The sequence below is a fragment of the Seriola dumerili genome, unplaced genomic scaffold (assembly GCF_002260705.1).
Source record: "Seriola dumerili isolate Sdu_G_001 unplaced genomic scaffold, Sdu_1.0 BDQW01000155.1, whole genome shotgun sequence".
Classification (NCBI taxonomy): domain Eukaryota; kingdom Metazoa; phylum Chordata; class Actinopteri; order Carangiformes; family Carangidae; genus Seriola; species Seriola dumerili.
In genome coordinates, this window is record NW_019174410.1 from 1,771,776 (window position 1) to 1,843,864 (window position 72,089).

The 72,089-nt window shown below is 42.5% G+C and overlaps 2 protein-coding genes across 2 annotated transcripts; one reads left to right on the top strand and one right to left on the bottom strand.

Annotated features, from left to right (window-relative positions):
- Positions 1 to 7,199: 7,199 nt before the first annotated feature.
- atp10a (ATPase phospholipid transporting 10A (putative)) lies at positions 7,200 to 39,932 on the bottom strand. The gene is made up of 21 exons (XM_022751406.1): positions 39,508 to 39,932; positions 35,583 to 35,787; positions 34,515 to 34,600; positions 32,161 to 32,267; positions 31,938 to 32,069; positions 31,631 to 31,761; positions 30,688 to 30,940; positions 30,316 to 30,533; positions 30,020 to 30,214; positions 26,433 to 26,991; positions 22,030 to 22,133; positions 21,476 to 21,602; positions 21,169 to 21,353; positions 19,687 to 20,047; positions 16,151 to 16,227; positions 14,809 to 14,934; positions 13,863 to 14,063; positions 12,551 to 12,631; positions 12,329 to 12,433; positions 8,020 to 8,207; positions 7,200 to 7,851 (listed from the first exon to the last, which is right to left on the bottom strand). Exons 1-21 carry the CDS (start codon positions 39,930 to 39,932, stop codon positions 7,200 to 7,202), a joined length of 4,518 nt encoding a protein of 1,505 aa, XP_022607127.1.
- A 19,571-nt stretch (positions 39,933 to 59,503) lies between these two features.
- LOC111226377 (stonustoxin subunit alpha-like) lies at positions 59,504 to 64,435 on the top strand. Its single transcript, XM_022751486.1, has 3 exons — positions 59,504 to 59,594; positions 60,617 to 62,104; positions 63,530 to 64,435. Exons 1-3 carry the CDS (start codon positions 59,504 to 59,506, stop codon positions 64,093 to 64,095), a joined length of 2,145 nt encoding a protein of 714 aa, XP_022607207.1. The 3' UTR covers positions 64,096 to 64,435.
- The last annotated feature ends 7,654 nt before the right edge of the window (positions 64,436 to 72,089 follow it).

The following is a 72,089-nucleotide window of genomic DNA, read 5'->3' on the forward strand; positions in this document are numbered from 1 at the left end:
GAACGTGAGTGCTGATGTCATCGCAACAGGGGGGGGCACGTGATCAACTGAGATGTTTATGAGGCAGAAACAAGGAATTTGCTTACATCTTGATTTATGCCTCACACAGTCTTTACAGCATGAAGGTCCTTGTTTAGAAACATCACCCTGCTCTTTCTCTGTGTTGCTGTCCAAGCAGTGACAGTCAGCAGGGCCATGGCATGTGCAGGCATTTGTGGTCCCCAGGGGATGTATGGAGGATGTAAATGTCTTGACAACTATAGAATGGATTGCCATGAATTTTTTTACAGGTATCCCTGATACCCAGCATGTCAAAGTTTCAATTTCCTACAGACATTCATAGTCCGAGTCCCAATCCAAGGGGCGCATCCTGCGGAGACGTCACAGTGGCGAGACTAGGCTGAATAAACTACCGTAGTATATTAACCCTAACCCTGATTCAGTATCACCTTCAGCTGTACTTTGTAGTGCTAATTAGCAAAAGTTAGCATGCTTAAGTGCTAAGCTAAGATAGTGAATATGGTAAACACTATACACATGTTGTTAGCATGACCATTGTGAGCCGCTCACAGCAACCTCAGTCAACTCTGCTACTCAGCTAGCGTAGTGTACGGTCTTTGTCTTGTTACTGTAGAGTCGGTAAAACAGTATTTTTAAAGACTGCAGGCGTACTGTATTATTAAAGAGTAACTTGACATGTTTTTGCTGACTTCCTTTGCTTTGACTTTTCACCTTGCTGCAGTGATGCACAGGTGTACTCCAGGACATCATGACATCACTGTTGGGTCCGGTTATAGGTGCAACTTCTGACCACACTGAGCGGGGGAAAGAGAAACATTCAGTGAGAGAGAGAGAGAGAGAGAGGACAGTGAAACACTGCTTGAGTTACTCTTTAAATTATCTTATGAATATGAGAATAATCATTATTATTAGTCTTGTTTTTTTTCTTCTTCTGGGAAACAGGAGCCGTTTTCCACCCACAGATACACAGGTCAGAGGAAGTGGAGACACTAAATGGATGTAGGTGTTTGTCTTGTCTTTGTGTGTCCCTGCCATTTCTGTTGGATAGATTCCCGTATCAGTGGGAAGTTCTGCTGAAAAAGAGCAATATCGCTTTGGCTAAGCCCCTCCCACGTGATGGTGGAGAATGGAGCCTTACAATTTCTCCACCAACTGGAAGACAGATGGCCCCGGTTCGCAGAGAGCCTCCATTTGTTATTTGGAATCAAAAGTGATGCAGTGCATATCTCTGCTGGTGTAAATGAGTCTTCACGTCTTCTCAGCAGAACTCTGCACTGGGAGGAGTGGAGAGGAGAGGAGAGGCTGCGAGGCCTTTAAAACGTAAATGATTCCCATAATCCGGTTCTCTGACGGCTTCATTGGACCAAGTTATTTACAAGGCAGCTTAGGAAATTGAAAATGTTCTGATTTAAGCTTGTTAAAACAATGGGTCATGAAGCGGGTCGAGGCCACAATAAAACCAGAATGAATGAAGCTCCTCTGTGATAAAATGCAAATCAAACTCCATTAGCTTCTGCAGAATTAGTCTCTTGTCCATCTGCAGACTCCAGGTCATCAGAAAAGTAATTAGAGAAAATGAAAGAAGACTGAGAGGAATCAATTTTCAGAGTGGAGCCTGTTTAATTACATTATCAATCTTTTTACATGAGTTCTCATAACACGACATGTGACATGTGACAAAAATCCCTTTCGTTGCATGTGCAGCTCATCTAATGCCACTGAGAGCAGATGAACCACAAAATAACATTGCTGTGTGAACAGTCAAGCTTTGCACAAAAGTTCCACAGTTACACACAGAGTATGCAGAAAAAACAGCTGATCGGTTTGGCTGGTTTACACTCGGGCTTTGAAAGAGATGGAGAGAGCAGCGCTGTGAGGGTAGAGGAGTCATCATTATCTCTGTGTTTAGATGAGGAACCTGCTCTTGCAAGGTGCAGCGGCGGTCACTAATTGCAGTGCCTCTCTAAAGGCAGCATCAGCAGAGCCCCGTCCGTCCCTTTTCCCCTTCATCGTGCCTTAAAAGAAACATTAATAACGTCCACCATGCCGCAGATGTTCCGCACACCAGGCAAAGGCAAAGCGTTGCAACACCAGGCCAAAGATCATCCATCTTCTGAAGGACTCTCATCTCACACCTTTGTGCAGATGTGAGAGGATGAGAGCAGAATATACGCCATGCACATACACTGCATATTATTATTAAGACATAAGACCACCAGCTCCTTCAGAAACTGGAGCTTTCTTTGAAAAGCACATGGACTAAGTGAGGTCAAGGGTCAAGCTATGTGTCAGTATGTCAAGTAAGTCAATAGTTGAGTCGATCTGCAGTTGCAAAGCGGTGTTTGTTTTGGACTGAGGCACATTAAAACATTACAAGAGGTAAGATTTTTAGCCTGCGTGCTGGACCTCGTGGGAATAAAGCCCCTAACCTTGGCACTGTTAGTGTCATGATCTTCCCACTGCGCCACACAGAACTGTAATACTGACTTTGAAACTCATCCGAAGTATTATCATATTCAGTACAGTACAGACTTACCAGACTTACGTTTACAAGGTCAAACAGCAGTAATTTGACAATCTCTCTCTCTAAGAAGCTGCTCCACTAACTTTAAATCAAAGTTTTGAAGCGAGACTACAACTAAACAGTGAGCACTGTGTCCACAAGTGGCAATATCAGGATAGTAAGACATCGCCTACATTTCCCAAGATTCTCCTGGGGCATTTGCTTTAAAGCTGCTTCAGTTCCACTTTAATATAAATAACAGTCCAAATGACTCTGTGTAATGTGAAAGGAATCATGCAGTGACAAACTCACAGAGAATTATAAACTGACTGCTGCTCCCTTCAGGTCAATGGAAAATCTTAGCGGCTTTAAGCTCATTGTTTTGCAATTTAAATGCTTTGGTTGACTGTCACTGTTCAGCGACAGTGTAACAGCGATGATGAAGTGCTGATAAACTTGCTGTACTGACTGTCCAGCACCAAACAGCGGGCAGACAAAATTAGCGATTAGCATAGCGGAGCATTTGAGCTGCCAAAGAACCAGACAATGTCCACAGGAGCTGGTGGAGACAAAAATACAGAAATAAATAAATAAATAAAAAAAGTGGGGAATATTTGACTTTTGTCCAGAAACATGACACTGTGCTGAAAAGATGATAATATGTTTGCTAACCGCATCTAGTTTAAAGCTAGCTAACATTAGCTAACATAAGCTACTGGTCATACCGGACCAAATACAGCTGTAGTAGTGAAACCTCTAAGCGTGTTGAATTGAGCAAAGGTGGCTATAATTTATTACTAATGAATTTAATGTTTTTTTTGGCAATTTTTTCTTTCTTTTTCTTTCTTTCTTGCTTTTTTTTGTCTTACAACAGACATTTTAACATGTCACAGTGTGAATAATTAATACATTAAACTTATCTGCTGTGGTTTCAGGGGCCAGGGGCTGGTTTCACAAAGATATTAGTCTTAATTTTGCTCATAGATAAGCCAAAAACATTAGACACCTTACCCCCAGGCTAACTCAGACCAAAGTTACCACGGTTACATCAGTGACACCTGCGCTGACCGGTAGCACCCAACAACAAAAAACAGGAAAACATGGCTCATAATTTGTGGTTTGCTAACATTGTTATGGAGAGAGCAATGAGAGGGGAAAGAGTTTTTAGAGACCAAAATCTGATTTTTCTTTTTATTGTTTTTTCGCTCTTTGCTGAATTTTCCAAGTAAAACGTCCTTGAAACTGTTGAATTCTTTCAAAAGGACAAACATTTTCTGTTGGGGTACACTGAGCGTAAAAAGTCTTAATTTACCCAGAATTCATTGTACTACAATCCGGCTTAAGATAGTCAAAAAATGCTTTGTGCAACAGATGAATTTAAACATCTAACTGAAGATAGTTTAGTTAGATAGTTAGATATATGTAAGACACAGTCTAAGTCTCTTTGTGAGACCGGCTCCTGATGTTGTGGATGCTTGAAGAGAATGGAGCCTCGTTAATGTTATCAGTAACACCTGATCACAACGTCAGGTCAAAATAACTGCCTGTTCCTAAACAGAAAAACAAGCAGACATCTCCGATAAATTGCCAGCACCTCAATAAAAATTTTTTAGAGTGACAGTCCCTTAAGATGGTACTTTATTCAAATATCGTTGAACTAGTTTATATTTTATTCCCCCGGGAGCTCAGAATAAATCCCTTAGCTCAGCTGGACGGGAACATTGATCAAGCTAACCTCAGCATCTGCAGCTTTACTGCAACAACACAAGATTTATTTTCACTCTTGATGCGAAAGGTCTGAAGTGAAATGTGTTGTTAATTCATTATCGCTGTAAACTCATCACACTTAACGAACAAAGGTCAAACTCAAGTCTCAGTCTCATTAAGCAAAGAGTAGATTTTCCTGAAAGGAGAAACAGGTAGCAAAGGGTTAATACTTTATTATTGTTTTTATTTTGTTCACAAGTAGCCATGATACAAGTAATTTCCAATTACTCCAAGGACAAAGTAGAAAAAAAAAAAACAACTTTTATCTGAACAAAATGTAACTTTAGTTTTTCCAATGTTGACGTGTGTGAGGTGATGAAGTGTAGGTTTCTGCTGTGGGCTCCAACTGTGCAGCTTTTCCAGTTTGCTACAAACTATTACTATATTAATCTAGAGAGACTGAACCGAACCAGAACTTGAATGATCTCGAGTCTATTAGATATTTTAGATTAATACCTTGAACGATGAACTAAAGGATCAACAGCGGGTAATTTCCCCCCTCAAATGTGAAACTTAGACCCACCGTGTAATCGAAACACAAATGTAAAGAAAGAAAAAAAGAGTTCAGATATATCCGAGGCCGTGTGCACCGAGAGCCAACGTTCCTGTGAGGAATGTGTGATACGCAGCGGTGAACATGCTCGAGCTTCCTTCTGGCACAAATGCGTCAACAAGTGTGATGCCAAAAGCACAGAACAGACAGAACCTATACAACAAAGTGGACAGACTGTGGAGTCAGAAATCTGAATGACATGCCAGGAGAAAGCACCGTGTGCAAAAAAATAAAAAAAAAACAGACAGGAGGAGAGAAGCCACATGTAGCTTCATAAATATCATTTACACAAACACTAAATGCTCCTCATTGAACAAAGATGCACTGTCATCTTTAAACTTCAGCATCATAAGCAAAGTCTTAGATTTGTAATTTCTTATCCAGTGTTAATGCACATACTATTGCTTAGAAAATACAGAAATATAAATGATCTTTGGTAAATGATACTGCAATGAGATACAACAATCATAACATATTAAAGGTGCTGCTGCTTTAAATGCTAAACAATTAAACAAACTATAGCATCTTTAAAATTTTCCATACGTTTTTCTAGTTTGTCAGTGACGACAAATACATCATGATATTTAAAGCCAAAGTGTAAAGTAAGCAAACCTTGCCATCCTTTTCATACTGTATCTGAGCGCCGGACATGTCAACAGCACCAACAAAACTCGTTGGTACTTCTGAAATAATGCTTTCAAAGTGCAAATTTAAATCTTAAAGCCACATCTTTTGCATTTGGGAAAGACCTTCTTTCACCGTTGAGCTTTTGGTTTTCAGCTGAACACCAGCAGAAGAAATAAAAAGGTTACACTGGGTTAAAATAAACTCAACACATGAAACATACTTAAGAAAAAGAAAAGGACCTTCAAGTAAACGGCTTTATGAAACGTGACGGTAGCTTGTTGTCAACCTACTGTACAGTGCTTAAAGGAATAGCTTCACATTTGGGAAATACGTTTATTTGCTTTCTTACTGAATTAGAGGAGAAGATACCACTCTGTTGCCTGTATGCAGTTAGCTTAGCTTAGCATAAAGACTGGAAACAAGAAGTCTATAATTAACAAGTTGTATCTCGTTTGATTAATCTGTATAAAAGATGTTTTTACTGGTTGCCTGGCAACTTCACAATGACAACAAGACTCCAGTTTATTAGAGATTAATTAGTGAGCTTTAGCGGTGCTGGTGGGCAGATTTTGATAGTTTTGAACAGAGATAGCTGCTATCCAGGCTAACAGTTTCCCCCTGTTTCCAGTCTTTATGCTAAGCTAAGCTAACCGCCAACTGGATACAGCTTCGTGGATTGATACCATTTTCATGTTTGTATGTTAAATATGAAGCTGCTAAAGCCAGACGACGGTTAGCTTAGCTTAGCATGCAGATTGGAAGCAGGGGAAACAGCTAGCCTGGCTAACGGACAGAGATGAGAGTGGTATCGATCTTCATTTTCCCGAATTGTCAAACTATTCTTTTAAAATGAAACTGGCTGGCACTGTAAAAACGGATCCAAAGAGTCAGTGGACACCACACACACACACACACACACACACACACACACACACACACACACACACACAAATAGAGCATAATTTCTGGTAGCGTTTTGCTGTATACAGACTGAATTGAAAATTTCTTGGCGTGTGCTCTTAAAATGATTATATTCAAAAACCTACAGCTCTCAATTTTTCAGTGGAATGTACTGTACGACACAACAGTTATAAACACACTTTTCAGCATTTAAAATTTAGCAAAAAATCCAGCAACAAGACAAATATGCACTGAACAAATGCCACTATTTGCTGAAGTATGTAAAAATAAATCTCTTATTTGCATGGAAATCGTCACACACAAAATCAAACGTGTTTCTGTCGGGACTTAAAACCTATAAAACTTCTCCCCTCAGTTAGACCAACACTGATTTAAGGCCACACTGGCAACTGACCCAGGTCTTAATGCATTTACAGGCCAAGCTGAAAGAATGAACAGGGTACCACATCAGAGAGACAACAAACTCCCAAACAACCCCGCAGTGGAAAGTCTCTGCTCTGCTCCTCTTTACATTAAAAACCTGATCAAGTACTGAGATGCATCTTTGTGAAGTAAAATCTTCCCAGGATGAAGGAAAAAAAACAAAAAAAAAAGAACAGAAAAAGAAGAAAAAGAAAAATCAAGAACGGGAGATATTCCAGTTCTTCCAAACCTCAGAAATATCTTTAGTTTTAAACATCCAAAATATAAAGTACCTATTTCTGTCTTTTATAAAAGAATCTCCTTGAAAAATACAATAAAATTAGATTTCAAAAAAACTATCGTGCAAATTGGAGTTTGAGTTAAGATACTTCAGACCAGAAGACATCACAAGGTGGTGTGCAGCGACTGGTCTGCCACCTGCTCTGTCCTGTGTGCTGGATGAACGGCGTGGTCAGACTTGAGTCTTTCCTCTGAGTTCCTCATGTATTTGACGCACTGCGAGTCTCCGTCAGGGGGCAGAGTCAGCTGGACGCTGTCTGTCTGTGTGAGCAGAGGCGTGGAGGTGATCCAGCTGGACAGACTCTGATCCGACGGCTCTGAAGTCTTATCGAGAAACTCGGAGTCTTTGGTGGAAGGAGGCAGCTGCTCCCCGGAGAGCGGAGGAGCGTCTTTGGTGTAAGGAAGAGTGTCTATTTCTGTAGGAACTATTGTGTAGAGACCTGAAAGGCCCTTGTCACTGTCTGTGGGCCCCAGCGGGCTCCTCCGACCCGTCTCTTCATCTGCTTGTGAGATGGGCCCTTTCTTGGCATGTGATGCCGTGGAGCTGGGGAAGCTCCTCTGGTCCTTTTTATTGCAACCTTTAGGGGAGGGCTTATTGAGGGACAGGAAGGGAGGCTTGGGGCTGAGCGGTGACCCCACCTTGACCCTGCTCAGGCTGAGGATGTTCTTGCGGGTTTCAGCGGGGAGTTTATCCAACTGACTTCCAACTTGGACCGGACTGGGAAACAGCGTGCCTTGACACGCCCTGTAGAAATATCTGGAAAGAAAAGCAAAACCAGATATCAGGACATTTTCTGCACTACTCCAGAGATGAACATGAGGCTCTTGGACTAAAGATGAAAGGCATCTGGAATTAATCACTGATGAACTTCATGGCACACGTCATAAATATTTGAAAAACGAGCCGCAAATAGCAGCAGTGTACCGAGGCAGCAGCGCCGCCACAGGTGTGATGACACAGAGCAGGTAGAAGAGGGGGTCCTGCAGCAGCCTCTGCATGGTCCAGTAGGGGTTAGAGGGGGGGTAGCAGGTGGGACAGGAGGTGTTGTAGCACAGAGCCACGGTGAAGAACAAGGCTATACTGAAGGAGATAGACAGCCAGTTCATCCAGGTCTACAGGGGAAGGACACAAGGAAACGCTTCATCAATTTACTTTGTTTAGTTTCCTAAAATATTAACAGGAACAAACTGAACATCCAAATCATTAAAAAGAAAAAGATACACGCTATTGTCCACATGTGACATTATCCACAAACTTACTTTGTAGTTGTTGATAAAACATGTACACACACACACACACACACACACACACACACACACACACACACACACACACACACACATAAAGCAGTGAGAACCAGAGGGACGTACATGACATTTTGGATGAAATGGACAAATATAAACACGTATGTATGTATGTGTATATATATATATATATATATATACACCCACCGGCCACTTCATTAGGTTCACCTGTTCAACTGCTCGTTAACGCGAATATCTAACAGGCCGATCACATGGCAGCAACTCAATGTATTTAGGCACATAGACACGGTCAAGTCGATCTGCTGAAGTTCAAACTGAGAAATCAGAACGGGGAAGAAAGGCGTTTTAAGTGACTTTGAACGTGGCGTGGTTGTTGGTGTCAGGCGGGCTGGTCGGAGTATTTCAGAAACTGCTGATCTACTGGGATTTTCACACACAACCATCTCTAGGGTTTTATAGAGAAAAGAGAAAACATCCAGTGAGCAGCAGTTCTCTGGATCAGTTCCTCTTGTTGATGCCAGAGGTCAGAGGACAAAAGGCCAGACTGGTTGGAGCTGATAGAAAGACGACAGTAACTCCAACGACCACATGCAGAAGAGCAGCTCTGAACGCACAACACGCCGAACCGTGAAGCAGATGCGGCGACAGCAGCAGGAAACCACAGCAGGTGCCTCGTATCAACGGTTCAGGCTGCTGGACGTGGTGTAACGGTGCGGGGGATATTTCCTCAGCACCGACCGAGCATCGTTTAAACGCCACAACCTGCCTGAGTGTTGTTGCTGAGCACGTCCGTCCCTTTATGACCACAGTGCACCCGTCTTCTGATGGCTGCTTCCAGCAGGATAACATCACCATGTCACAAAGCTCAAATCATCTCAAACTGGTTTCTTGAACACGCAGCCTCCACAGTCGCCAGATCTCACTCCATCAGAGCATCTCTGGGACGTGGCGGAGCGGCAGATTCGCATCATGGATGTGCAGCCGACAACGTGATGCTATCATGTCAATATGCACCAAAACCTCTGAGGACTGTTTCCAGCACCTCGTTGAATCTGTGCCACGAAGAATTAAGGCAGTTGTGAAGGTGAAAGGGATCCAACCCGGTACTAACAGGGTGAACCTGCTGAAGTGGCCACTGAGGGAAACTGTCGCTTCTGCACAAATGAATTCTTAATCAATTTATTAATCAAAAACCAAAGGACTTGACACTGGAAACGCTCACGCCCTTTTGGCATTGAGAAATGTATTGTGGGTAACCAACCAACAAGAAGAGAAAACAGTTTGTAGCTGCTGAAGACGTGTTACTAATCATACTTCAAAATGAGGAACGGCTCGGTGATGATGGAAAAATAAAACTAAACTAAACTCAACATGGTAGTAAGGGTGATGCTAGTAGCATGGAGGGGGGAGGGGGTGCAGGAAATGAACCAGGTTCCCCTTTAACGCGGCCTCTTCAAGGCGGGGATGTTGTGACTTTATTTCACCTCGCCGGCGGGACAGACGCCGACGCTGTTGTGTTACACGTCACGCCTCTGATCCCTGAACGCCGGCGTGCTCTCTAAAAATCACACACTGGAGCAGCATCATGCCGGCGTTGTGTTTGGTTCAGAGCAAACAAAGGATGGGGGGGGGGGGGGTTGCTGAGGAGGATCAGGGATGAGAGTGAGATCCAGCAAAGAGGAAGGAAAAGAACGAGAGACCCTGAGAACTGGGTTCGTGTAGCACAAGCTGTGTGGATTCTGCTGTGAAAGGTCGGGGAGAGAGACTTCCTGTTGCTACAGTCAGAGAGGGAAATCATGGGAGCCGTGGCAAGACAGAAGGAGTTCATCATCGACCACACAGTGACAAAAAGGAAAAAGAGACAGACAGAAGGACACCACCGAGTCCCGACTCAAACCAAGTCCGAGTACGCAACGATTTCTTTTCGAGGACACTCGATATCAGAGAGAAATCTGGAAGGTCAGTGAAGTGATGTAGGACTGTCGCCAACACGCCTGCAGGGAACGCATCCGCCCGCAAAGACACATCCCAGAGGACGACTAAAAAGTGGATCAGAGATCACATTAAGTCTTGAATCACACCACGGAAGGAAAAACACAACGAGGCGGCAACTTCAGGGAAATCTGAACGCAGCAAAAGACATGCAGAATATTCAACACGGAATTTAATTTAGACTTTCACTAACCCACAAAAGATGCATCCGAGCACCGTGAGCGTTTTGTGACACACAAATCCACGAAGAACGATATGATCCCCGCCGACACAGACAGACAGACAGACAGACACAGAACATGAAGAACGAAGCTTGTGATCTGATCTGTTCTCTCTTCCACACATGGCCGTGCTGCGCTCCGACACATGTGGAGGGCAGAGCAGGAATGCTGCTCTCAGCGCCATGCGTCTCCGCGCAGGAAAAAAAAAACAAAACTTGCCAATTTCCATTACTGACCATAAATTCACGGAGTCTGGACGCAGCCAGATGGAATGCGACGGTGTCTCGTGCACAGTCTCGTGCACAGTCTGGAGGGGTACTACACTGCACTGCACTGCACTGTACTGTGAGGATGGCGAGGAAGAGCACGCCATACAAGGTGACCAGATTTCAAGTCCTTTTCACAACACGTGGTCCGAAACAAAAGCAGGTGGATCTGCACTGAAAATCAAATGTGACCCGTCCAACGAAACATTTACAGAACTACAAGCTGGAAAAACTCCTGCCACGCTTCACGAGTCGGCTACCATCTCGTTTCCAAATCCACCTGAACCTTTCCATGAAACACATCGTCTCTGCCGTGTGACAACAACAAAACACCGGCTTTAAATGTGTTTGTGATGTTTATAATCAGCTGATCTGTTTGTTTTGAAGAGGAGGAGGAGGAGGAGGAGGAAGAAGAGACCTCTGCCGATAATTCAGATAAATCAGACAACTCCCATGATCCCACGCTATTTCACAACGTCACCAAACGCAGGCTTTTGTTATTGTTTTGATTGACAGACTCTGAGCAGCTGAAGTTACATACTGTGAGTTTAACAGATCAATAAGTCAGTTTTCATTCATACAGCCCCCGACTCTCGCCCAGCAACTCCCATATACGACCCTTTCATTAGAGCTGAATTAGTCACACGTTTCTTAATTGGCTTCGTTCGTCCCGGGCTTCGTCTAAAACTAATTAAACTGTAGTAGCTGGATTGGATTTGTAGTTACTCAACATTGTGGTGATTCACACCGGGGTTGTACTCCGCTGCTCTGTTGTATGTTTTGCTTGCCGTCACCTCAGATACCTTTAATTTACTTTCCCCGCCGTTTACCGATCATGAATGTTCCCGTGCAGCCGGAGAATGAAGAACCTGCCAGCTGAGCATTTGGAAATGTTTTCGTCCGTGGTCGATGCAGCTCGCCGTGAACACTCCTCTGCACGAGGGGCCGTCGTGTCCAGGAAGGCAGTTAGTGAAAAGGACATTTTTCATGTACAAAACTTGTCAGGCTAAATTTACAGCCTCGGCATAATGGAAAAGACTCCCGATTCAATGCAGGGTCATAAATTTAAAATGGCTTGTGACTAAGACCGCCGGGCCGTTTACGAGAACCATGAGATTACCTGAGAGAGAGAGAGAGAGAAAAAAAAAAACCAAGAGGGAGGGAAGAAGATACGCAGGTGTTTTGGAGCTGTGTGGCAGCGTGAAGTGCCTTTGTGGTTTAGACAGTTTGCAGTTTTCCTGGACGGAGGCAGACAGACTGTCAGGCTGATGTATAGGCTCTGCTGCTGCAGTGCCTTCTGGTTCAATGTAATCAGCCAGAGTTAAATATCCACGTGCCTGTCAGCCCTTCACACCAGTGCTCTCACAAAGCCAACATGCTGGTACGAGAGAGAAACAGCAGCGCTGGGGAGAGAAAGGAAGCGTCTCTCTCTCTCCTCAGCTCAAGTGAAGAAATCTGCCATCAGTGAGTTTAAAATGAATTTCTTTACCCAGGTTTTGGTCTCAATGCCCAAGTGCAGCAGAATGGTGAATAAAGCGAGGGTGGTGATGGGAGTTCCCCATGTAAACAGATCCACATCAGAGTCAGCGTAGGCCTGGGGAGAGGAAGAGGGAGAGTGGGAGGAGACAGGGAGGAAAGAGGGGAAATGATGAGTAAGTAAGAGCAACAAACTGAGTGAAGACCAGCTGATGGAAATGAAAACCAGACTCACGAAGTAAGGAATGAAGAAGCAGACCAGACTCTGGTAGAAGGCATCGATCATGTTCATCCAGAACATATATGGCTTATATTCCTGCAGGAGAGAACCAGAGATCCACAGTCACGCGTCTCATCAGTGTGACCGAGCGGAGGTCGAGAGCGAGGAGCAGCGCCGTGTAAAAAGAATACTGTCAGGCATCGTAAAGTCAAAGCTTCTCAATGATCCATCTATATGCACGAAATGAAGAAACTGTCTGGAAAAGCTTGTAACTGTGAAAATGTAATGACTAAAAAAAAAATTAAAGATGATAAAGTAGATTTTAATTACAGCAGAGATGGTTCACGTCCTGATTTCCATCAGTATGTGGTGCTTGCTTAGTTGTGATGGAGACATGATGACAACTGAACCATCTCCATGACAACTGAGCAAAATCCATCTGCTGATAAAGGCCATGAGATGTGGCTGAAAGCTCTAGAAGAAATTTATTAAGTGGACCCTTTTTATTAATAAATAAATAAATAAATAAAAATGAAAATAAATCACATTAAGACATTTTTGCTAAATTATTTTCATAATTGGTTAAACGGTCAATTATTTTCTTGATCAATCGATTAATCTATGAAATGTGAAAAAGTATTGAGAAATTCCTGTTACAACTTCCCAGAAACGCAAATTGCTTGATTGTCCGACCTGCAGCTCAAAAAATGTTTCGTTTACCATCATATGTGACAGTAAATCCTGAAATCCGCCTCACCCCTGACCAATCAGAAAATGGCCACATTTTAGCCTTAATAAAATTTAAACGTGCGAGTTAAATAAAAGTTCACTCCCTGTGCAGGTGTCAAGAAGGAGGAAATTAGCTCTAGAGACCAAAACAGTTTTTGTACCAGGCTGTAAACATGTTTATTTCTGCTGTAAAGTTGGACATTTTAACATGGGAGTCTATGGGGACTGACTCACTGTTGGAGCCAGACTCTAGTGGTCGTTAGAGGAACTGCAGCTGCTGCCAATTCTGTGTTGTCGGATCAAACCGATATTTGGTTTATTATTCCTGAAAAGTGACTGACTAATATATAAATTGAGGAATTGTAAAATGAGCATTTCACTGTGATATTGTAATGTCGACCATTTATTCTGCCATGATCGGAGCAAAACAGACCCTTTATCGTTAGTTTTAATGTAATGTGATGAATGTGAAGTGATGTCAGTTTAGTTTCCAGTGGCTTCTGTAAACATTGATCTATTAAAATCTTTCATTTTTCCAGGCTCATATTCTCCCCGTGTCGTTGGTTGTTAAACGCTGAAACAGAAAATGTGACGGGACCTCGGAGTTCTGGCCGGTCATGTAGAGCTGAGGTAGTTGCTGGAGAGTCTCCGCTGACACGTCTTTGTCCAGAGTGCCAGTGATGAGTTGTGGGAAGGCAGAGAACATCATGTTGAAGAAGATGAGATACCACTGGTCAATCATGGCTGAACCTGAGAACCCACAGTAGAACTGATACCAGAAGATGAGCGCTACAAACATCTGTGGGAAGAAAAGGACATAATCAGCGCGGATCCACATGAGGACGCAGAGGATTAAAAACAAGGACACACACCCTCGGTTTTTAACGCATCTAAACGACATATATAAACCCTTTTCCGCCAAAATTAACAGGCTCTTTAAAACACGTGAAAACCCGCTGATAAAAGCCAAATGACGCCTTTTTCATTTCCATTGATCGGACTGAGGACACACACAGCTGCAGAGAGTGATGTCATCACATGCACTTACAGAGCACACACACACACGCAGTGGAGAGGGAGAGAGAGAGAGAGAGAGAGAGAGAGAGAGAGAGAGAGAGAGAGAGAGAGAGAGAGAGAGAGAGAGAGAGAGAGAGAGAGAGAGAGAGTGAGAGAGAGAGAGAGAGAGAGAGAGAGACGCTGGCCGCCATGCAAACTGGTAAAACGGATCCTGTGAGACGTTTCCATCAGTGATTGTGTGTTTTTAAAACCTACTTCGGGGCTGCAGCTCACTCTTTCATGCTGAAGCGCTGTGTAGCCCCGTGCTGGACAGGTGACAGGTCTGTTTACAGTGTTTGTCCGATAAATACCTGCGTCTAATGCAGAGTCATTTGACCCGGATGTGACAGATTGAACCCTTTTCCACTGCCGACAAAAGGCCGATGTCTTAGCGGGTTTTTTTTTTGACCAGTGGAAAAGGGGCTATAGACACACAGACTGTTACTGTGTTCGCTAATATTCAGTGATCAGTACATAAAGATGCTTACAGCGTTTTTGTAGAAGAAATAGAGGATCATGTTAGCCAGTCTGGAGTAGCACCAGTGTCCGTGGACCAGCAGAAGCTTCTGGAGATACCGGAAACGTGGGAGAGCGAAGTCGCTCGCCATCACTGCCTGCAAAACACCAGAAGGACCAAACAGTCAATCTCATCCATCCTGCACTTTCGCCCTCCCTCACACCATCTACACACACACACACACACACACACACACACACACACACACACGATTTGTGCAGCTATTAATGTCTGGCCCTGCTACACTCGCCTGCCGCCCTTTAATGAATCTTTAGCGGTGTTTAATCTTTCCAAAGCAATAAGCCTTAAACGAGTTGTCCACCTTTCGGGATTCATCGTTACAGCGGCGGGAATATGCCGGTCTCATCTATCAACATCGGAAACAAAACCCTCCCTGGAGTCAAGCCTGGTTCATAACTTACATTTTAAACAACGGTGCTAACTCTTCATGACACCTCTCAACTGTCAACAGCATCTGTCAACAAGAAAAATAACAGCAGATGCCTCATTGTGCAGCAATTTACTTTCTGCTGCGCTCTAATAACAGCCTCGTAACGAGCGCGTGGGGAGTGCGCTCCTAGCAGAAGAAAGGTGTGTTAATCATAATGCAGCGTGTGTGCTGGCCCGAGTGCAGAAATGTGCGTCTCAGCACACCGTGGGATCCCGAGGAGTGACTGCTGTGTCATTAAAAGCAAATTTGATTAACAATGATTAATCTAGCGGCTCAGTTAAGGACAGGATACTGAGACTTTAACAGATGTGCTACACAGCAGCGTGTCTGTGAAGCCTCCCCTGGAAGTTAATTGGGAATCTCCATCATTGCGATGCAAAAATCACCTTTCTGGAACAGGGCACTACTATAAAATGCACAAGGGGGGGGTGTGGGTCAACTGTTTTTTTTTTTCTCGTCTTCCTGCAGCCATTTTTCAGTGATGCTGCCTTAGCTGTGGCATTGGCCGTGACCTTAGAGCAGGAAGAGAAGCTGGTGTGGATGGAGTCGAGACCATAAAGTGTACCGATTCTCTGCAGGGTCGCGGGAGAAGATACCTGAGTCAGCAACACACAGGCAATCCTATTTAGAGGAAGTGTATGGATGTGGGGCTAAAACACACACTTAAGAGTAATGAAAAACCATTAACTATGCTGAAGAAGTGTCTTTGCTTGTTCGTTTATCTTCTCTCCCGTAGATCCTCTCACTTTCTACTCATCCTCTACTTTCGTTTTTCCTTCTTATGATCCCCCTTCAACTCTCTTCATCCTTCATCTCCCCCTGTTCCCAAACGGTCACGCCAAGATTTCGTTTTACTGCTTACCTGCATGCCCTCCTGTCCCGAGATCCCCACGCCCACGTCCGCTACCTGGATCATGCTGACGTCATTGGCGCCATCACCTGTAATCAATACAGAGATAATACATCAACTGTAATCAAGAGATTGACAGGCCGTCAGTTCGTCAGCAGCCTGGAAGCAGAGAGAGGTTATATTATGGTAGCTGTGCGTGCATGTGTGTGTGTGTTTGTGTTTGTGTGAGTGTGTGTTTGTGTGAGTGTGTGTATTATCCAGTGTTTACCAGGTGCCCTTCACCAGCTCCACTGTCCCTCTGGCTGCAGTGGCTGATGTGAGGTGTGTTTTTATTTTGTTTTCTGCTCCACTTTGAGGGCTGCTGATACTTTCTTTTGTCACCTCAGGTGGGAGAGTGGGAGGTGAAGTGTTGGCGGGCAGAGAGAGAGATTTGTTGTCAAAACACTAAACAGCGCTGGAGTGGCAGCGCAAGGTGAGTGAGAGAGGTGGGCGGTAATGAGCGCTCAAGCAGAAGTTACCGTCGATGCAGTCGGACAAAATCCACCAACACACACGTCTGTAAAACTACAGTTCATATATATTAAAGGGGAACTCCACAGAAAGTCTCATGAAACTCCCTCTGGAGACAAACCGATAACTCGTGATATTAATCAGCTAACGTTAGCTACCACAGCCAACACCGTCTCCTCACTCTACGGCCCCTTTAGGAGACCAGCAGCAGGTCTGAGTGTATTATCAGTATATTATTAGCCTATCAAACTGACATGACTTTGTACTGGGCTGATCAGATGTCGTTAGTAGATAAAAGACAGCGGCAAAAAAGGCGCAAATTTGTTCGTGTTGCATCGTTTATTGTTGTATTCTTTTGGCAGGGACAAGTAATCCATCAGTTAGTGTTAAAAATGCTTTGCCGAGCTTTGTGCAGCAACAGGCTGTAATAACAAGAAAAACAGATCTGTCTTTTCTTTCCCAAAGGATGCAGAGAGTTAAGTTTACACAGGGATAGATTTTAATATTAGCTACTGTCACATTTCATGCCAGTTGCCTTGGGTTGAGGGACAACACCCACTTAGGAGACCGGAACTGTTTCCCATTTCATAGCATTAGCACTGCCTGTAATGCGGCATCTTCTGTAGAGAGGGTCTTTGGTGGTACGGGCAGGGGCTAGCTGGTTAGCATGCTAACTTCAACGTGATAGAAACAAGAGTTAACATTGGTGTTACTTTCCACCTCTGGAGACAGATGTTGATGAGTAAAGGAATGAAGCAAAACTTACAAAATAGCTCCTTTAATGCTGTGTCATAATATCAAGCTCACAAGGCAATCCAGCTAGTTAGCCGGCTAGCTAGCATGTTTAGCCTTGTTAAGCTAAATAAAGGGAGGGGTTAGTTATTGTGTCTCTGTGCCGTGTGTATTTACAGCAGCTTCTAGCTGGTTGATTTCAAATTACTTTGGTCTTGTTTTTAGTCTTGCTAACAACAGCTAACTTGCTAAATTTGGTAGCAGTAGATTAGCTTAGAAGAGGCTAATGTTGACAACTCTTTTCTCAGGAAACGTGTGACTGGGAAAAATAAATGAAACTCTTTAAAAATGCACATTTTGAATTAAAAAGTTATTAAGTTAAAGAGTTATTAAGTTAAAGAGTCATAACAATCTATTAAAGTCTTTAAAAATGTGTTGGTTGCTCTATTCATATGACCATTTATTTCACGCCTTCTTTATTTATTTAATATTGAACACTTTTAGGTTCCATATTGGACTTTAACTACTGATTATTTTGATAATCAATTAATCTGGATGATTGATTATTTTCTGATTTAGTTTTTAGTCTAGAAAATGTTGTAAAATTGACATGAAATTATTGAATTACTTTTCTGTTCTGTCTTAAAACACAACTAACTTTTCAAAGCAGTGTACGCGGCGCGTAGATCATATTCAATTTTTTTTTTTTGCATCTTTTTCTTGCTTACTGTGGATGATTTAAATCGCTGTAACAGCAGGAAAACAAATGACACATTGAAATGTTGTGTGAGGTAAAATATAATTAACATATAGATTACAGTAGGCGGAGGCTCCATTCTTGTTAGTGTCTGCAAGGTCTGAAAACGATGAAAATAATAAGATTAGGGCGCTGATAGATGTTAGAGCTGCAGCATCATCTGCTGTTTGCAGCTGCAGTGTTTTCCTCCACATTACTGCAAACATAGCAGTGACAGAAAAGAGCTTGTCTGGCAAAGTCGTGATCCTCCTGAGTGCAGCACAAACAAATAAATGGAAAGCAGGGGAAAGACGCCCTCACGTCACCTCCGTTATGCTAAAAGTGTATAATTACTAAAGGGTCCCTAAAATAACACTGTTTCAACTCAGTGGTCACAGCAATGGTGCAGAAAGTGTGTATGTTTGATGATTGAGCACGTCTCTCCGGCCTAAACTGTGGGAATAATTGTTATAAATATTTATTTAAGAGGAAAAGATGTTTTATGTTCATGCTGCTTGAAGACGAGCCTTTGGGCTACTACACAGTTATTTGACAACTCTATGAATTATGAATATTTCGTTTGCTGAACTGGCCAAAATATTTGACGCTCCCACACTCAAACTATCAGCTGCTCAGGTTTTTCTTTTGGACGATGCATCACCTGAAAGTGCATAAATGAATGCAGATTTTTCAAATGGTACACTTGATAGTTTCAGTTTCTGTGGGTAAGGTATTTAAGAAGTGTTTGACTTCATGTGAAATGTGTATTTAGTTTATACACAATGGCTACACGCCAGCATAGGCTTCACTAAGGTTGGCAAGTCTGTAGTCTGAGCTTTTATTACAACACAGGCTTCCTTGTTAAAAATTTCCAAACCTTATCTGTAAAAAATATAAATAACCCTGATGCTCCTTTCAGAGTCACAGAAAACATTGTACAACTGCGTTCACTGGAAAAACAAAACTATGTCACACCTCAGAGGTTTTATAAAAGTCTGATTAAAATCAGATGCTGGTCCTTTTCTACTCCTACTGGGAAACAACCTGGAACCAGGACTGGAGGCGTAGACCTGCCTCACTATGTTTCAGTGATGCTAACTGGTTACCGTTTTGGAGAGGCAGCACGCTTTTCAAAGTAGGCACAAGTTATCGAGACGACTGATGAACATGAAATACTTCAGGTAAGCCAGTCTGAAGTTGTAATATTTGCGTCCCCGTGCTCCGTCGGCAGCTGTGTTTTCAGGGGCTCAGGCGTGTTTTAATCTGTCTGGACGCTGCTGATGAGCCTGAAGGTTCAAGACTCCAGCTTATAGTTTAATCAGTGTAGTGATAAGGAATGTTTATTTCCCAAATTTAGCTCCTCACATTAAATATTCATATTCTCTTTTGAACAGGACTGGAAATGATTTTGGACATGTTCTTCCTTTTTTGACAAATCTGATATCAACATGCATTTTAATCGTCTAACTGTGATCTTAAGATGGACCATAAACACCGAGCTCAAAGACAAAGATATATTACACTGTACACGTGAATGTGTGTGATAGCGTCTTGTTGACCTGGTACTTACCTATGGCCAGAGTCATGACCTTCAGCTTGTTCCGCACCAGTTTGACCACCATGCTCTTCTGCAGCGGCGTGGAGCGGCAGCAGAGCACTGAGCGACAGCTCCGCGCTACTGCCAGAAACTTATCCTCCAAACTCTTATCCAGGGCGTAAGCCAAGGTCCTCCCATCAATTACCAGGCCCAGCCGGTGCACCATGAAGGGAACGGTGTGGGAGGATGAGGAGGAGGACGGAGATGAAGCGGGATAGATCTCAAAGGGTGGAAAGTTAGCGTGGAAGGCCTTGGCGGTTTGGTCTGTAGAGCTGCAGAGGAATTTGGCCTGGATGTAGTGTAAACTCTCCTCCAGCAACAACGCACATGCCTCCTGGTTCAGAGACAGGCAGAGAGGGGGCTGGACTTCAGGATCAGGACACGGAGTTGTTTAATATCAAACTGTCTGACCTGCTTCACATCTGGCAGCCAGATGCTTCAGCAGCAAAGAATTAAACATCGTGGGTCCTCAGATGACTGTCTGACCTCATTTTTTAATACTGGCAGTTTTTCAATAAAGATAACGGACAAACAAATAAATTATATTAATAAGAATTGTTAAAACATGTTGCAAAATATGCTTATTGACTTTGTTGCTGAGAATTGGATGAGAAGTTTGATACCACTCTATACGATAAATAATAACCAGCACAGTTAGCTTAGCTTAGCATAAAGACTGGTACACGATGAGGAAGTAGGTGGAGGGCCGGGCGGAGCGTCAACAGCATTAGCTTGATTTCCAGAACTTGCATACAGAAGCTTTGATCTGTCAGTTATTTTCTTGATTTATTGATTAATCAACCGTCAATAAAATGCAAACAAGGAAAATTGTGGAAAATTAACACAGATTTCTTCAAATTGCTCATTTAGTCCAGACCCAAAGATATTGACGATTACTGTCAACCAGCTACTTGTTTTGGCTCTACACGTTCCATATTATTTAATTTGTGCAAGAATCTCAGTGTGAAAACGACAAATTGAGGTTTTACCGAAGGGCTTATGGGCTTGTTGTCATACTGTTGCCAGGTAACCAGCAGAAATACCAGGAAGTGGCATGAAACCGGCATTTAACCTCCTGTAAAACCGCAACTCTTATTTTTCTACAGATAAACAAATGGACAGAACCAGGCTAGCTGTTTCCCCTAGTTTCCATTCTTTATGCTAAGCTAAGCTAACTGGCTGTCGCTTCCTGTTTACTGCACAAATAAGAGTGGCATCAGTCTTCTCATCTTAACTATTGGCAACTATTCCTTTAATTAAACAGCCTGAAAAAACACTAGCATACTTTATATATATTATCTTTCATTCACCGTATATTTACTATATTTTAGGAGCAAACCCAAGCAACGTGACAATGTTCTGTTTTATATTCACTTTGGATATTGTAAACTTGAATGTGTCGACTCTTCAAAATAACAAGGTGGACTTTACGAAATCCTGGTTGGTGTCGCTCACCTGAGAATCAGCATTCAGCGTCAGGATCTCCTCCTCGGGGTCCAGCAGCTTGCAGGCATACGCTATATTTACGGCCGTTTCTTGTTTGTCACCCGTCAGCACCCATATCTGCAGGCCGGCCTTCCTCAGAGACGCTATAGTTTCAGGCACGCCGTCCTGCAGACGGTCCTCAATGCCCGTCGCTCCTGCAGGTGAAGATGCACGACTGTGACAAACCCTCCAACAATAACATTATATACTTATTTAAATGAGAACTGTGAACAAGCCTTTGTCTGAGGAGGCCTGGAGACGGAGGAATATAAATTACCTAAAAGCTGGAGGTTTGTTTCCAGTCGCAGGGCCGACTCGAAGAGCAGCTCCTCTCTTCCCTGAATGGCCGTTTCAGCCTCCAGGTGACGCTGCAGCCAGCAGGCATACTCATCCTTGCTCAGGGTCTGGCACATGAACACAGACATTTACACACACACACACACACAAACACAAACACCATTATCTGTTAAGTTAACAGTGGAGCAGCTTCTCCTCCTTTGCCCACATAGCAGAGGAGGATCCACAGGAAAATGTGAGACCTTGAGAAGGTGTTTCATCACATCGCTCTGGTGACGGGTTTTGCACAAGCAGGGATATAATGAGCCCAGCTTGTGAGAGCATAAATTAACAGCCTGGGAAAGTGGCACAGATTGCAGCTGAGTCACGAAGAATGTCACTTTAGGAAGCGCCGGTCTATGTGATCATCTGTGCCGGGCTACAAACACAACCTGCCGAACAGCCACTGAGACACATCATCTGCAGCTTCTGAAGCAGTTTAATTAGAGAGGGCCTTTGTTAAGCACTTCTTAAGGAGGTATGAATCCCTGTTACCTTTTTTGCAATGCACAGCGTGCGAAGGCCATCTGCAGCGTACAGGTTCAGGTAGTTCTGGGTCCTGTAGATGATCTTTTTCTGGCGTTTCCCTTTGGAGTTACCTTAAAAAACAAAAAACAGAAAATCAAGATTAAACATTCTTGTTTTTGGGGAATTTGTGTAAATGTTTGAGCGTTTTTGGTTCCACACTTGCCAAAGGCTTCTTCCAAGAGGCACATGAAAGCCATCTGTCTTCACACCTAAACTTACCATGTTCACTGCGCCTCAGTACATTTCAGCAAGTCTCCACATCACTCATCGAGTAAAATGTGAAAACAACATGACCAACCGTAATTTATCTGCTTCAATTAATTCTCTAACTGACTGAATATTACATGTCGTTTGAGATGTTTTTGAAGTATCAGGTTTTGTACTTGAGTCTCGCTGAAGTGTCTCTGTGGCGCAGCATGCCGGCGTCTTTCTGGCACGGGGACGGCGTACAAACAGATTGGCTTCATCAGACACAGATGCACCGGCCAACCCTCCGACTGCCAGCCATGTAAGCTCACTAATAACACAACAGCTTTGCTACACACGCACTGCCACACAAACTTATTCTTACTGACAGGAAAAAATCAACACAAAAACTCTCCGCAGTCTCTGAGTCTTTAAAGTGACTTTAAACACGATGAACATGTATGAACGTCTCATGTAAAACTGATGCAGCAGCTTCAGCTTCACTAATATTCTTGTTATTTGTGAGAAAAAAAACTCTTTCCTTCCTTTTTGGCAGAGGGGGAAAAAAAAAGTATTTCCAAGGACAGCAGGAGTTTTTTTGTTTTTGACAAATAGCTGCTAGGCCCAGACTGCTCTGCAGATGCAGGTGGAACTGCACACAATGTTTATTTTACCTACTCCTGAAGATGGGAAAGTCCACCAAAAACAAGACGTGTCCAATAGAGAAAGTCCAATATTCACTCTCCTTTTAGTTCTGGTCAGCTCCTCAGAGAGGTCTGTGGTTCTTTAGCTGCTAACCTGACATGTGGTGCTTGGCGGGTCACGTTCGGTGCGGTTGTGGAGCTATTTCGTCTTTTTGAGAGAAGTGAGAGTGAATGAAAACGAAAACCAAAGAGTGAAGTGATGATTATTTGTGGGTTTGTAACTACAAAACGGCCCTTTCACCATTGTCATTATTAAAATATTGATTGATTTCAAGTGGATGACTTCCTATCACCATATGATGTTTTTTTTTAATACAGATATATGATGAGTGAAACAATCATCGACACCATGACTGAGTGTTTCCACCTTCACAGTCTCATAAAAACAGATTCAGAGTTTCATACGTCACAAACCAAAGGAACCAATCCTGTCAGCTTGTGGGGATGGGGGCGGGGCTAAATAAACCTGAAACCTTGTCAGTAAAGAGAGCAAGAGTTAGCATTAGCACAACTGCTAACACTGTGTCAGCCGCTGCCAGTTACAAGCTAACAAACAACATAAACAAATAAAAGATGTTAACGGCGCTAACGGTTCTGATCCGTCTGTTAGTCTCTGGTTCTGGTCTCAGACTCCTCCTCTGAGTCTGGGTCTGACTGAGGCTCAAACATGTGGCTGAGTCTCTCTGATGTTTCCTCCTCTCACCATCTTGATGCTCTCTGCTCTTTCACCTGTCCACCTGGAGCCAGCAGGTGGTGGGCGGGGCTCAAGGCCTGATCCAGATTGTTCAATGAGGAAGTAAGAGGAGATTTAAATTTTTCCCCCTCCACTTTTCATGTGTGAAAACCAACTTAAACACAATATTAATCAGAGCAGAGGAATTTTTTTTTACACAGTTTAAAACATGCCTGGAGAGGAACTTTAACATGCAAATTCTGCTTTGAGGTGGAATGTGCCGTTTTACCAGCAGCAGCAGCAACAGTAGAGTTACTTCATCAGACACACACTCCAGCCTCTAAGCCCCAAGGGTGTGCAGTCTACCTCCGGCACCTCCACGTGCACTGTTATTAGAGTGACACTGAACAACTCCCTCATCGCCTGAATGGAGCCATTATGGAGGTCTGTGTTATGAGGAGGCTCAACTCTCGCTGAGCTCTAATTGGCTGCTTTGACCCAATGGTAAAACAAAGAAGTGAGTTGTCCGAGCGAAGACACACCCTGTCGGCCTTTTAAGGTGGTGAACTGAGGCACAGGGTGGAGGAGGGGTGGGGACTCTGTCCCGTTTGGAGTGCGTCTCCTCTAGTGAGCAGCACCGCTCTGTGCATTTTAAGTAAGTGAAAAACTTCCGTGCCAGCTCAGACATTGCTCTACGGAGGGCATTAGAGATGATGACCAATCAGCACAGCCCGGTAGCTAAATGCAAAGGGACCGGCGTGGCCCTCATAATGGAAAAATCAATACAATAAATCACATTGTAATTCAGAATTCCTCAAGAAAAGAAGTGCACTGCATGTCAGCTGGAAAACATGCCAAAACAAGACGGGAGCGCTTTCCTCCACCTCCGACTCCACTGACGTGCTACAGTTAAACAAGTCTCCATTCAGCACGGGAGGATCGTTTAGTTGGAAAGCATTTCTCAGGGAGGCTGAGATGAACTGCCTGCCTCTAATGAACAGGAGGGAGCCACTAACCAGCCATGTGAAATAAATGAATTACCCACACGACACGACAGGACGCTTTTACTGAAGGAGGACTCGAGACAAGTTGCTGCACAGGTTGATTCAGGTCAGCCCATCAAAACATAAATCTGTGGAATATATATATATATATTTATATATATACGACCGGTTTATGGGGCTTTTTTTACACCCAACACCACATCCTGAGGAGAAAATCCACATCTTACTAAATCACAGCCAGAGAGTAAAGAAAAGACGAGCACAGAAATCTTAAAAGAGGCGAACCACTTTCACAAAGTTGTTGTCGTTTCGTATCGTAACGTCACGGCAAGAAAAAGGCGAAATCCGGTTCGACTTATTTTCACTTTCTGACGTGCAGACAAGCGTGTGTGTTGGCATTGTTATTACTGCTTTCTCAACAGCTCGTGATCAGCAGATATAGTTAATAGTAGCTGTTAATTAGTTTTTAATTTAACATACAGACTCTCACACATTCCTGAGGTTGATCTGCTTTGCTTTCATCCCGGAAACAAACTGCTTCAGAGGGACTGAGATCGTTTGATTATTTGGGTTTCAAACATGTTCTGTAATAAAATCTTAAAAGCAAAAATCTGTAAAAAAAACATTTGAGAACCACAACGCTTTCACAGCAGCCAAAACAAACCCAAACCAAACAAGCAAACGCATCAGAGTTCATTTAAACAAGATCAGACGAGGAACCTTTAACTCCACCCCCCCCCCGTCAGTAACTCAGGCTTTCTGTTTAAAGTCTCACGCCGAGCTCAAGATCACAGACTTCTCCAAGCTCCTCCCGAGCCAAAGAACAGATCACAAGTCATACCGCTCATCACAGGTAAAGTGATGCTCCTTTTAACGTGTGGCCACAAATCTCTTAGTTGAAACAAGTAGTTAATCAACAGAAAACGTAAATCTCCAACTAATCGATCACTTAAGACGAAATAAGAATCCTGAAGGTGTTAACTTGGGCCTCCGGGGGAATTACGATGACGTTAGACTACACGATTAATAAATTCATTAAAAAAATATAACGTAAACGTGAAATAATCTTCAGCTGCAGCATGAAAACGTGTGTGTTGCGTGAAGCCCTCAGTCTGTGAAACAGTCGGAGCTGAGCGCTCCGGGACAGATGTCTGGTGACTGTGTGCGGCGCATTAGTGAAAAGTGCCTGTGTGGCTCTTTGTGTGCCTGGAATACAAACGACCTGCTACACCTCTGCCATTAGGATGTTGGAGAACTTGTAGAGTACAGAGGAACAAACACACAAAGAAGCCCGGAAGTGTTTTGTCTTTGTTTTTTTTTTTGTTTTTTTTAGGGACCTGTCAACGCAGGCATCCAGTTTTGCTGCAGTGACTCGCTCTAAAAATACAAGTTCTTACATAACATGTCACCTTACACGTTTACATCAGTGGAAAACATGAAGCTTCGGGGCGGAGGGGGGTGAAAGCGGGAGTGCTGTGTGAAGACGGAGACCGCCACCCTGTGCTGGCGTGTTAGTCCACAGACACTCACACGGTATAATCGCAGTTTCTCACCGAACCTGAAGCAGCTACGACTGAAAACAATCACTTTGGACTGAGATGAGTTCAGTGATTTGCGGCTGATCTATGGTTCACAGCTATGATTCATTCTGGTGAAGTCTGCAGACATGATCCTCAGACCACATTGACAGCGGTGCCAACATTTACCGAGAGTGCACCAACCACTAAATCCACCTCCAGCCTCCAACCGGGCACAGTGATCTGAGAACAACTGAAGCGACTGTGGAAATGAGTGTTTTCCTACCTGTGTTGGGAGGTGTGATGAGGTCCATGATGACAGAGTCCGCACCTTTAGTGTACACAGTGATCTGATCCGTCAGCGGATGTCTGACCACCACGGACATGCGTTTCCTGGTGGAGTCGAAGCCCAGCGTGTGCAGCAGCTCAAAGCTCAGCTTCCCCAGGTGCGGCAGTTCCACAGTCACCTGGTCAGGGAGGCGTCCGACGAGGGAGCATTTGTAGGCCCTGGCAGCGTAGACCAGCGCAGCCTCGTCGGGCGACTCCGCCTCATAGCGCAGCTCGCTCTCCTCTGGGCCCCGCGCCTTCCCGTCGTAGCAGGGCAGGACGGGGCTGAAGGCGTGGTCCAGGTCTCTGGGAGGCTGCTCCTCGTCCAGCTTGGTGAGCGTGCTCTCTGCAGAGGGGGAGGACAGCATGCTGGAGCACCCTCTGTTGGAGGAGCGGTTCGTGATGAGGCTGGAGGAGCTGCTGCTGTTGGAGCCTGAGGTCAGTCGGCTCGGGGTGAAGCGTTTGATGAAGTCCTCGATGGTCTTCACCGGGGACTTCAGCTCAAACCTCATCCGGACCTGGAGGACGAGGACACCTGAGTCAAACACACCTAAAGCGGCAAGTAAGCAGAACTTATTCTCACAACAAAGCAGCTATGAAGCTTCATTTTCAGCCTTTTATCATCACGTTACTGAGCTGACGTCAGTTCAGCAAAGTCAAACTCTTTCAGCTGCTGCTCCAGGCAAACATTAAGGTGATGTGTACTCCCCGATAATCCAACGTTCACTCCCACTACATGCAGTGAATGGTCAGCTGTGTGTGTGTGTGTGTGTGTGTGTGTGTGTGTGTGTGTAGGGGGACATGGTCATGATAAAAGTAAAGATCTGAAAACTTTGATGAAACGTGTCTTTTCAGCTCCTCCTGCAGGTTCCTCAGATGCTCATTAATCTCTAATCTAATGTTATTTAGTTATTCCCCCATGTTACTGTCATTCTCATTATAATATTACAGGTATTGTTTCTTTGTTTTTGTGCACAGTTTGAGTGTTTTCCTGCTCTATGTGCCCTTTAAACTGCCCCCTGGGGACAAATTAAGTTAATTGAATTGAATGTCTTTCCCTCTATTGTCCAAAGTTACACTGATTTTGGGAAACACTTTTAAAGCTTCAGAAGTTTGTACGTTTGGTTTATAATAATGTTAACAATACTAGTAAGTATAACTTTATGTATATAGCACTTTTCTTAACAAAGTTAGAAGCACAGTCAAAGTGAAGAAGAGGAAGAGCATGAACAAAAACATGCTGAAGAAGAAGAAGTCAACGAGTTAGAGCATCTGATTTCAGACAGAGCTTGATTTCAGTCTGAAGACGCGGTGCAGAGCAAAAGGTTTAGGCACTAAAAGTAAAGTGCGGATGCTTTGAAAGATAAAGCCACAGTCCTTCTGTGGACTGTGTCTCTGCGGAGGCTCCATCATCTGTTGCAGGATGAATGGAGGACCGATCGGACGGCTCCCCGACGGTCCGGTGTGACGGATAAGAATCTGAAACATTTAAAGTGCCTTAAACTTTCGCACAGCGCTGTGTTTGAGAAACCGGACTCAACTCTAGTGGCACAGAGGACTTGATGAAAATGCACCTCCTGGCTATAATCCTTTAGCCAATCCCTTATCCCAAGGTGGTGCAGTACAACAGCAGCGTGACTCACTGAGGGCTCCTGGCAGCAGGAGCCGCGGTTCTCACATATACAGATATAAATCATCCAGGTGCTGGGTGAGCCATGAGGGCATCATAAGAAAACGTGAACAATTACACAGAAACAAAGGACAAAAAAAGTACAAACGATAAAAAAAAGAAAGAAAGGCCATTGTATCAAAGTGTTTTCTGTGCAGATTTACATTTCCTTCCATCTTATCAGATAACCTCCAAACAGAAACACAGCGTACATAAATAATGTGTCACTTTGTAAAGCTTAATCTCCACAGATTTGTGCCTCTGACCAGCGGGACGGCGAGCTGGTGCACACAGCGAGCGCTGAGCAGAGGATATCACCTCTGAACAGGACAACCACACCCAGGCTCGCACCAAAACAAAACAAAACACGGATACACAACTGCGACCGGACCGAGCACATCAAAAGACACAGGCAGCAGGACAGCGAAAAGCTACGTGCAACAGGACACTTTGAGTATTTTGGAAGGTTTTTGTGCTTTTGTTTTTGGAGTAAAAGTACAGCAAAATAACGTGCAACCATTTGTCAAACGATGGAAGCTACTCCCATGCTGTTCAAAAAAAGAAAAACAAAAATAATTAGAGACATTAGAGAGCCCCTCGTGTTCAGGCTTTGGAAGGATATCAGTAGAATTACTCCCTACTGGAGCCGTTATTGATGCTCCTTTAAATACCCCCAGCTTTCTAGATATTAATCTCGCTTACAGCTTCTCTCAGGAGCACGCCGACCAGAAGACAGTGGCTCAAAGCGTCAGAAAATAAATAAAAATAGGGATCTGAAATGAGACAGTACTGTGGCTTTTTGGTGATGGTGCAATGAGACGATGCTTCTGCAGATTTCGTGGCAATCCATCTAAAGGTTTTTGAGGTAAGTCTGTCTGTGGCCGACCGGCAGTGTCGGGCAGCAAACATCCAGTGAGGGAACAACGCTCCCGACAGCCAGAAGGTATAACGGATGTTACAGGCAAGAAAAAACTTCAAGCCCTTTGTAGATTAAAATGTGAGAGTTCAGACAATTCAGAGCTGAAGACTTGCAGATTCTCTGATACACAGTTTATTTTACAAATTATTGAAATCACAAAATGGAAGAGTTCAACATCCAAATCGCAGGAGCTGCGAGGTCAAATGTGTCAGAACAAACTATTAAATGAAGCACTGCGGTGCTGCAGCGACCGGCCTATAAATAATATAATATATATATATATAAGGGAACATGCACAGAACAAATCGCATCATTATCATTTCTATTTGTATTTTTTTCCAGTGGAAATTAAATTTTAAAAATGTACCATTCCCATTAAAATTTAATATCTGTCAAAAACAATTGCCATATGATTTTTTTTTTTTTTTCGTTCAGCCATAGTATCCAGCGCCACGTCACTCCCTAAATCTCCCATCACGTCCTGTCACATCGCTGCTGTCTGCTACCTGAATAAATTGCTCCAAAAATACTTCACAAAGACCGGGTGTATTTTCAGAGAGGACTGTCTGACACCCTTTCCAGGCGTCACATTCACAGGAGGACAGGATGAAGAGGAAGAAAACGGCTCCTTCTAAATGAATTATCTTCTAGTAAAGCAAAGATGAGATTTTGCAGATTGTAACTTTCAGCGACCTGAATAAACTCTGGACACGGACCGACGAGGAGAGCAGGTCGGATTCTGTCGCACCCGGTCATTCAAACGCTGTCGGCACCATATTACAAGTTCAGCTGCTTCACCCGCTGTAGAGACGAGATTATTATAGTAATAAAAGACGAGGTCTGCTTTACCTGCTAGTTAGACACACACACACACAGCTCCAGATATAATAACTATCTGGCGGCCCATGTGACCGTATCAAAAGGTAATCCCTCGTTTGACAGGAGAGGTGAGTTTTACCTTCTGTCTGGGCTGGTTGGGGGAAGACACCACCACCGTGTTGCAGATGGTGAGAGCGATGAAGAAATCGATGATGTCGGAGAGGTCAGAGGGCAGCTGGGACATGGGCTGGCTGTGGAAGCGCATGAAGTCCATCTGACTGCTGCATTCATTGACCTTGTCCAGGAGCTGAGGGTCGGGGGTGATATCTTTCTCCTGCGGGACAGAGGTGGGGAGAGAGGGAGGGTGGGGGTGGTTATCAGTTGAGAGCAGGCAGCACAGGGGACAAGGACGGCGAGACGGTGACGTGGACTGACCATGGGGCTGCTGAAGGCCGTGTGCTTGGACAGGATGCTGGCACGCTTGGCCTCCGCCCTGCTTCCCGTCCTGCGGTGGGACTTGGTGCTCTGGGAGCGCAGCACCACCGGGGCGCTCTGGTGGCTGGACACGCTGTCCCGCCTGGGCAGGGTGCCACCGTGAGATGTACACTCCTCTTCCTCTGAATCCATCTCCTGGTACATAGCAAGTCTTCTAGCTGAATAACACACACACACACACACACACACACACACACACACATCGTGGAGAACGACTGTAAGAGGCGACGAGGACTGCTTCCTGTTTTTGTAATGGAGAGTGTGAAAGAGTGTGTGTGTGTGTGTGTGTGTGTGTTCGCTGGCTTGTGTCACCATTGGCATCGTGGGAGTACTCCACCCCTGCCACAGTGCAGCGGCGAAACACCATCTTGTTCTCCGTCAGCGTGCCCGTCTTGTCAGAGAAGATGTATTGCATCTGGCCGAGATCCTCAGTGATATTAAGAGCTCTGCACTGCAGGTGAGTGTCTGTCTCCTCGTCGTACAGATCCAGGTCCTGATGGATGAAGTACACTTGGCAGATCTTGACAATCTCAATCGCCACAAAGAGGGAGATGGGTATCAGCACCTAGGAGATGAGAGAGGCGGTCAGTGTTTCCCAGCACATTTTACGACACATTACAGTAAATACATATATTTTATAGTGTTGTGTTCTTGCAGGTTGCTTTGATTGTTGGTGTGATCCCCGAGTGGGACATTTCCAGGCAGCACTTCTGGAGAAATGAGTCATGGCTTTTGGGAGGGCGTCTCTGCCAGCGCCTGGATGCCAACACGAGTCATGTGTTTATTTAAGTGTATCACACAGTGACACTGGTAGGTCTCCAACCTCAAACAGTTGGTGTTTGCACGGCGTAACCAAACTGCTATCTTCACTTGACCTCTCACTTATTTGGAAACCTATCTGCAGCATCCGACACGGGACAGCGTGACACTTTGAATGACATTTTTTTGCATGAAAGGAAAACAAACAAACAAAAATAAAATCAATAACTGTCAGGTGGAACTTTTTCCTATTTTGCTCCTGCATCACAAAGATTATTTGTCAGCGTGAAACACGTGCTTCCTCGCTGCTTTTCCAGACTAAATGTGAAGACAAAGATCTAGAGGTCACGCACGTCTTAGGGCGCTGAAATAGCAAATGCCAATACTTTGATTTATAGCAATGCTTGTGTACAGAGGCTTTAAACATTTCAAACTTGGCTGATGTTGTACGTCTTGTTTATATCTTTATCTGTGCCTTTGTTTCTCTGTCTCCTACCTGAAAGACGATGATCATGGTGAGGAAGAGATAAATGGCCGACATGATGGGGGATAAGTCCGTCCCCTCTGGACTGAGAACGTCAAACACAGGCCTCTTATCTCTGTACTGAAACATCCACAGCCCATGACCTGGAACAAGCAGCACTACAAGGTCAACTCATACAAACACTGGAATGAGAAGATATAAATAAAAGCACAGAAAACTTCATCCAATACAAGATGTTCTTTTCCAAATAAACGACGGTTTTAATTTGACATTTCTAAACAGGACCAGGTGTTAACAGAACTCTTAAACAGCTACACACCCACAGCAGCAAACAGGCACATGACCAGCAGGATGATGACACACCAGAACACGTCTACATTCATCTGTCTCTCCAGTTTACTGCGCTTGTAGCGCGGGCCGTTGTTGTTCAGCATGGCTTTGGTCTCGTGACCTGCGGAGACACGCGGCGTGTTAGCAGCAGCCGGTCAGAGGTCAAATACGGAGCGTGACAGCTGACGGCGTCATTATTTTTGGGGGCTAACCTGCGTAAATGACTATTCCCACAGCCTCCTCCGTGTTGCGGATGGTGCAGCCTCGCAGCAGCAGGTTCTCTTTGTAAAGTGCATCTCTTCTGCCGCTTCGATGGATTCTGTCAGGGCAGAGAAACGACTGTAAGTACTGGTCCAAAGTTGTATCAAACAAAAGGTTAAATGACCATGGTAATGTCTTTAAACACACGCGTGAAAAATACTGCTTAAGGAGAAATAGAGTATCTCTCTCTATACCAGAGCCCCGAAGACAACATCAGTTTATCCTGCTGAGCACCTCGATCGATCACGCTCCGAAGCATCATGGTCTTCCCTCAGCAAGAGCCCTTATCTCAGCACAAAATCCCTCTGATACAGAAGCACTGACCGTGCTGCCGCTCCACAGAAACCCCTCGGGCTTAGACTCAATCAGGCAATTCACTGCTTCATCGCTGACCCTCAGATCTCACTCCAGACTCTTTAGTTTAAAGCTCGTCAGGCTCGTCGAGAACCTCGGTGTCATAGAAATACTGAATCCAGCTGTCAGCCGGCCCACCAAAGCAGTTCACACCCCTGTTAGAAGAAGCTTTTTAACTAAAAGTAAGATGTATGTTGAGCTGTATTAAACGAGGGGCAAATGTGCTTGTTGTAAGGGAGAGCAGAGCTTTTGTTGTCAGCCTTAATCCCATTACTAAATCAAGGATTACAACCGTCTTAGTTAAACAACCTTCTTGCTGGGAGCAGCGTTTAATCGTCTCTGTTGTAGCTTCTTTGAAAGTCACGCAACTGTCAGCATGTTTACTAACAGGAATGTTCATCCTTTGGCCTCTGACAGCGCGCCGCCTGACACGTCACCACCCTTATGGATTGATAGCAATGTCCCTGAGCTCTGAGCGCACACACACACACACACACACACACACACACACACACGTCCTAGTTCATAGCTCACACACTGTTTGAGAATTGATAACACTTTGAGACGCAGAGTGCTTTCTCTCCCAGAAAGGTAGTGAGATTAGACTCCGTGCCACTGGCCGTAATGTAATAAAACACTGCTGAGACAAGCCTCCCCCCCCCCCAGCTCTTCCGCTGCCGTGCCCCGTGCTCCGCTGTAGCCTGGCAACTGAATACCTGCAGCATCTGGTCTCCTTCTGAGCAAAAGCATACATGTCATAATCATGTGAGCCCGCCGGTTTACTGTCAACCCGGAGGATGTTTCTCATCTTCTCTGCCTCCAACGCGTCTCAGGCCGGACACACAGCGGACAACACGCACCGGGCTTGGATTCAGGTCAAGAAAAATAACGCAAATAAAGCTCCATCTCTCCATTCTCGTCCTGCAACTCTTCAGTTCACTGATTAAGACTTGATATCTTGTTTGTTTAGTCCGTACAGGAACCGAAGAGTAGAGAGGACACACTGGGGTTTTTATTGGGGGTTATATGCTCAACTTTCTTGCCTGGACCAAACCAACTTCCTGGAGTCTAATTGTGACAGTGAGGTTTCCAGGCAACCAGTGGAGACTTTGAATACTCGATATTAAATTTTTATTATTATTATTTTTTTTTAATGTAAAACAATAAACAACGAAGTGAAAATGTGGAAAGTAACGAATGCACAAATTACATTAAAGACCAACACACTGCACACATGAAAATCTATCTGCCATAGACCTGACAGTGCTGACTGATGACTTTTTTTTTGTACTGATTGAGCTAAAAAAGACCCTGGATACTGCATTTCCCATAATGCAACTTCCTTCGAAACCTCCATCAGGCGCATCAGTACTGCTCAGCACGCCGTCAGCCGTCCGACCTCAAGCACATATCGCCTTCCTCCTTTCAACAATCACGTACAAACATCCTAAACATCCTAAACATCTTGCAACTTTGAGCATTTTCTACTGCAAACACAGACAAAAAGGAAGTTAGGTGTAACACAGGAAACCGGCTGAGTGATAGGAATATCGTTGCAGCTACAGCTTCGGTCATCAGCCGATGGTTCACGGCTCTCTGGTTATAAAAGAAGCACATACGTCTTCACAACGTGCGCGGTCAAATGGATAAAAACCCTGCGACCGCATCCCCAGAAGGCAAATTCTAATCTTGACTTGGAAAAACTGTTTAAGTCATAATTATAAGTGGGAAACTCCTGGCTTGTCAACAAAACCGCACTTTCGCATGATTTCCATTTCAAAGCTCAGCGTTACTCAGAATGACACTGCATTCGTTTACAGTGAAATGAAAATGAAACACAAATCAGAGAGCCGAGCATCTTTTGGTTGAGGTGACAGTTTACGGAGCTGCCGGGCCGCCACGTGGTGGGCGGCGCGGCGACCACACACAGACCAAACAGGGACACACTCACATGTAGCCTCGGAATCTGTTCAGGTCGTTGTTGGGCTTTTCACATTCAATTACGCTGTTGTACTTCAAGGGGTCGAACTCACAATCCTGCAGACAGAAAACAAACAGCTGAATTCTCGTTTCTGAGTCAAGACGTGAATGAAAAACTAAAAAAAACTGATGGTTCCCTGTTGAACATACACAGGTGTTAGTCACATTTAATCACCTTATCAATAATCCAAACGTACACACCTCTTATTAGCATTCTCAACTTTCATTAACACATGATGTATTGCAGCAGATAAACTGATGTAGTCTGGCTGAGTATATCTGTCAAATAAATGGCAACAATGCTGAAAAGATTTACCGTGTGTGTGTGTGTGTGTGTTGTTACGTAGATGACCTGAGGTGCTTGTTTTTCTCGGGGCACTTACAGAATGAAAAGCTCAGAGGCGTCTTTAAAAAAAAGCTATTTAACATAGTTATTGAAATATTTTCCCTTAAATTTTTGCCAAAAACCTTTTGTGACTTCATGTTTTTCCCAGATGCAATTTTCAAATTCCTCGACCTTTCCAGGTTTTTCCATGACTGATCATCAAACCTGCGATGATTATTGTTCTGTTGGTCAACTTACTGATTAACCATCAACTTATTTCACTGCTCGCTCATAATGAATTACTGCAAGTGGAAAAACAAACATGGAGTTCTGGTAAAGAGCAACAACAGGTACCGACACAACTTCAAAATTTGAATTTCAAAATAAACTAATAAAACTCAAACTGATCTTTTAGCACCTTCCAGTGGATAAATTCTCGTTTCTGATTGGCTGAAGGCTGCGAGCTAAAACTATATCATAACTTTTTCTAAATTCATAACCTGCCCAGAAAAACTTTCCAACAAACCAAAATAAACCAACCAGCAGCAAACACATGAAACCTTCAAAGTTTCAAGAACAGTGAACCTTTGCTTCCAACAAGGCGTCTAACACAGACCCAGTGTGTGTGTGTGTGTGTGTGTGTGTGTGTGTGTGTGTGCGTGACACACCGGGTACAACAACACGGAAACAAGAAGTGCTGAGCATCGGTCTCACCAGGTCAAAGAAGCTGCGGACGACCTGCCTCTGCTTGAGGTTGGTCTCTCCGTCCAGTGTGGCGGTCTCGATGTGGCACAGGCGGTCCGGGTCACTGGAGCTCAGCAGCAGGACGTCGGCGGGGAGAATCTCGTTGCATCGCAGCCTGATGAAGTCTCCCACTCGCACCTCCTTCCAGTACTTCTCCACATAGCGTCTCTCCGCTCTGCCCAGAACAATGAGAGGGCAAACGGTTGGATGAAATATGCGGAGCTATTGTTTTCTATAATTGGTGGTTCTATAAACAGAGACTTCAGCTCCACTTCCATAAATCTGAACCAGGGGAGGGGGGCGAATATGTCGCACATGACAGAGGACAGCCTGCGTGTTGATGCTAAAGCTGTTGCCACCAGCTCCCAAATTCCTCTTAGCCTCTCAACCTCTTCCTCCATATGTCCATCAAAACACACAAGATGTAGCTTAGCATGAACACGACACTGCATCCTCAGAGGACTATGAACATTTAAACAAACGCGATTCCCCAACCGAAGAGGAAGCGTCCCGCCCCTTACGACACAACGTTGTCTTTCTCACAAGGAAAAAAACAAAAACAAACTAAGTCTGATTTTTAGTCCGACTGATTCTTCTTACCACTAATGAGTTTGTTGTTGTGTGAGTACGTTGTTATTGTGCATGATGTTTCCCGTGATGTGCAAAAACCCTCATGGATGGATAGTGACTCTGTGAAACTGTGCTAATGTTCAGCCAGGGTTCACTTCTGACCATTGTGACATTCCTGGTAGCAAATATGCTAAATAATGCATAACTCCAAGCTATAAACAACAGCACAGAAATGCAAGGAAAAACACTCACTTAATGACTCACATCCGAGTATATAAAAACACTGTGTTCCTTTCACTTGTCGCTGCAGCACACATGGTGGCAGCGTGAAAGTCTGACGTCTTTTGCGCACAAACAGACGGTGAAAGGAACAATGCAGAACAAATAGAGAACATTAGATATTAAAAACTGATTTACAGAACTGTTGGTAACATGTTCTATTTTTTCACTGCCTGAAAATAGATCAATAATCTGAGAGCAAATAATAGCTGGAGCACAGACGTGTTAAATAAGCGACGCAGGTTTGTAAATAAATGAATTCATGCTGGAACAAACTTATCTGGGATGTTGGTTTGCAAGCAGTGTAGAGCTACAAAGATTAATTTATCGGCTGAGAATATATCGGTAATTATCTTTATAAGTCATTAGTCGTTGAAGTTATTTAAAGCGCCAAACATTCTCCAGTTCCAGCTGCTCCAATGTGATGATTTCTTGCTTTTCTTTGTCATAATTGACAGGAAACTGAATGTCGATGATGAGTTTTGGACAAGTGGTCGAATGAATAACCTGTGGACCTGTGGCCGTGGACGACTGTCACAGACATTTTCACTGTTTTATGACATTTCAAGTTTTTCTTTAGACGAATCTTCAGGCAACTATTATGATTTTTATGCTTCCAGCTTCTCTAATGTGAGGATTTGCTAATTTCTCTTGTCTAACTTTATTGTGAACACTCTATTTACTTTTTTTTTTTTTTTTTTTACTATTTATTTACTTCTCTTACTTTTTCAGTTTTTAAATGTAGAACATAATCAGCAAATTGAAAATTAAAGGTCCCATATTTTACACTTTTCTGGTGTTTTATTTGAAGTGTTGATCCATCAGAAGATATAAAAACCACCTCAGTGTAGTTTTACATCTCCTCTCTCAGGCTTCTCTCTGCAGCTCTAGTAACAACAGGTCGGTGAGCCAATCAGAAGAGAGGAGGCTCTGAGCCTCTCTTCTGATTGGCTGACTGTTTTCTGAGTGATCCAATAAAAATATAGCAGATTTCAGGTAAAAACACTCAGAGAAACCAAATCCTGTAAAGGTTTGGATGGTGGGTCCAGGTGGGCGGGGCTTGGTAACTGCTTTGTTGTGACATCACAAAGTTCCAGAAGTCCTGATTGGTTTTAAGGCTCAGTTTCTGAATACAGGCTGTGTGCATTTCTCTGTGGACTGAGGCTTTGATACTTTCACAGTATTAATATAGAAGCTAGACCTGATCTATAATCACACTACACATGGACACAGACCTTTAGACTGGAGGGAACTTCAAGAGAAGAGAGAACACGTTTTATATAATAGAGACAAAACCCGAAAATTAAAACTGTTAAAGAAACATATTAACGTCAGCATGTTGACTCCCATACGGATACACTCACTTTTTATATGCGTGAATGTAATGAGCACATGGTTTGTGTTATATTTGACTTCACACCTTATTAAATGTACACAAACCCACTGTAACTGTAACGCCAATAAAGTGGTGTTGATACCAAGAAAGGGTTTCTATGAATACTATGTCTGTTGGAAATACCCCTGAGCCATCTTCTTACTGCTGATCTTTGTTTAAAAAGGTCACAGCTATTGCTAACACTTTACTGTTTAAGTCCTGAATGGAGGAAATTCACAGCTATCCTGTTGTTATTATATCTTCTTTATTCTGTATAGATTTATGTTATAAAAGCAACTTTGTGTATTATTCTCTACAACAAACAGAAAGAGTAAAACAAGGACAGTCAGCCTGGTGAAAATTCATTATTTCTGCAGTCTGGTGGCAGTCAAAAGTCTGTCCTTCAGTGTTGATTAAATGTGAAATTTATCTTTTACTCTTCATGCATGACCACAGAATAACTGGCCCCCACTCGTCACTAATTAATTATCCAGCTATGAGAGAATATACCAGCTCAGATAGACAACAGCAAAACAAACTGCTGTGGTCGAACTGGGCGTTCAGTGACCTGGAGTCCAGACAGCTTCTGGACAGCATCAGCGGATGTTGTTACTCCTCTGTTAAAAAAAAAACAGATTAAGAGCAAACTATTTACATTCCAGGGAACTGCACTTATTAGTGTGTGGTTTCAGGGAGTATGTCTATGTCTTTGTAGTTACTCCAAGATGTACATTTTGGGAGGAAGCTCCTGTAGTAAACCACGGCCGTGTCCATTCTTCAGACTGTTAAATATTACCATTTTTGATAAAAGTGGAATTTCCTCCGCTTTGCCACACATGAAAAACGCCTGTGTGCAGATGAAATTTATCTAGGTGTGGGTTCACCTGCAGCTACAGGTTCTTCAGCTTAAACACAGTGTGAGCGACTTCGTATTCAACCTTGAGGAAAAAAATGACATGAGGCTGCCGTGAAGGTTTAGTCAAGTCAGCTGTTGTCAGGTTGAGAAGGGAGATGTTTTTGTTTGTTTTTTTTGCACAATATTGCCACAGCAGAAGAAAATTAAATTATGTCCAACCTTGATAGAACAACTCGGGTCAAGACTTAGCTAAAACTGTGGAGCTGCTAAACACTGAGCCTTTTGATTACCTTGAATTATGCTCTGTACATGGACGACAGTGCCGCTTTTCATTAGCAAAATACACTGCACACACGGACTCAGAGGAGGGGACAGTAGTAGAGGAAGCTCAGGGGAGAAACAGGTTGTCAGGTTGCATGTTGACTCAACATCCGTATTATCAGAAAAACACTTTCTCTGACAGACGGGCGTGAAGTGTTTGGGAGGTGTGTGTGTGTGTGTGTGTGTGTGTGTGTGCCTCTTGTGTTAGCCAGGTTTAGCCCTGATGCCATCTGACTGACAGCTGGGTTCATGCATGAAGGCCAGTTTGCACGGTCTGGACAGGAAAGTAAAGAAAATGTATTTTGTTTTGTTTGTTTTTTTTTTTCCTCCCCCAGTCAGGAACAATCTGCCCTCATTAGCTTAGACAGTTTGTACTGTGCTGCTGGAAAAGTGAAAACACACACACACACACACACACACACACACACAAGGTTAGAGCAACAGCTGGACACCGCTGGCTTTTTTTTTTTTTTGGCTTTTGAGGCCCAACTTACCTGCTGTAGACCAGACAGTCCATGTGATTGATTTCTTTATCCGACCTGTGCCTCCTGTAGTCCTCCCATAGGTCTTTGATGGCAGTGACAGACAGAATAAAAACTACAGGGGCCAGAGCCAGTTCCGGTTGAAAAGCATTGACAACTGGGACAAAATTCAGCAAAGCGATGAAAACAAAGTAAACATTGGCAAACCTATGAAACTGCTCAAAAAGATTCTTTGGCAGGAAAGACAGCAGAGTGTACTTGGTCGTCTTAATCTTGTTGTTTGCATAGTGTCGGTTTGGGTTTTCCTCCCCTTTGGCGTAGTCATACAGTATGTTTGCGTGGACAATCCTGGTTTTGTTCTCCTTGGTCTTCTTCTTTCTCTGCCTTTTGACTTTTGAAGCTTTGGCCATCCCGGCGTCTTCGCCCTCCCGCGCCATAGCCAGTCTTCTCTTGCCTTAAAACTTCCCCTCAGTTGTTTAGGTTTTCGTGTTTCTCTCATACAAAAAAAAAAAAAAGAAAAAGAAAAAAAAAAAGAAAAAGAGAAGCGAACAAAGTGCTAGCTATGTTATCATTCTTTTTACCGTGTGGAGTTTGTTTTCGTCAGTCCTTTTTACGTTCAGTCACACAAACTGCTCGTTTTCATCCATGTCGACTCCTCTTTTTCGCGAGTCGGAGGAAAACTTTTGCTTGTTTGGCTTCTCCTTTTTTTTTTTTCCTTTTTTTTTCTCCCCCTACTTGCTGCTGGGAAGGATGCTGAGATAGTAAGAGAGGCATAACTTGGACTTCCCTCCCCTCAGCTCGGCGCCGGATTTATACATCATGTGGATGGGGCCACTGCCGGTGGTCGCGCGCTGCCGTTGTGTTTGCGGAGCAGCGAACGCGCGCAGCCTGAGCGCGGAGAGGATGTTCGTCAGCGGGTCGGAGGTCTCACTCCTCTGGAAATCCGACCCGCAGGCTCCTCCTCGATCCAACCTTTTTTTTTTTTTTTTTTTTTTGTGTGTCTCCAAGTGCCACGCGGTATTATTGGAGTTTATGCTGGCCCACAGGAAGAAGCCAAATATCCACAGTTTAAAGGCGGTAATCTATAATTCTACACGTGTAAAACAAATTGGTGAAAATATAAATTTAAAAGGGAAGTTACTTTTTTCTTTTTTCTTTCTTTTTTTTTTTTTAAGCACTGCCTGTCTGTGATGTTGAATCTAATGCAGACTACAAATAAATAAATAAATAAATAATAGTAATAATAATGTTTATTATTATTATTATAAGTTCAGCAGCCAAATAACACATTGCAATCACAAAACGAACAACACAAGGAACCTCAAAGAGGCATAAATAAATAAATAATAAAAACATTACTGGAAAGTTAAAAAAAAGCTAGGACTATAAACTCTATAAAATATAAATCTACATGTATACAAAAAAGTCTATGGTTATATTTAAACATGGTTAGAATGTATATTATTAAAACGTATTTTGTGCAAATTGTGCAGTTTTTATATTGAATTATATAAATTAATGTATTTATTTTTTTTACCTTTGATGAATTTTATGTTGAGATAGGATATCAACTTAATTGTGTGCTATTCAAGCAGAAAACTAATCAGACTTTACATGGTGGTAAAGTTTGCTTGTTTGTAGTTGTTATTTTATTTGTTTAGTTTTTGTTGTTGTTTTGTTTTACTGCAGTTTCTCCAGACCTTGAAATCAATGACACCGCATACGTTTGCCATGATGTTTTAAAAGTATTTTCTATCACTATACTTAACATTTTATGGCAATGTTACGTCACTAAACTGACAAAGCATCAGCAGCTACAGACAGGTGACAAATTAAGGGGAAAACCAACATAAAGTGTCTTAGTAAGATGTCGGGCCGCCACGTGCTTCACTGCTTCTTGACTCTACAAGTCTCTGAACTCTGCTGGAGGATGAACACTATTCTTCCAAAAGTTATTCCCTCATTTGGTATTTTGATGATTGTGGTAAAGAGCCAGGGCTGAAAATGAAGCCGTAAAAACTGCAGTTCCTCTAATGACCACATGAGGCTACTTCCAAAAGTGGTTCAGGCCCCATAGACTCCCATGTTAAGATGTCCAACTTTAGAGCAGAAATAAACATATTTACAGCCTGACACAAAAAAACGGTTTCGGTCTCTAGAGCTAATTTGAGATTTTATTCTTAAAGTTATGTGTAATTGAGGGCGTGGTCTCTTTGATAGGCGGGTGCCGCTACCTGTGTCCAGCCGCTACCTGTGTGCTCTGAATGTGACCTCTCGGCTGTGTTTGTGGTGTTGGTGTGTTTTTTAAGGTGAGTGAAATTCCAGTGTTGTTTCATTTATAAGTAAGCACTAATCAACAGGTATCAGTGTCTGTGTTAGACCTTAGCTGGCTTGTTAGCTTAGCTTATTAACTGGCTAATTATCCAGCAAATGAATTAGCCTTTGGTTAGCCAACGAACAAGATGCTCAGATGCCCAGCTGTGCTAACGATGCTAACGGGAGCAGTTATTGTACCAACATGCACAGAAGCCTCTGCTGCACACACACCCCTCCGCTTTGCTGCATTTTTGGATTAGCTGGGAAGCAGGCGGAGTCAGGCACTGCCAAGATGGCGACAGTGGAGCAGCTCACTGCGAGCGCTCTTCAGAAACAAATTCGGTGACACACAGTCTATATGGAGAGCGCAGTAAAACATGTTGGTCTGAAATCTCCCAAAAGTGTTTAAGAAATTAGACTACTGTCATATAAGTTTACCCCCCAAGAAAGATTTTACTGTTACATGTGACATTTTTCTAGGGATCATCAAGCAATGTAAATATTTTTGAATAAAACTTGACAGATATTATGTTGTGCCTTTTAAGATCATACCACCAGGAGTCAGAAAATCCCACATGTGGGACTTTAAAGTTTGTTTTAGGAACTTAAAAGGCAACAGCAAAACACGGTGTACGGTGCTATAATGTGGGAAGATATTCCTAAAGGAAATGCGGACTTGTAAGCCCTGTAATACACTGAACAAACATGAGACTGAAAGCTCTGAAATATTAGTACCTCCAGAGACTGGCTGTTCACTTGGCCAGCAGGTTTCCCACAGGAGATAAATCAAAGGCCTCTCTCAGGGCAGTCTGCAGCAATTTGCTATGGGAGCATCCAGCTGTTGGGCAAAAAAAAAAAACTAATGGCTGATTCTACATTCTGGCATCTTGGCATGGAGAACAATTCAATTTCCAAATGATGAATGACCAGAGTGAGGTGGACCTGAGACAACAGGCCCACTCTGGCCTCAAAAAGTCAGATATTGCACTGAAGAAACAATTACAGCAAAACTAAATCAGGTTGTGCTGCTCAACTGAAAATAAAATCATCCCACGCTTCTGTTCCTTCTTAGAAAATAAGGTTTTAGTTTTTCAGAGGGTAAAACATGACAAAATCTCCACAACCTGCGAGCTGTCATTGGCTGGTGTTTGGAAAGCGGCCGTGACAGAAGAAGTGCTAAAACATATTTATATCTTTTAGCAAAACATATTTATATGTTTTAGCGCTGCTTTCTCCCACAGATGATATCTTTGAGCATTTTATTTTTACCAGCCGCGACAGTGTGGCTGACATTGTCTTCACCTTGTGAGTCTCACTGTGTGTGTGTGTGTGTGTGTGTGTGTGTGTGTGTGTGTGTGTGTGTGAGTCCTGCAGACACCTGCTGTAGCAGGAACTACCACCACCACAGAGGTGGTTTGGTTTGTTTAGTTGAGATCAAAATAAAGGCTGAGAACGACCCTGAGTACCGAGTACCCACGTGATAATGTAGTAACAATGTAGTAATAATGTAGTAATAATGTAGTAATATTGCAGTACTGTGTGGTGGAACGTCGACATGTTGACGGGTGTGATTGGTCTCTTGTTTCCTCTCTTTGTATGCGTATGTCGTTGGATTCCTTTGTTGGTCATTTTGTCACTGTTGAGTTCATATTCACATTTTCTTTGCTATTCTCTCTGGAATGGAGTCGACCTTGGATCAAAACGCTCTAAAATATTGAATAATTAACTTGGCTGATTGGGAATATGGAGGCAAAACATTCAACAAATTGTAGGTGATTGTTGGGACCCACAACTCGTTCAGTGTCTCCATAGCAACATGAGATGACACGATGAAATGCTGAACACCAGTTCACTTTGATTTCATCCCAGTGTCCTTCAATGTAACATCAAACTGACATCACAGGACCCCCCCCCCCAGAGTGAACTGACATGCTGCCCTTACACAGGAACTCGTAGGACAACCCGTCTTTCAATTATCAACTTACACATCTTACGTGTTTTAAAAGCACGATCCAGTATTTTAAATCACACGTTTACATTTTTACAATTTTTAGGCTCAAAAGATAATAAATAGGTAAATAAATAAATAGATTAATTAATTAATTAATGTTTCGGCCAATTCATCTGTTGAAGTCACCTTCAGCACTTTGGGCATTTTTCAGTGTTTTCTAATGTTTCTGATTAATAGAAAAAAGAAATCTGCAGATTAATCAATGATGAAAATAATCTTTAGTTGCAGCCTCACAAATGTTTCACAGTTCACAGACGTTTGAATGTTGACAAGGAGCCACAACCAGACACTGTGTTTCTTTATTTTATTTATGAGGACTCAGCAGCCGAAGAGCTTGTGAATCTTTAACAATGTATTTTCAACACGTGTAAAGAACAGAGGAAAAAGTAGAAAAGATTGTGGAGTAAACACACAGTAGCATGAAAGGAAAATGCTCAAGTACAGTATGACACAAATTACACTTACACACTGTAGTCGAGTAAATTCACTTCACTTGTCCCCCTTTCAAATTATAGGTCAAATAACCGATGAACAAACCTCCCAATCAAAAACACTCACAACGAGACTGAAAAAGGAAAAATGATGCAACTGTGTAAGAGAAGTGTGTGAGACCCACCGAGCAGAGACACAGCTGCAGTTCATCCTGTCACAGACAGGAAGCAACCTGCCAGAAGAGGGCATGATACTCCAATCAGTGCAGGGCTTCACTACTCCCAGTGCAATGTGCAAACTACAGTGTGTGTGTGTGTGTGTGTGTGTGTGTGTGTGTGGGTGCAGAGAAGGGAATGTTATAAATGGGCATGTTGTAGGTGTTATATGACAAATGTGACGTCTTCCATCAGTTTCTCTTTAATTGTGAGTTTCACATCAAACCTCATCAGACGCCGTGAGAAGAAGCCGATGTGACAACCGACCGTAACCGTCAACCTGAACTAATCGTTGACTGTGAATTAAGTCAGCTTTTTCTTCTGACCTTGACAGATGAATCATGTGACAGGAAGGTCTGTGAAATGTCTATATTGAAAACAGCAAACTTCTGTTGCCTAGAGACAGTGAGATGTTTGTTTGGCGCCTTCTGAAGTGTGTCTGTAGGTGTTGAGAAAACCACCAGGAAGCCATAAATGTAAATCACAAGACACATACAGGATCATTTCCAACGTCTGTCATGTTCTGACAGCAGAAGACGCCAACTTTTTCTTTTGGACAGTAAAACTGGAGCAAATGTGCAAAGAAAGTTTTTTTATTCATTTATTTATTTCTGCCTTTTTAAAAAAAAAAAAAAAAAATGCATCTAAAAATATTAAGTCCAGCGGGGAAAAAAATAGGTCAGTGTAACTGATGAGGACAGACACACATGAGACGAGGTGTGAATAATCCGTCTCGCTGACTCTAAATCACCTCACTCACCCTCTTTTCATAATGAGTCCGCGGGATGGATATTACGTTTGTCACGCAGATAAGCAATAACTGCTGGTTCCCCGGTGAGACGGGAGTAAACCTGCTGATTCGGTTGAAGTCGCAGATCAATCTGTTGGAAAGATGTAAAGTGGCTCCAAGCTGTTGTAACAAAGGTGTTCAGTTACTGCAGATGGCAACCAGGAGAAGAGACAGAGGAATGACTAAAATCCTTCACCTGTTTAACTCCCGTATTGCTCGTAACATTAATGTGATAATGATAATGACGATAGAGTGATGTACTATACCGTGCAAATACATGCTGCCTAAAATATTATGGAGAGTTTTGATTTTATTCAAACATTTTTATGTCGCCAGAGAAGTTTTCATCCACAGGAAGTGAAAGATAAGCTGCTCTTGTTCCACTCTGTTCCCCAAGACTTTTAGATTTTGTCCACTATGAAGTTTGTCCTAATACCCCACTTAAGTGTGCATTCACCAGGTGGTAGTCAGGTAACCCATGATGCACCTGTCTCCAAATACCACTTGGAACCACGTGCAATCCGGAGCAAAGCATATCTCACAGGCTGCTGCTCCAGCTGTCGGGGGGTAGTGCAACAGACAATCTGAATTTGTTTGTAATTTAAAAACAAACAAACAAACAAACAAACAAACAAACAAACAAACAAACAAACAAACAAACTAACTAACTAACTAACTAACTAACAAACAAACAAACAAATCTGTTCTTTGTTTCCAAACCACAACGGAAAAAAAAAAGTTTTTGGTGTCAGAATCAAAAAACAAAAACCAATCAAAATGTTCCGTTTTTGGTTTTTGGTAATTCCTTTTCAATCCCATTTATTTATTTATTTATTTAGTCATTCATTCATTCATTCATTCATTCATTCATCTATCTATCATCTAACATTACCCTGGTGTAGATCCCGTGCTTGCTTTATGTTACACTTTCATGTCCTCTTGGCTTTTATTTTGACACTTCCTCTTCCTGTCTGTCCACCGTTGTACTTGTTTCTGCTAAAATGAGAGACGAAAAAATTAATTTGCAAAAGCTAAAATTGGACAGTTTTTTCCAATTTGTTTTTTTTGGCTTTTAATAGACCACATGATTTTTGAATTTGTTTTTGGTTTAGAATTAAAAATCAAATAAAATCTTCATGTTTTGGTTTCAAGCTAAAATAATGATAAAAGGAAAAAAACCAAAAAAACCAAAACAAAAACAGAACATTTTGTTTGAACTTTTTGTTTTTTGATTCTGACACCAAAACAGTTTTCCCGTTTTGGTTTTGAAACAGATTTACTTCTTTTGTTTTGTTTTTAAATTACAAATGAATTACGGATCATCTGGCGATATCCAGACCCTGAAGTTGATGACGTGTTGGATTCAGTGTTAATATGATTATTTTGTATCTAGTAGTAGTAGTAGTCTTCAATAGTAGTTTGGGCATTTCACCCTGATCCACACCGTAAATGTCCACCTCATGGTGGCGCTAGAGGAGACCACGAGGACGTGTTCTGATTCTGCCGTTAAAACTCATTTCATGACATCTACCCAACAGTGGTCGAGATATTTGACTCAAAAACATAAATGTCAGGTGCTGGAGAAGAAGTGAGAGGATCATCAAAGTCATTAGGATCTTTGAAAGTCTGTGCAGAATTTAATGTCAACCCCTCTGGTAGTTTGGACGCTGAAGTCTGGAGGATAATGGGGAGACTGACCGACATTGATATCCACAGAGCCGCTGCTGCTAGTGCGGCTAAAAATAAAACATACTCACTGTTGTTATTCCTCCATTACACAGTGTAGATACAGATGTAAATGTAGGTGATGTGGGAGTGGAGGAAACATCAGTTCAGAGTCAGCTGTCTGATGATCTGTGTGGAGTCTGTTTTTCAAAGGTTTGATGTGTTCAGGACTCCTGGAAAAAGTCTCATTTGGAAAGTGATTAAATCTGGGACGAGAGGACGGTGTCACCTCTTGTCAAGAAATTCATTTGGACAGATAATTCTAATTTTAGTCGATAGCGGGACCATCCGAGCCCCTCCTCATTTAGACTCTGGATTAACACTTTGAGAGACCGTCTGTCTGCCAGAGAGACATCAGAGACATCAGCTGAGTCACCGCCTTCCCTTACCATCATCTCTACCAGCTCCAAGTCTCTCATCACCATCAGCAAACAATAGCTGTGCAACAGAGCTGTGACAGTGAAAGTGCGGACGGCGAGCGTGTCCGGAGATCCCTGAGATCATCACACGTCCTGCAGGCAGATTGCACATGACTGCTGACTGAAAGCATCGAGGAAGTGAGCGGAGAACCGCGGTCGGTGCAAACTGAATTTAATTTAAAGGTGAATGATATTTTAGTGTGGAGCTGTAAATATCCGGACAGGAGAGGTTTCTCCTCACGTGAACACGACACAGGAACTGGTGTCGAACAAACAAAAAAAAAAAAGATCAGGTACCATTTGGCAAATATCCTCATGGCAACGAATACAGTTTTATTCATCTACAGTCCAAAAGTCATAGGTGTTCATGCCACTTTAAATAGTGTTCAGCTCCTCTAACCTATATGCTTAGACCCCGTTTAGAAAGTTTAAATCAGGCCAACACTTAGAGATCTAGTTCACACGAGCTGCTCGTCCTCCTGTCCTGAAGACAGCTTCAGGATCTCAGCTGTGCCTGATACATTTCTCCTGGTGCACGCTCCTACAGTGACAATCATTTAATGACACTTTCATCTGGATTCATGGTTTATCTGTGTGTCTGTGTTGCAGCCCTGAAGTGTCTGTCGGAGCGGGGGCCGACCCAGCTGGAGGATGTATTCTCTTTAGTCCCGGGTTTTGCTCAGGGGTTTCCTCTCAGCTGCTGGTTTAAAGAGCAAATTGGTGATCTGCACACGTCACGCTAAATATAAGTTTCCTTTTTATTCACATGCTTTCTGAGCCTGGTTTACGTGCTCACTCTGTAACCTCTATTCCGCTGTGGGACTGTGAGCTGTGTGTCGCCACTTCACCTAAAAGCTCAACCAGAAATCAGGTTTGATCGTACTTCCCTTCATCCTTAGCTTAGCACTAAACATTATGAAACGAAACAAAGACTTCCTCCTGCCTGGATCACGCGTGACAAGCCCAGCCAGACTCATTCGTGGGTCTATGTAATCAACAGACTCACGTACGCTCCGGTGTCTGTCCGGTCTACTTCCTGCCAGGCGTCTCTGAACACTCGTCTCCGAGCTCCAAGTTCGTCATATTCAGGACTGTGGTTTTGATTCTCTGTATGAGGAGCGGTTCAAAGCGGGATTTGATGTCATCAGTCCAGGTACGGCAGCACCTTGTCGGCCCTGGGGTCATCCTGATAACAATCTGAGCCGAGAGTCTGCAGGTCCTCTCAGACGGGGGTGAAGACCGGGACAAACGCCGGTTCTCTGACTGAAGGTTACAGGCCCAGGCCCTCGTCAGCTGTCTCCTGGTCTGGATCATATTCTGTGTCGTCTTCTTCTTCCTCACTGTCAGTTTCATCCTGGCCTCTCACAGACACGACACGTTCCCCTCCCTTCACTTGAGTCTCATCCATTCGTTCCTGTGGACAGTTATTTTGGACCACGAACGCAACAAACGGAGAAAATTCAAACAAAACACTTAAGATGTAATACATATGGAGGATATCATGAAGCCAAGCAGGTGAAATAAACATTTTGTAAACCTGACCTGAACACAACAGGAGGGCCAGGCCATGACATTAAGTTTAATAAAGCCAAATAGCTGCAGTCACATGATTTTATCAGTGAAGCGCAGCAGCGTTGAGTGAAAGCCGGTGAACAGCGAACGCAGGGCCTGATTGGTGTTTAATGAGAAAGCTCATTAAATGAACATTTCTCCTGAGAGTTCATGAAGTGGATGCTGGTCTGCTTAATTAAAGAAACATGTTGCCATTTTGATGAAGATGAGTTTTAAATTAACGTCCTCGTCGGCTGCGACCATCGTAACTTTGAACTCGTGCGTCTCGGAGAATGTGGGCTGCTGTGACACAAACAGGGCAGACAGCAGGGCTGAGGTGGGCAGCAACAATTTCTACTAATGCAGGAGGGACTGATTGAGGATGGAGATGAATGAATTAAACACAACAAACTACAACAATCAATATTCAAGATACTAAAACTGGGCTACTGACGGTGATAAGTAAACAAGAGTTCTGCATCGCTGCCATGCTGGCGTTGACATTTAGTACAGCCTCACAGAGCTGCTAGCATGACTACAGCATCTCCGTCTTGTTCTCACAAATACTCGCTAATTATTCACAGTATTTCCGTCTGGTTGTTACTATTGATCCGTAGCATTCGAGAAAACACCCGTCACTCTCCGCCCGGCGTCCATGATTTGGTTATCAAAGGGTTTACAGCCGGCTGCCTCCTGAACGTGTAATGCATTCAGAAGTTCAGTTGTGCAGAGGCCCAAATAAATCAAAGTAATTAACTCAATAATTGATTTGATGAATGGAGACATTTGCAAAATGGAGACATTTTTGCTATATCTGCAGAAATGTGCAGCTGGTGGGGCTGAGGGAAATCACAGAGAGAGAGAGAGAGAGAGAGAGAGAGAGAGAGAGATCTTGCATAAACAATCGGCACATTGTGCCAGAGGGTAAAGCACTTTTAATCACAGGACGCTGGAATCTACAGCTACGATATGACTTTAATCAGTGACTGAGTGATGGATACCTGCCAGTCAGACGTGAAAATTAAAGCAGCGAACAATCAGTACCTCCTGTCCAGCAGATAACGATCAGTTTCAAAAGTGATTTTCCTAAAATAAGCCTCATTTTTTAAGTATTACTGTAAAATACACACAGCTCGGAGTAAGGATTATTTGGATTGCTAACAGAAATGACGTTAGCATATAAATTAGCATATGATTGCTTTGCTTTATGATGTTAGCACCTATTCTGTATGATTACGCTCTTGTTAATTAATCATTTTAGTGGGTATATTGTTGACTGGCAACTCACATGCGCATGGTGTGACCTCACAATGTTCCCAAAGACAAGCAACAGCCATGCCAGCAGGTCTCAGAGCTAAATGCTAACAGTGACAATGCTAACAGCTGATGTTTAGTATGTATGAACATGAATGTGTGTACCAAATGTGAATGTCAGTGTTTCCACTTTAAAGTTTAGATGTTAATTAATTCTGTATATTTTTGATTAATTTATAAAACATACATGTACAGTGTTTATACAGTTAGTTATTTGCACATTTATGTTTACAGTTAACTATTTACATATTTATGTTTGCAGGATTATTATTTGCATATTTAAAAAGTTTAAATATTTACAAGTGCATCTTTAAAAACAGTTACAGTAACCTCCTGAATCTGTCTCTTTAGTTTTCCTCTCATTTACCTCAGTCTAAGTCCATCCAGCCTCTGATTGGTTGGTTTAGCGACATGTGACTTAGAGACAGGAAGTGGACAAAGTGTGGAGAGAAGTAAAACTGCTGCTTGAAAAGTTAATCGTTCTCCATCCAGCTGTTTCTTTTCTCAACAGTGATCGTAACCACGCCACGTTTTTGCAGTGACGGCTGAAGTGCAGAGGTCTTTTAATTTGAAACGTTTCATACAGGAAGTGGTGACGCGTCACAGCGCCCAGCCTGGTCGAGGTGAGAAGGAGAGATTTAACTGATATTACATTAGATAGAGTTTTATTACCAGTTGATATCCATGCTGGCCTGAGCGCTCAGAGCCACAGATATGAACCTGGTGGCGGCAGTGGAGGAAAAGTCACAGGCTCATTAGGATTCATCCTCCGGGGACCATGAACGTTTCTACAAGATTTCATGTCTCTCCGTCTAATACTTGAGATCTTTCAGTCTGGACTGAAGAGGTGGACCAACAGAGCCAGTGAACAGCAGCTACGTGTAATGAATAAACATTGCACTGTGATGAATTGAGACGTTACTTTAAAGTAAATTGCTGTTTTCAAACGACAAACCTCAGGAGGAACTGTTGATTCCCGTGACTTTGCTGAGTGATTTGAATCAATATTTAATTCCAAATTAACGGCAGTTTATTCTTGGGCAGGTATTGATCCCCCAGACCTGAGGAAGAGTTATTGCACACAAATCATTAAAAATTATTTTGCAATTCCTGCTGCGTTGACCCACCGGGGAGGGTAATTAGGACAGTGGATCTCAGACGGTGTAGTGAGAGTGTTTGACCCTGGAGGTGGAGGAAACGTTAACATTTACCACCAACACTGACACAACGGTTGATCTCATAATGAGGCGTATGAGCGGCTGTGGTACAACGTTTTTAAATATTTAGTTAGTATGAATTTTCACCACTTTGCCATTAGAATATTACACTGCTGAATAATCAGGGTTTAATAAACTAAGTGCAATATACTGTAACTGAGTACATCTACTTATTCTGTTTTTATACGATGTATTGTTTTATATTTATTCATACAGACTGTAATGTGTCTTCTTGTCCGTGGTAACTGTATTTTCGTTGTTCACGTTGGGCAATGACAATAAAGACACTGAGCTGAATAAAGCAGCTAAAAGCAGTTGCGCTGTAAAGAAGCATAAGAGTGAAAAAATACTAGTCATATTAGAAACCTGAAGTGCTCATGGTGCGTTCCATATAATGAGTGTCATATGATGTGGGGAGCGTTTGCAGACTAAAGTGAGGCTGAGTAATTACTTTGTCTTTCTGGTCATCAGTCTTTGGCCTTAATGCCAGTCTTACTTAATGACATTTTATACGTCATTATGGTTAATCTAACATAAAATTGCACAATCTCCCCACAAGTCACACGGATGATGGAAGCTTTCCATTTTGAATGAGGGTGTAATGAGTGGAAAACCCCATGCTTCTGATCAGAGATAGCAGCTATGACAGACACCGAGGTCATAAATCACTGCCCTCGTGCACGACATTGTAATTCAGCACATACAGTACGTCCCTGCGCTCTTTCAAAGACTCGAGAAACTCACAGGGCCGGGGTGAACTTGACTGTCGTAGCTCTTATGATGTGATAGTAGTTTTTCTGAGTTGCTTCACTCAAAGGTGGGATGAAGAGCTGATGTCACAGGCGGGGCGGGGGGGGTGTTATGGAGGTTCATGTGTAATGTTCAGGTGAGAATCAACGGCCCCCGAAACTGTCTATAATTAATGAATGATATATATATGCTGATAAAACTTGTCCAGCTCTGTGCACAGTTGGTTAACTGGACACGTGCATGTGCAGGTGAAAATGTAGTGCTACATGCTAACAGACAGCGCTGAAGGGATGATGTATTTTTGTAGGTCAACGTTATGTTAGCATCACCCTGGTTCCCGCGACAAAAAGCCAATAGGAGGCTAGAAACAAACGACACCACGGGCGCTTGACTTCAATTAATTTAATTTAACTCTTACCTCTTCTACAAAAGCCTTTCTTCTTAAAAAGTTAGTACTAGTTTGCAAAAATGCAATGAGGCCGTGAACGCTACAACCTCTGTCATCTCATTTAGCAACCGGCCTTTTAAAGAGACGTAAAAGCTTAAATAAATCACGACTGCTGTATTTACTGACGTATTTTATGTTTTTTGTGTTAACCATTCAAAACACCTGTAGTCGTCGGGATGGGGGAACCAGAAGTGCTAAAATGATGCTAACTCATTTTCAGGTTTTAGGACTCATTCATTCAATACTCTCTATAAACATTTTTTACTTGTTTTTTTAGTTTAGGCATAGTTTATTTCAAATTGTGCATTAAGCAGGTTAATGGAAACTCACCTGCTGTTGATAATATAACAACAGGAATCAACTTCCATTTATAGTAAAAGCTCCAAAAAAAGTATAAAGCGTCCGATTCAGTCAGATACCCTTCACCTGTGGCCGGTGTTAAACAGCTTCTACTTTGCAGGGACACTCTCTGAATAGCAATCACTGCAAGTACAAAAGACGGCCATATATCTAGAATACTATTCAGACGTACGCATACTGAGGCCTACATAATGTAGTAAAATTATAATAAAACTCATTTTACGGGACGTTTATTGGCACAAAATCATTAATTAACGCCTCATTTATGAGCCAAAGGGCATATCCTGCATTAGCTCTCCTCTCCTCTCCTCTCCTGCTCCCCTCACTTCTATCAAGCGATTTAATGGTGAGGTGAGGTGAGGTAGCAAAGGATGAGACGCTATTTTATTTTTTGACATAATTAGCAGAAAACTGAGTCGTGGGTTATGTAACGTGGTATATTCTCTGTGCTGTGTTGTGTCCAACCAAGGCACGGCTGCATGAATGAGTCCTGACCCTCGGGGTATCTAGTGAAATGCAGATCAGGAAATAGTTCAACATGCTCAAACATGTTCAACAAGCACATAGAGGATTCCAGCATATTTCCATAGTGTAAAAAAAATTTGTTGTATCTTTAGATGCTTAAGTAAAAATATTTAGAGCCACAAGCATTAATGCTCATCATTGCCAGCAGCTGATTTATGAAAGCAATCATTCAGACACCAGTGAAAGTCTGCAGACGCACTGTAGACACAGAGGCCGGGGGTTTTGCTTCGGGGGTGGGGGGTGGGGGGGGCGCCGCTTTGTGCTGCGAGTCCTTCATGTGAAGAGTCATAGTACAGGTGATGCAGTGCAGGAAATATGTAGAAAAACAGCATCCAGGACTATTACCTGTCTCCCTGTAGGAGACCTGAGTTACAGCTGCCTCACCCCTCTGACGGGAGCGCTGTGCCTCTGATACACAACAGTGACTTGGACTCATCTCAAAGGAGAGGGAAGGAGAAAAGGAGCTCTGCCAGTAGCAGACCTCTCTGCTTACAATAAGTTCTCATAAACAAGCGGTAATTTCATTAAAGGGTTTTGTCTTTTCAAATTCAGCTGATGAGGCAACTTTTCTTTCTTTTTTTTTTTTTTTTGCTCTGGTGGCATTAATGTCCTTCCAGAAAGCAGCAGGACGCTGGAGTCTTCATTCTCTGCAGCAGTAATTCCCAACCTTTTGTGCTTGTGACATTTTAAAATTAAGCTACGTGCACTTACAACCCCCTGCCACAGGTGGCATCTGTAATCGGGTCATGAACAGTTCAGCTGCATACTGCTTCCTCCTTCTAAAATGGCTATACTCGAATAATTTTAAGAGGGATAAGGGAGTGAAGTTATGTGTTCTGTTCTGGGAACTCCTGTTTTGCAGGTCTTCCACTGTGGCATCAACGGGAGCTCTGATAAACTGCTGCACGTGATGTCATTTGAAAAGACCGGGACAGGTTTTACTCAGTGTTCCCAGAATCAGAACCGAGCGAAGGTGAAGCAGCTTTTAGTTTCTCTGCTTCCCACCTGTGGAACAAGCTTCCTGAAACTCTCTCATTTAAATCAGGGTTCAAAACTTCACTATTTGCTGCAGCTCATCCAATAAATCATATTTTTAATCTTGCACATTTGCTTGTTTTTTTTTGTTTTTATCACTGCAGTCCCTCCTGATTTTAAGACTTATTCAAATATTTTTATCTACTCATATTTGTTTTTATTGTTTTTAAATGCTGATTTAATGTCGTCTTAATGTTGTATTTTAATGTATTCCCATCCCACATAAAGCACTTTGAATTACATTGTGAATGGTGCTGTATAAATAAACTTGCTTTGCTTTACATTAGCTGCTACCTGCATAACACACCTGAATCTCTGACTGAACTGTTGCATTGTGGGTAATAGAGGTGCTGTGTTCTGACGAGGAAGAAGAATGCGTGGAATAAAAAAGACACTTTATGTCTGAGCAGCCTGGTGACGACGGAGGAAGGAGAGTCGTGAGGTGTTGATGTGAGGTGATGAGATGATTAGCAACAGGTGTGGAGTGGAGCCAGGAGACCGAGGCCGCAGCGGCTACGACACACACACACACACACACACACACACACACACACACACCACACACACACACACACACACACACACACACACACAAACAGGGGAGGAGGAGACACAGGGGAAAGTTGTGACACCTCCTTCCTCTAGGGAGTCTCTAAACCCTCACAACCGTGGCCTCATCCTGGCTTCACTTGTTTCTTTTCTTTTTTCTCTTTTATGATCAAATCAAATAAAGTGTGTGTGTGTGTGTGTGTGTGTGTGTTGAAATACAAAGCAATGAATGGAGTTACTTTATGGCTGTGTCTGTATCTTGATGATGAGTCAGGTGCAAGCAACTCTGGGGCTGAAAAATGAATCCAACACCAAAGTGACAAAAAGCTGCAGTTCCTCTAACGACCACTAGAGTCTGGCTCCAACAGTGAGTCAGTCCCCATAGACTCCCATGTTAAAACGTCCAACTTTACAGCAGAAATAAACATGTTTACAGCCTGGGGTTAAAACAGTTTTGGTCTCTAGAGCTAATTTCCACCTTCGTATTTCTATAACTCACCTGTTTACATTTTATTGAGGCTTAGAGTTCTCTTCCGAAACCTGTGGGTGATGTCACCACGGCTACAACCGTCTCTATATACAGATGCTGGACAAACAAACGTTGGAGCAGTGGAGAAGCAAAGAGAAAGGTGAAAAAAGAATATATATATATATATATATATATATATACATATTGGTGCTGGGCAGGTAACATGCAGCATCTGTAAACAAGGTCGATGACGGCAGCGAGAGACAAACCCACAAGACCGAAGAAGCACCGAAACCCTCCATAGAACGGATGGGAAGTGCACTGGGTGATAATATCTGTGGGTGTATGACGATGAGCAACCCCTTTCACATCAGTCATAGTCATATGATCCACTGTTAATATGAAAATATTGATTACAGCAGCTTTAAACTGTTTAAACACAGCCCATATCATTGCCAGTTTATTACATGGCCAGGAACATTGTCCAAAAAAAAAGACAATTTACCCTCAATTTCTATTAAATGACTTTCTATAAAAGTATGAAAGTATCATATTATCCTACTTTATCTCTCCCTGTTCGACATGTAGGTCTCAGCCTGAAAACTGACGTGTAAATTCCCGTTTGAACCCAAGTGCTCCTGCAGGACCGGCGTGAGCTTCAGAGCCGGCCCTGGCAGATCAGGTGCACACAGCACATGTGCAGTTATCTCGTTAATTTAAAGGGTTTCTGGGCATCCTGCCAGCTGCAATGGAGTATGCCAAGGTAGTAGAGCATCATAGAGCTAATATTATTTAGAGATATTACAATGATCTACAATATGCTTCATTACATGCGGGGGTTAAGGGTGGGTGTTGTACAGGGACGACTTTGCTCAGCTGGCTGACTTATTGAATGCCGACACTTGCCGGCAGGGTGATCGCAGGGGTTTAAAGTCATCCTGGTGTCGTAGAACTGTTTGCAGAAAGGGCAACAAATCTACGACCTGTGATGCCCTGAGTGGCGTTCGCTCTCCCCAAATCAGAGGAGGTGCAGGTGGGAAATCCCGGGATTATATGAACATGGCTCAGTAACCCCCAAAGGGTTTTATGATTATCTCTTATCACCAGAGTCAAATGAAGCCAGATCACACACTTGAACTATGCTAGGTCTCTATATTAGTGTTTGTTTTTTTTTTTAAATATATTTTTACTGCATGTTTTCCAGCTTCAGTCAGTCTTCTCATTATATTAATTAAGGCCTGATAGTGATTGACAAGCGTGTGTTATAAAACAAATAAGAGATGCCTCTGCGGATGGAAAAACACCACAGTGAAATTCATTAAAACATATAGAGTAGAGTTAAGATAATAAGAAGTAAGTTAAAATAATGAGATCACTATTTATTTCAGTGGGGCCTGATTTATCTGGATATTTAGCTGCTTGTTTAATTTTAATCGATATTTTTTATTTTTCATCCGATATGTAATTATCTAAAACCTTATTGATTTACTTCATCCTTTCTGTTTTAATTGATGTAATTATGACCGATCTGGTCTTCCATACAGATGAGGCTGCATCATGTGTGAGCTTGACAACACTTAAAGGTATTGAGCAGTGATTCAGCAGTTCGTTGTCTGTGGTTTCAGTTTCAGTTTCAACACAATTCACTCCAGGGCTGCAGAACAGAGACAACACCACACACTCAAGACTCAGAGGTAGAGTAACATTCATCATTTCTAACATAAGGGACAAAGCTTGTTGACGCAGCATTAATCTTGATGTTTGTTATTCAGTAACACTGCATAGTCTGTAATTTCATTGTGTTGCATTCATGATGATGTTCTGCACATTCTGTTGCTGATAATGTGCAAAAAGCCAGAATCTTTTAAGTAAGGACACAATTTCCATTTTGGTGTTTCTAATTTTCACCATCATTTACAGGCGATGTCGCAGCATTTCCCCCCAAATTTAAGGTTTTTCATTCTGGAAAGCAGAAAAAATACAGGGTGTGTCACTGAAAGGGAATATAATGAGTTGATATTTCATATGATAAAGTTATTGACTTAAATCTCTAGGATGTTTTTATTGTTTCTATCACAAGTTGGTGCAGTGGTTAGATCAACAGCAAGAAGGTTCTGGTTTTTGAAGCCTGGTTCAGTTTTCTTTCTGGGTGGAGTTTTCCTGTGTTGCCCAGGGCCTGTATGGGTTTCCTCTGGGTGCTCTGTCCTCCTCCCACAGGAGGCATGCCACAAGACATGCAAGTTAGGTTTTCTCCACTCTAACCTGCACTTAGGTTTGAATGTGATGGTTGTTTTTCTCTAAGTGTTGTATATGGTGATAGACTGGCGACCCGATGCGAGCTGGGATTGGCTCCAGCCCCCCCTGCAACCCTCAAAGGATAAGCAGTAGGCTATAGGTAATGGACGGCGAGAGTTTAACATCTGCTCATCCCCGTCCTCTTTCCCAAATGCGTGCCCTTTGGCTCAGTGCTGGGGCACCGTCTTTTTGTGATATACACCCACTTCTTGGGTCCAACTATCTGCTCACATGGCTTCTCAAATCACGGCTACGCAGACCACGCCCAACTGTTACTGTCACTTTCGAGTAAACCTCTGTGAGACCGAACTCTTCATCATCACAGTATCAACACCAAAATGACCAGTTGTCATTCTATGAACGAATGAACGAATGAATGAATGAATGTTGCATCATACGCCACAGAACTCTTGGTGCAGTTCATGGTCATCTCTCGCCTTGACTACTGCATTGCTGTTCTCCAGGGTGGAGAATGTGTGGTCTAGTCACTAACGCCTAATGACTTCTGTGGCGGCACAAATGTACTTGAATTCAACCATCGAGGCTTTTGCTCCTTCCTTATGATCTCGCCTTTCACCAACGCTGAGGTCTCGGGCTTAAAAAGGTTGGTGACCGCTGGTCTAGACGGTTCTCATTTGTGGTTCCCCCGATAATGGAACAAGCTACCGTATGTTATCAGAGCATCTTCAAAACTCCTGTGAAGACTCGTCTCTTCCGAGAGCCGCTCCTGCTCCTCCCAACGAGTCCTCCGACCTGAACAAACATACAGGTCGTTTTTTTGAACCCATCGGAGTGACTCCCGAATTATGGCGGCATGTGTACCGGACCTCGGTTGTCGTGGTTACCATAATATACACACGCCTGTAGCGAAAGCGCCGTACCCAACAATGTCGTGGTTACGATAATAACGGTCATGCCTTGGTTAGGTTTAGGAAAAGATCATGATTTGAGTTAAATAAGTACTTCCTAAACATCAGACGCTCTCTGTTGTCACGGTTACAATAATAACAACGAACGGTCATGGATAATAGAAAAAAATATAACATATTGGTTTCACATGGGAATCGAACGGCGACCTCCTGTGTCATGCTCCTGTGTTTTGTTGACCCATCCATCCACCACAACCTCCTCCTGACGCGGACTTTGTCGCTCTTTATTCTACGTCACTTCCTGTCATAATTACTACGACCACTAGATGTCGCCTAGCAACAAAGCGTAACTATGGGTCACAGTAAGCTGCTGCACAGACGACCTGCAGCCTCGTTTTTCACAGTAGGACATGTCTCCTCCTAACACCATAACACTTGCTGTGTACTTTCGGTGCATTTCTTTGGCTGATGTCCTCGCACTTTGTCTTACTGAACAGATTTTGTACTTACTACTCAACTTCAAGGTCTCCTTCTGTACAGAAGCTCTAGTGTTGCCCCTCACCTATAGGTCACTTGGATAAAAGTGTCCAATGCCAAGTTGTAGTTGTAGTAATTGTGCTACTTAAAGTTCTTAGACCTTACTGTTGGCTTAGCAAACAATTTTCTATTTGTTTGAGTTTTGGTTTCACATACGATGTTTCTCTACCAGGTTGGAGACATGTCTTCAGACATCACGGAAGTGTCTGCCCTGGGTCGACCTTTCACCTTAGGGATGCTTTATGATGCTTTGCAACATAAACTGATCCCAGGTAAGTCTTTATCTGAAGTCTATGAAAGTAACTCATCATCAGAACTCAATATAGTTTATCAACTCACAGAATAAAAATAATAATTTATGATATACAGTAAGATATGCATGGAAATGTATTTTATGTCACAGCATCCTTTGTAAGACAGTGTTTATACCCAGACTTATCCTTCGTCCCTAGTCTCATTACACTTGGTGTGAATTATGGGCACAGCCTCCAGGTATTTCTTTCCCTGAACGGGTTTATCTGTTTGCAACAGGTGTCTTCCCTTGTCTTAGAGAGTTTTAGGGAATAAATGATGTGGGAACAAAACCTATTACCTTAAAGGAGAAGTTAGACATTTTACAAGGCATCAGGAGCCACGCTTTGCGATGCAACGGTATGGGCTGCTGACGCGAAGCAAAAATCACCCACAGGCCAGACCGTCTCATTTCGGTTCGGCCTTCACGGTCTATGATAGCTACAAAGGGCGCCGCCTTAGTAGACTGCGTCCTCTGAAGGACATGAATTGGGACACAGTTTTTGTGTTATCTGAGACTATTTCGTCAAATCTTCCATCCTTTTTAACAAGTCCTCCAACCCTCCGATACGACCCATAGGAGTGACTCCTGAAATAGCGCCCTCGCCCAGTTTTATGCGTACTGGTCATGGTTATCATAATAAACAGAATACTGAGAGCGGCGTACCCAACGCAGCCGTGGTTACTATAATGACGGTCATGCCTTGGTTATAATAAGTACTTCCTCAACATCAGATGATCTTCGTTGTCATGGTTACAATAATAACAACGAACAGTCATGGATAATAGAAACAATATTTAATCCTCCCTCTTCACATTAGCCCATTGAAGGTGTGACAAGCTGTCAGATGCCGGTTCGGTGAAAGGAATTACCGGAAGTTGCGCCCATAACTCACGCTGGAGTTGAGGGTTGTTGAAGCTTTTACTGGCACCTGTCAGCTCTTTGTGTGTCCTCATTTTAACAAAATGATTTTCCTACTTAAAAATGATCCATTATTCATAGGTGTCACATTGTGGGATGAAACAACTCTCAAAGGGCACTCAGTTGAGAACCCTCAGTACAGCAGCGCATTTGAAATCCTCACCTCAGATTCCATTGAAGACAAGTCCTTTCTGCTGGGCGTCGATGCGTCTCTGAAGGCCAGTTTCCTGAGTGGACTGGTTGAAGTTGAGGGATCGGCGAAGTATCTGAACGACAAGAAGAAATTCCACCATCAGAGCAGAGTGACGCTGCAGTACAAAGCTACGACTACTTTCAAACAGCTGTCAGTGACTGATGTTGGAAAAATGGATACACAACAAACAGATGTCATTGAGACGGGCTTGGCGACACACGTAGTCACAGGAATCCTTTATGGGGCAAACGCTTTCTTCGTATTTGACAGCGAGAAGTTAGAGGACAGCAGCGTTCAGGACGTCCAGGGAGGCATGAAAGCTGTGATAAAGAAGATTCCTGACTTTGACATTGAGGGGCAAGTTGATATCAAGCTTACTGACAAAGAAAAAGCCCTGACAGACACATTGTCCTGCAAGTTCTTAGGGGACTTCCTTCTTGAAAGCAACCCTGCAACTTTTGAAAAGGCAGTGAAGACTTACATAAAACTTCCCAAGCTACTGGGAAAAAATGGAGAAAACTCTGTTCCACTGAAGGTCTGGCTGTTGCCGTTGAAGTATCTGAACTCCAAACCTCCTCAGGAGATGACTGAGGTCAGTGTTGGACTGGTGAGGAAGGTTCAGAGTGCTCTGGAAGACTTAGATCAACTGGGAAAAAGATGCAACGACTGTCTGGAGCACAAAGTTGTGAAACATTTTCCGAAGATTGACGAGAAGTTGAGGAGTTTCCAGAAACTCTGCACTTTTTACATGACTACACTCCAACAGACGGTCGCAAAGAAACTGCCCCTCATCAAGAAAGGAAAAGAAGATGAGAGCGAGTTAGAGAAATTCTTAAAAGACAGAGACAAGTCGCCGTTCAGTCAAGACAAATTAACTAAGTGGTTGGATAATAAACAGAGAGAGATCAATGTCATCGGCTCCTGCGTCGATATGATGGAGGGAACAGAGATAAAAATTGTCCCGGGTCAGTTAGAGCTGGAGAGAGAGGTTCTGGCCCCAGGTGTAGAGCATGCTCTCTGCTTTGTTTTCACCTCACTGGAGACCACCGAACCCTACCTGCAGGAGTTGGCCGACTACGTGGATCCGCTTAAGTTAAAGGGCAATGTGGGCGTCGCCCCACCTGCACAGGACCACTGGTACTTGTCAGATGAGGTGGTGGTCAGCATGAGAGGAAAAGCCAAAGCTTTCCACGACCTTGCTGAAGCCCTGAAGAGAAGCAGGGGCTTCAGGTTCCTCGCAGCGACTTCAGCAAATGAGAAATATAAAGGCGCAAACATCTACCATTACAAAGATGGCGTCCTGATCAGTGATGACTTCTCAAGGCCTGACCTTCCTCCGGTGGATGCTATCAAAGACAGAAGTGCTTTAATTTGGTGTGAGTCATTTTATTCCTTCATTTTTCCCACTTCCAGTCAAATAATGACAATTTTCCCTCCTTCAGGAACCGTGCCATGCTAACCGCAACCCTTTAATCCAACAATCCAATCTGACTTTAAGGTTACAGCCTGCAAATTATTATTTTGTAATGATCTAGTGTATAGAGAGTATCAATAAAAAAACCCCAATATGATTATAATAATATTTAGATAATTAATAAGACGGAGGTTAAGCAATAGGCATACCTGGATGTGTAATTATGTTCTCCACCACGATATAAAGCAACAAGACACCATAACATAAATGAACAGATGTGGATGAACGCTCACACCGCCACTGCAGGCGTTAACAACGTGGCGTTAAAGAGGGAAAAGAGGGAGCTGGGTTGTTTTTCTTTTTTAAAATCTCACGTGACTGTGTTGCATTAATAAAACACGTCCACCCCAGTTTGTGGAGGAGGCCTGGCTGTATTTCATTATCAGAGAGCGTATATAGGGAAATTTAATATTCTCCATCTAATGGGGAAATTCAACCACTTGGTTTTATGATCTCTTTACCTTGAGTTTTAATCTACAGACAAATTATCACAAGAGTTTTTGAATCTTTCCGCTTTTGCTTTTCTTCTCTGTGATAAAATCGTTTTGCTTCGCCTCTGGTTTCTCTTTAAAGAGACGCACCCCGGACAGTTTTCTCTCCCCTGGTTTTACTGTTGATAGTGTTGATGTCTGCGAGGATAACTCGCAGACATGTAGACAAACAACATAAACGGAAAAAGGTCAGACAGGTGAAAGTGTCGTATGAAATTCTGAAAGAACTAATGTCCACAAATCATGAAGTAGTAAAAGATGCAGGCGCTCATATCTCTCCAACATCATGACCCCACAGTCAAAACCACTGAGTCTGTGATTAATCCTCCTCTATTGTCTGTGAGCAATGTCTGACTTTTTACAAACAAAACAAACAGCAAACTCCAGATGTTTCAAAACTCAAATTCATATTAAATGATGTGGATTTGTTTTGAAAAGTTCTGTTTAAGGAACATTTTACTATATTTTCAGTGATAACTAAGTGTCATGTGTTTTCCTTTACCTTCAATATGTGCTGCTTTATTTAAAAACCGTGTAATTTAGTCCTCCCCTTCCCAAACACAAATTTGTCACCCCCTGGTTTACCTGGTTTACCTGGTTTACCTGTGCTTACTCACTTCTATGTTTACTGTAGGTCTCAGTACGTGATTCCTTCATACTTTGTACTTCACTGTAATATTCACACTACAACGTGCAGGCTGTAATCTAAAGCTGACAAAGATATATTGCTAATTTAAAATGTTTTCATATTTGTAACCCCAGACAATGCTGTGCTCCGAGTGTGAACAGTGATTATGATGAGTGCTGACAGTGGTGTTGTGGTTTTCCCCCATCAGATGCCAGTGTTCTCACCCTGGACCCAGACACGGCAAACAACAACCTCATCCTCTCTGAGGGGAACAGGAAGGCGACGCACGGAGCGCAGCAGTCCTATCCCGATCGACCCGAGAGATTCGATAATTTTTATCAGGTTCTGTGCAGGGAGGGGCTGACGGGCCGCTGTTACTGGGAGGTGGAGTGGAGCGCTGGCCAAAGTGAGGATGTTGCTGTGGGCGTCAGCTACAAGGGAATTTTTAGGAAGGGGAAAGATGAATTGTGCAGGATCGGGTGGAACGTGATGTCCTGGTGTTTAGGCCACAGGTGGCCCCCCCAAGCACCTACACTCTACGCAGAGCACAATCATAAGAGCCAGTTTTACCCTCCTCCGTGCACCGGCTGCACCCAGCTTGGAGTGTTTCTGGACTGGCCCGGTGGGACTCTGTCCTACTACAAAATCTCATCCAACACACTGAGTCACCTCCACACCTTCTACGCCAAATTCACTGAGCCTCTTTACCCAGCGTTCATGATTTGGCGTGAAGGCAACTACGTGCACCTGAACCCGCCCATGGTCGCAAACTGACAGGCCACACGGCGTTCAGTAGGTCGTAGTTGGGAGTGTCGCTTGGTATCACATGATTCAAGTTCAGCTCACCACACTTAAAAGTGATAGTTGGGTTGTGTGAGGTACTTCCTCCACAGTCAGTGTGTTACCTGCAGTAGATTCAGATTAGTGCGCTGCCAGTTTAGAGAAGCAGCAGGAGCCTCTTAAAAACATCCTCAAACAGTTGAAGTCTACACTTTATTTTGTGATAAAATGCCTTTATTTAGTTCTGGCATATCAGAGTAAAAATCTAGAACAAAGATCCTGAATAAGAGAGTAAAACAGTGACCGGTCTCCACCGCTACAGGGTCTCCCTCAAGGCACGGCTTGAGAAGGAAGTAAACCAGAGTGGAGCACCGTGATTCCTTATATAGACCGATCTCAGGTCAGCTATACAAACACTGTCGTCATGATTCTTTTCAATTAAAATGACCTGTAGAATACAAGTAAACCTGCATGTCTTGTGTGTTTTTAACTTCATATTTGCATTATTCTGCATGTATTTTGTGTCTCTGCTACTAAGACATTTTCTGTCCTCCAGCACATATTCAATAAACTGTAACTCCCCACTGTGTGTCCCAGTATGTTTAATAAAGAAGAGAAGAGTTCAGTTTCACCTCTTTGATAAAATACAAACTCAACTCACAGTTAACTTGTTAACATCTGCGCCATCCTCGGCTCTGGGAGGATGGTTTAACCTCGTTAGTGAACCCACCTGTAGATGTTTCCTGCAGACTTCTAAATCTTATCTCTGGTCAGTTTTGTATTAAATAATTATTGATAAATATGTAAAATTCACCCAAAACTGCTCCAGCTAAAAAAATAAAACAGTCTTGAGCGACAGCTTGAGAGGATTCAGTCCCTACATAACTACACCTTTATATCCGCCACAGTTCCTCACAGCCTCAAACAAACATATGAACCACTTACTAAGCCCCCTTCAGTTCCTCGGCCTCTTGCACTGGTTCAGAGACGTGCTGTCTGCTCGGACCCCGGTATATATACCTACTGTCAAGTCCAGTTTGATTATCTAGTGTATTTTTATTACAATAGAGTGCTGCAGGGATGACGTATTGGCGTTGGCATCACCCTGGTCCCCTTGATGAAAAGCCAGTGAATGAAAGGCTGGATATTTGTTAAGACATGTAAATTTTTTACTGTACACAGCTGCACAACAGCTGGACTCAGTGAGGAATGTAGGCGTGATTTGTTATTTAGGGACACTCGACGAACCGCATTCTTCTTTTTACCTCCTGCCAGAATCATCAGCGCCACGATCACAAACACAAACGTCTTGGCACGACGGAGTCAAAGAGCTGGACATTACTGCTGATTGTAAAAAGCGGGAGAGAGAGAGAGAGAGAGAGAGAGAGAGAGAGACAAAGGCAATAGACAGGATGCAGTGAAAAGCTGAGACGTCGTGTTTTCCAGAGACTGCTGACGGGCACAGTCAAGTCCAGAAAAGGTTTGCACTGTGAGATCTCTAATCAATTGTGAAGGGAAAAAGGGGGAAATACATCACAGTGGCAGTGGGTTGGAGATATAATGTTAATGGGCCTTCTGTAAAGATGATCTCAACAAGAACACCGCGACTTTCCTCTGATGTAACATTAACCCATGTAACCGTCGTTCATGTTTCCTCATCACTGGATTGTGTGAAATTCATTAAAAAATATCTGCTGTCAGAGTCCACTTCTTATCTCGGCTACTGACCTCGAACTAATGGTGAGTTTTCTGGAGCGCACCGACTGCTTACCAAGCCCTTTTCAACTCCATGCTTATAACTGACGGGAACCACTGACATTGTTTTTGTGTTCACAACCACACACACACACACACACACACACACACACACACACACACACACACACACACACACACACACGCAAACAACACTTTTGCTGCATTGCACAGTCGCTTTTTAATTCCACGTCATTTCACTTCAGCTTTAATTTTTCAGTATAATGAGCATGTTTCTCACAGCCACAGCACGTGGAAGTCTGAATCTTTAATTTATAACAACAAAAGAAAAAGTACAGTGAGCAGGAATGTGTTCGTTAATAACAAAACAAAATAACCCAACTAATGATTGGTCTTTGAATCACATGTTCTTGTATGAATGAGTGAATGAGTTTCCTCCCGTTTTAACTAAGGTTCAAACAAAGTTTCTGATTATTTTGCCGTTGAGATATTTCCAGAGGTTTTTACCTGGAAGTATGAACAAGTAGAACAAGTTGGGTGAAACTGGCATTTCTGAACCTTTCATCAATTCATTTTAATGGGAAAAAATTTCCAAAAAGTATTTCAGAAAGTATGAAATATATCAAAGAGAGAGAGAGAGAGAGAGAGAGAGAGAGAGAGAGAGAGAGAGAATAATATCTTAATTGATCTGAACATTTTAAAGGTTGAGTTTCTATGTCGACGTGCATAGAACCTGCCATTGATATATAGCGTCATTACTTCCTTGGTTATGTGACAAGTGGCAGAAATGGGCTTCTGTGTTATTATCACAATGAATTATTACAATTCATCTTTAGGGCGACATGAATTTACAGAATTTCTCGACACCATTCAAGAGTTGTTGTCGTGTTATTTCAGTCATTTACTTGTGTGTTTTCCCGTGTTTCACATTTCACAAGATATTTGTTTCCAAAATTTGCTCTTTATTTATTCATCGTTGCCAACGTGATTTAGATTCTTCTGCTCTGAGCAGCATTCACTATTTATGGACACAGTGATGTTTTAAGTGCAGTTAATTGTGAGCACTCAGAACCACAACTAATAATTAACAAGCAATTAACATATCCATCCCACTCGGGATGGATTCTAAATTGTTCAGACTGTGTACAAATAATTTTAACTCCACACAGACCTGGGCTGAGATTTTGAACCTTTGTGAATCATGGCGAGGCGTGAACTTTGACCCCATCACTGATATATATACATATATTAAAATATAAATATTCTAAATGTTTATATGTTATAACATGTTGCAACCATATATGTTAACGATATATATTTAATTTATTTATGCTATGTTTATAATATATATGTTTTTATTTTTCATTTTAAACATTATCTTCCATTTCTGGGTTGTCTCAGACTTTTTTATATTTTGTTTCCACATACATGTTTTTATTTTATATGTACATATATTTCATTTATGTAAATTCAATATACTGTATATACATATATTACATTTGCATATGGGAACCTTTGTTTTATATTATTTCATTTTATTTTTTCAGTAATTACTGTTAATTTCTAAGATATCTAGATTATTTTTTTAAGGCTTAACAACTGTTCACGGGATTTTGAAAAACAACCTAATGGAAGAGAATCTGCTGCAGATCTGATGTCGCACAATTTCCTCCAGGGTTTCACAGTTAATAAGATCAAAGAGTGTCATGGCAACTTGATTAGTTTAATACATGAGTGATAAGTAATGAACCAGTAACAACAATTATATTATAATTATAAAGCACCTTCACCACATTTTGAGTTTATTCAGTGTTTTATTTTTATTTTAAAAAAGAAAGTAAATAAAAATAAGTTAATGGTTGCAAAATGAAATGTTCTGCATTGTATCATGTTGCAAGTTCATATGACAGATTTATTAGAATAATGTCTCATAATAATAACGATTGACATATCTGGATGCAAACGCAGCAGAAGCATCTGGACACACGGCAGCAGCTGGTGAGCAGCTGCGCTCCAGCAGCCGGCCGAGGTGCGCTAATAGAAGTGATGAGTTCAGGAGGTCAGCTGTAACCAGCATGACAGCGATACTGTGAATCTTCTCGGCATTTGTCTTAGTAGTTTATTGTCTTGTCATCTTGACGGTGGTCCTGGTGATGAGAGGGCAGGGCTGTAAGTGTGAGTTAAATGTACAAATGAAGTATTTGTACAGAACATGGTGCAGTTTCTCCAAACTGTTTTTCCACTCGTGCACATTTTGGGGTAAATGTTTTATATTTCTGTCAGTATACAATCGTGCCATGAAATGTACATGTCACATGACCACGAGACACATCAGACTGAGAAAGAGAATTTGAAAGTGTCTAATTTTGAATCAAATGTTCTGTGCGAGCATCAAATGACCAAAAATAGAGTTAAAGTTGCTTCAAAAAGTTTTGTTCATGGGGCTGCTGTGAGCGGTGGGTGTTTGAAGTGGAGGGTTGCCACTGAACATTATCCACTGAATGTCTGACGTCCGTCCTGGCTGATGTGGGACAGTAGACACACTCTCTGCAGTCTGGATGAAGGCAGCAGTGTCAATCAATGTATTCCTGCTCTGGTCGTTTTTGGCAAATGATGATAATTAACAGCAAACTGAAGCTATAAGCTTTGGGCAGTTTATGTGGATCATGTCATGGAGACCTCCAGCAGGGAGGATGGAGGTCTTGTGGTGCGGAGGACCTGATCCAGGGCTTGAGAGGGAATAGGGATGATGGGAAGAATCAGAGTCCAAATGCAGACAGAGGCTGGTCAGTAGAAAATGATCAAAAACAACAAGTTGCAGTGCACTCGCTAGCACTGTGGCTGCTGAACAATCTGGTGATGAGTGGAGGACAGGCTGGAGTATTTGTACTGTGGTTGATGAGGTAATGGCGTGCAGGTGTGGTAGGGGAAACCACACCCACAGGGGGTGGCAACACAAGGGGATCCAGGGAGAGAATTTTACAGATTTCTCCTAATTTATTACGATCAAACACGTTCAATACAGTGATGCCACTCGTAGTTCTGCAGCGAAAAACTGTTATTTTACAGATTTTCCCTAAATTATTATGATCAAACAACATCAATAAAGTGACGCCACTAAAGTTTCTGCAGAGAAACTTTTTCCTAATAATAAAATGAAGTGTCAGTCAATGAAATATTAACACATGTTTAATATTGTAAAGTAAACCTTTTGTTTTGGAAGACAAAGTTTTCTTACATTTCTCATAAAATATAATATACTGAAGAAAGGCAAATTAAACTGTTAAGTCTCTGTATGTAGTTGGAAACTTAATTACAAATAACATACACACCACTATTGACTTTATAACACTTTTATTTAATATATTCAGATGTAAATTTACAATATCAACCAGTTATTCACAAATAGTTCTTCAGAGCCCCGGGATGATCTGAAGAACTAAAACTGGCATTTCTCCATTGGTCTATCTTGCCTGTTAAGGTTCCTATAATGAGGAGGTGATGATGTCACCTCTGAAAGAGGGGGGGCTGTGGAGCTGAGGGGGTGTGGTCTGTTGTTTTTTAGCTTGTATCTTCCAATTCAGTTTTATCTTGTTTTCCACAGTATTCTCCATATAGTTCTGACAACATATGTGGACAAACATTATACTATCTTTTATGTCAGACTCCCAACTATACAGTGTATTAATAAGTCAAATCTAAACATACCACAAAGGTCATGAATCTTTACAGCTGGATCCTTGGAGCATCTGGGGGAAAAGAAATAACAGGAGACACTAAGATTCACTGTAAAGTCCTTAAAAAGTATGATTTAATTATTTTTTGTTTACCATTACTTTAATAAAGCTTAAACAAATGTTATTTAAATGATCTGTACTGACAAAGAATGCTCTGACCTTCTGTGGCTGCTTTCTAATGTTCCACTGGACTAAACATCAAACACCTGAAGCTCATCTTCACAACTCTGCTTGTGTTAAACAGACCCGCTGTGCACCCACCTATGTAGGAGCATACCGACAATGTGCCCTTTAAATATTGTGCCATTTACTTTAGACCAGGTTTTTGTTGGTCAATTAAAACATCTAGCTATTTAAACAATGTGTGTACTGGATGGAAAAATGACAACTGCATCAGTCCGAAACTAGCAGAGACATTTGAGTTACGCTTTACACCAGGTGAAAGATAGTTTCATACACTCTCTAGTCAGCTGCTTGGAAAAAATGAAGCACTAGATGACATGAAACTTCATTCAGCTGAACAGGAGAAAACAGAGACTGCTGATCTGTAAACACCTGGAGTCTAGACCAGTGAAAACAAGTCAACAGACCAATGGTGTAACTTCATGACTCACGTCACATGGTCTTCAGCTGACCAAAGGTTTAAACGGTAAAACTCAACTCTATCAGTCAGTCAGTCAGTCAGTCAGTCAGTACTGCTGCGGTCCAGACACAAATCTGACCACATAACTCTCTTCTCTGAAACTTTCCCTGGCTACTTGTTGTTCTCAGAATACAATTTAAACAATCCTCCTCTTGGTCACAAAGCACCTGCTGGTCTGGCTTCACAGAACATCTCAGACATGCTGTTAGTTTACAATCCCAGCAGATCACACGTTGGAAATCTCCATGTGACTAGAGCATTTTCAAAGTGTAGTGAGATGCTTTTAGTATCTATTCACCTGAAACAGTTTACCTGCTGATCTTAGACTCGCCCCATCAATGTGTTCATTTAAACCAAACTAAAGACCTTCCATTTCTTAAATGCTTTTAAACCAGAAACACTTAATTCTGCCATCTACCCTACACACATCAATGTTCACATTAACTTCAGATCAAACCAAAGATATTTAACACCAGTGAGTAAATCAATCTGTTTATATCAGGTGTAAATATGTGTGTTTGGAAGAGTGCTACCTGCAAGGCTGAAGGAAGGCCTGAAGTTGTTGATACTAAAAACCCCACAATGCATCACAGCATCTCGTCCGGCAGTTCTTGATCTCAGCAGGCTGGAAAGAGACAGAGTAGGTCATGTTTATCAAATTACTTTATTGTACTTATTTCATAACTAGTTAAGGAACGCTACATTAGAGATGAAGATAGCACCTATGGTCAGAGCAGTATGTTACTTATTAGGATTAAAAAAAAAAAAGGCAAATAGTATGATGAACTGTATATATTACGTACCGTATAAAAGCACATAGAACTTAACATAAATTTGAATTCATCCATTCATGGTGTATTGCTTGGTATTAATTGAAGAACACATTAATTAATCAAGGACAGAATTAGCCTAAATTGACTAACAGCAATAAGGATCAACAGATTTTTCAGGGCTGATTCCGAGTGTTAACAATCAAAGAGACAGAAATATTCAGAACCGATGCCAACACAAAACTACTGCTACATAAAGATACTTGCCATGGCTTTAAAGTTTCTATTATTTTCTATTATTTTGTCCAACCCATTTATATCAACAAAGATAGGCTAAATAACAGAAACACCTCTGTATAAACAGTATAATCTTATAATCGATTTATTACAGGGCTGTTGTATTAGACTATATCAGTTTAAGCTAGATGTTCCTAATAAATTGTGAACTGAGTGTACATTAATAATTATCAGCTGTATGCACAGGCTGCAAAGAGCCTGACTGGAATGAATTGATTGCTTTTGGTGCTGTTTTCACCTGGGAACTGATACTGGCTCCCTGGCAGCCTAAAGATGTTGTTTAATACTTTTATCATATATTATTATCATCCACATATAAGATGTTTTACCCTCCTCTTCCCCTTTTAAAAATGTAGCGCAGTAACACGTTTACTCGGAGTACATTACCTTTCAACAGCTGAGTGACCGTTTACGTGCTGACTTGCTGACGTGCTGACGTCACTGTAGTGTCTCATCGCCAGTCTCTGGAGTTTCTGTTACCGGTAGAGTTTATTGCTGCTCTATCTGAACACAGTTAATGTTGTTGTTTTCTTCATTACAGTGACTAACTACCTGCTGTACATTTAAACTTACCAGTTCTGCTCCAGCACCCACAGCTCTCTGCTGCTTATAGCGAATTTCACTGATTCAGCATTTGTTTACATGCTGTTTAGAACTGATTGTTACTTTAGCTTAGCAGTTAGCTCTGGCTTCTCTCTCTCCTTTGCTCAGTGTGTGTGTCTCGGACCAACAAATTAACTTGAGAGTGTTGTGTTTTTGTAGCTTCAGAATATTGGATTGTGATGTTTATTACAACTTAAGCGATGTCTGCTGTCATGCTGTGGA

What these genes read in the sequence shown, in the direction of transcription:
- atp10a (XM_022751406.1), bottom strand. Translation starts at nt 39,932, where the DNA reads ATGGCGCGGGAGGGCGAAGACGCCGGGATGGCCAAAGCTTCAAAAGTC. An exon ending in CCATGATCATCGTCTTTCAG is followed by an intron (nt 30,941 to 31,630) that starts GTAGGAGACAGA and finishes CTCATCTCCTAG; the next exon opens with GTGCTGATACCCATCTCCCT. An exon ending in AACAAACCTCCAGCTTTTAG is followed by an intron (nt 21,354 to 21,475) that starts GTAATTTATATT and finishes CTTCACCTGCAG; the next exon opens with GAGCGACGGGCATTGAGGAC.
- LOC111226377 (XM_022751486.1), top strand. Translation starts at nt 59,504, where the DNA reads ATGTCTTCAGACATCACGGAAGTGTCTGCCCTGGGTCGACCTTTCACC. An exon ending in GCAACATAAACTGATCCCAG is followed by an intron (nt 59,595 to 60,616) that starts GTAAGTCTTTAT and finishes CATTATTCATAG; the next exon opens with GTGTCACATTGTGGGATGAA. An exon ending in CAGAAGTGCTTTAATTTGGT is followed by an intron (nt 62,105 to 63,529) that starts GTGAGTCATTTT and finishes TTCCCCCATCAG; the next exon opens with ATGCCAGTGTTCTCACCCTG.